The 72,089-nt window shown below is 39.3% G+C and overlaps 1 protein-coding gene and 1 pseudogene across 1 annotated transcript; one reads left to right on the top strand and one right to left on the bottom strand.

Annotated features, from left to right (window-relative positions):
- Window positions 1–28,898: 28,898 nt before the first annotated feature.
- Window positions 28,899–30,393, top strand: LOC147894557 (UDP-glycosyltransferase 85A2-like; annotated as a pseudogene).
- A 22,801-nt stretch (window positions 30,394–53,194) lies between these two features.
- On the bottom strand, window positions 53,195–55,001 carry LOC147894556 (UDP-glycosyltransferase 85A2-like). The gene is made up of 2 exons (XM_087385086.1): window positions 54,467–55,001; window positions 53,195–54,373 (listed from the first exon to the last, which is right to left on the bottom strand). The coding sequence occupies exons 1-2, from the start codon at window positions 54,936–54,938 to the stop codon at window positions 53,421–53,423; spliced, it is 1,425 nt and encodes a 474-aa protein (XP_087241212.1). The 5' UTR covers window positions 54,939–55,001; the 3' UTR covers window positions 53,195–53,420.
- Window positions 55,002–72,089: the final 17,088 nt, after the last annotated feature.

Genomic DNA, 72,089 nt, shown 5'->3' with positions numbered 1-72,089 from the left:
ACCCCTCCCTCCTCTAAGTCAATGATAGTCACCAATTTGAACCACTCTTCACCCAATTTAGGATTTATAATTCCCAACCACTTGTTCATTTTATTCTCCCATCGTTTTTTCACAATTCTCTCAGGGTCAATGTTCTTGTCCTGCACAAAAGAACAAGATTGAAGTGCAAACAAATAGGAAAAAAAGAATATTTTCTTTGGATGAGCATTATCTTACCTTGTTCTTTGATGGCTCCCCTTAATTTGCCACCACTCCACCTCAATCTCATGATCAATTGTGCTCGATTAGGCAATATATAAATAAATGAAGGCATAACATAATGCACTTTAGTTAAAGAATAGCATGAAGTAACATGCATGAAACAAATTATATATCATGTAGGCATTTGAAACATCATCTTTGCCAAAAGGAACGTTGTTATCATGCACTGTGGCAAAGAATCCCGTCAAGAGATCGCCCAAGTAGCTGCATACACGTAGGAAATCACTATCTTCTCTTCCGAGCGACAGAGTGTCTTTGTTGCAAGCTACAAGAACTCCATCTCCGATTTTGTGAAGCTCAGATGAAAAGGATGGCCATCGTTGAGAATAATGCGCAAGTCTAGATCCAGCTACTATGGATCTTGCTATTGATGCGAGGTTGGAGCAGATTCGAAACAATTGATCTTACTGCATTTGCTTGAGCTTGAGCCTTCAGGAAGGAAGAATGGGATCATGATTGCCGTCACCAAGTGCGCATGTCCCGACCTTTCTTGAGATAACCTCGCTCGATCATGCTGTTGGGTGTGTCTGGCAAGAATGCGGAATTTATAGTCACGATAACCGCTGGAACAACAGCCGGTGCCAGAGAAACTCGCCATCCCCAGGGTGTAAGGTGCTCGGTTCCAAAATTGATGAGGTTTGCACATATAATTCCGATGGTGATGGCTAGCTAGAACATGATATTGAGAGCTCCGTGAATCTTTGGGGGAGCCATCTCGGAAAGATACACAGGCATGGCCTAATTGGAAAACCCAACACCCACACCGAGCAAGATGCGGCTGATGATGAGCATGGCAACATCGTTAGTGCCACCATTGATGGCAGCACCGGCGAGGAAGCTAACTCCACTAGTGAGCATGGAAGATTTCCTTCCAAATTCATGAGTAATAGTGTAAGCACAGAAAGATGCAATGAGGCCAGTGATGTAAAGTGAAGAAGCAAAAGTGGTGAAGATTTGGCTATTGAATTTATAGTAATCGTTGGGGTTGTTGTGCTTGTTATGTTCGACGAAGGGGAAGGGCAAATTTGAGCAGTGAGCAAGCGTGTTCTCATGTCCACAACAGAGAATAGATCGCACACAAAGACTCAGATAAAAATCTAGAACCTTTGTTTTGCAATTGTCCAAGGTTGGCCTTCATCCATAACTGCACAGTTATTGGCCATCTTTTAACCCCTTTCCAAGGTGATTTCCACTTCACATAAAGCGATTTTGCGGGAGCATTTGCATATTGTTTCCAGAACCTATTGTTGCACTGTAAACAAGGAAGGGCAACAAACATACAAGGTGTTGTTGCTATTTTTATGACAAAACGACTAAATAACTCTTTTCTGGTGTAGAATTGCACTTTGTGCCGAATTGGAAAGTTGTACTTCGCAGAACGGACTACACCTTTGCTTTTGGAAGCAAGTTGATCTGGTATATGCTGCAGGAGTTACAGCCTCTGCGAATCACAAAAAGTTACAGTCTACTGTCTATTTGTGACCAATGTGCAGGAAGCAATTTTTCAGGTGAGAATATCTGAGAATCCACAAGGATTTGGCTCTTGGGGTCAACTGACAAGTTGTAGATCTTTCTACAAGCTACAACTTTTCTGTTTACAGCTTTGGCATCCGGTCTTTCGGTGAAAAGATATCGCTATTCAAATACAAGGACAACGTGTTATCTTGCCCAAAGTGGCTGTGAGGTATTGTTGTAGGAATTTCTCTTGCATAACAGTGAATTGGGAACTCACAGTAAATTACAAAAAGTGATTCGGATCTCACTTTAGTCCAAGGGCATTATTGGCATTTTGGCTAGTCACTTTGGCACATTTGGCAAGTAGTGAATGCTTGATTTTGATGCCAAAGGGTTGCGCACTTGAGGTGATGCATTGGTGATGCAATAAATGCCATTTCGATGCATTATGGATTTGCATTGGTGGATGCTGCACTGATGTTTATGGATAGTTGAGCTAGGATCCTACTGCCATTGCTCATTTGGTTTAGTGCATTGCTTACTTGGATTGCCAAGCATTGGCAGGTTATTGGGCTGCATATATTCCTGTTTATGCCTCTTTATGGCTGAGTGCTTTTGAGCATTGGATCAGCTAGTTTATTTGGAGACCTAATTGGTCTGGACAACACTATATTTTTTGGTCATTTGGGTTGCCTATTGCACTATATTGCTCTTTGGTTGTGGTCTATTGTGCCACAGATATGGCATCTACAGCTGGTAGTGCCCTCTTTGATATTGAGAGGTTAGATGGATCAAACTTTCAGTATTGGAAAGAGCAGATTTATGATGTGTTAGTCCAGAAGAGGTAGCATAAGCCCATTCAATGCAAAAGTGTCAAGCCTAATCGCATTAAACAGAGTGATTGGCATGACATGGATGAGCAAGCGCGCTCTATCATTCAGTCATCACTCTCGAAGTCACTCTACTTGCAAGTACAAGATGGTGTACATGGTGTAGACTGCCATGCATATGAGTTCTATACTCATATATGTCGAATATATGACCATGATATTGTTATGTTATAGCATGATGGGTTGAAATTCCCTGATGGGCTGAAATATAGCCTTGATATGCACTCCAAAGGTAGATCAATTGATAGAAATAGGTCATGTTCAAGGGGGAATTCCAAGAGCAAGTCTAGCTCTCAGACTTGTGTTAGATGTTTCTATTTTGGAAAGTATGGCCACATGAAAAAGTACTACTAGAAATGGCTAAGAAAATGCAAGAAGAAGAGCAAGGTTAAGAATGATAGGAAGAAGCATGTTGAGCTTCAAGGTGTGGATGCCAGGGTTTCCACTGATAGTAGCAGTGATGAAGGCGCGCATTCTTTTTTCTATGTCTGACACCTCCTTCTTGGTCACTGATGTACCCATTTTCGATGATTGGATATTAGATCCATGTGCTTCATGTCATATGACCCATCATAGGTCATGGTTCAGTGCATATCAGGAATGCATTGTGGGGGGCAGTTTGATGGGCACTGATCATTCTATGGATGTCTATGGTTACGGGGATATCCACCTTGTTATGCCTAGTGGCTCTATTCTTGTTCTGCAGAGGGTTAGACATATACTAGGACTTGCTATGGGCAAGATCAGTACTAGACAGTTAGTTGAGGCAGGTTATCATGTCTCTTTGGGTGATCTCGGGGGGGTCACTCATCATATGTAACCCTATCACATGAGTTCAACAGAAGGATATTTTTTATTTCTAAAATTTACAGAAATAAATATACATAAGGGACTATTTAAAATAGTTTTGGAAAAAATTTACAAATTTGTATAGAAAAGGGGTACATTTTATTAATGAAAAAATTTACAGATAAGGGATTTTAAATATAGGCCTTGAACGCACTTGATATAGAGGGTTTATACATAGTGACCCCCCTGAGTGGGTGATCATGCATGGAAGATTGCTAGAGGCAATTTGGTTATGGCTAAGGGATCAAGGGTTGGATTCTCTTATGCATTGCATGTATCAGGTGTCCAGGATCAAATGCTTATGATTAGTAAGCAGCCATCAGTTAGTTTATGGTATGCCACAGACTTGGACATAAGTCTACTGCAGGTATGAAAGCCCTTACAACATTGAGATACATTCCTGTTATGGATGTCTCTCAGATTTTACGTCATGATTGTCATGATGGTCAGTAGTCAGGATCCTCTTTTGTGAGGAAGACAGTTAGTGAGAGGTATGTTTGAGCCATTGCAGCAGGTTCATAGTGCAATTTGTGGGCCTATGCCTACCGTTTCCCTAGGTGGTGCCTCTTACTTTGTGACATTTATTGATGCTGCTACAAAGTACATATGGGTATATCCGATTCATCTGAAGCATGATGTATATGATACATTTCAACCCTTCTTAGGTAATGCTGAAAATCAGTCAGGAAAGAAGCTATTGAGCTTGATGACTGATGGTGATGCAGAGTTTACCTCTTCTAGATTTCAGCATCTATGTGATACACTTGGTATTAGGAGGGTGTTGACCACTCCTCATCTTTCTGCTCATGATGCCTTGGCAAATGGCATAAATCGGATTCTATTGGACAGGATTGGTAGCATGCTATGATATGCAAGTCTTACTGAATGCTATTGGGCTGAGGCATGTAAGACAGCTACATACTTGCTTAACAGGTCACCCAGGAGATCTCTACATGGTAGAGTGCCATTGGACTTCTTGACAGGTAGGGCACCATGTTATGAGCATTTACATGTGTTTGGCTGCGATGCTTATGCTCATGTTTCCCGATCCAAGAGGTGTAGCTTCCTTGGATACAGTGAGTCCAGTAGGGACTTCAGGGTATGGGATTCTTTAGCTAGAGAGCTAATACATAGCCATAATGTCTATTTCAGAGAGGATGCTATGTTTAGATAGCCCAGGACTATGCATAGCAAGAGAGTGGTGTTCTAGGAGGGTGTAAGTGCACTGATACCTCTGAATTCTTTGCAGGGGCAGCCCATATTCCTTGGAGTGGGAGGTTTTTCCCACAGTGAGCAGGTTATAAAGTTGGGACAGCCACAAAGACGGTCAGATGTCTCGAGTATTCCACAGGTTTATACTCCTATGGAGATTGTTGATGCATCTTCTATGGATAGTTACAGTTTGCTCCCAAGATGCGGAGTGCCTCTTGCAGATGAGGATGAGGCTATGCATGGTGAGGAGGATACCTTGGCTAATGATGCCCGGAATGATCCATTGGCTGGTTAGATGTGGTTTCTATAGTTATTGACTTAGGTCATATTGCGCATGGGTAGGAATCATTGATATGTTTGCTTAGTAAGTGCCTCCATGGCCAGAAGCAATCCCCTCGAGCTTGGCTTCATAGGTTTGATACCGTTATGAGAGCTCGGGATGTGATGCACAGTGAGACAGGTTATGGTCTCAGTAATCAAGAGATTGCTATCCTTCTGAGGTACTGATACCTCTGAATTCTTTGCAGGGGAAGCCCATATCCCTTGGAGTGGGAGGTTTTTCCCACAGTGAGCAGGTTATAAAGTTGGGACAGCCACAATTACTTCTTGATTTTGGTCAAGGACGATCAGATGTCTCGAGTATTCCACAGGTTTATACTTCTATGGAGATTGTTGATGCATCTTCTATGGATAGTTACAGTTTGCTCCCAGGATGCAGGGTGCCTCTTGCAGATGAGGATGAGGCTATGCATGGTGAGGAGGATACCTTGGCTAATGATGCCCGGAATGATCCATTGGCTGGTTATGCCAAGACAGATGTGGTTTCTGTAGTTATTGACTTAGGTCATATTGCACATGGGTAGGAATCATTGATATGTTTGCTTAGTAAGTGCCTCCATGGCCAGAAGCAATCCCCTCGAGCTTGGCTTCATAGGTTTGATACCGTTATGAGAGCTCAGGATGTGATGCACACTGAGACAGGTTATGGTCTTAGTAATCAAGAGATTGCTATCCTTCTGAGGTTACTTGCCATATGGTCCTTTATGGACAGGGATGATTTGCATTGGGATCTTAGTAGCAAATACACAAAAATTTGTACAAGAGAAAGTATTGGAGATGAAAAATATTGGAACAAGAAAAGTTGAAAAAGAAAATAATTTCCCATAATCTCTTGTACGTAAACAAGGTTCTTGATGTGTCAACTGCATCATCAGTGGATATGTGGGAGAACCTCCTGCGCTAGCTCCAAGATTACACAAATCAAAGGAGGTTAATTTGGAGCTTTGTTTTTGGAGTTTGCTCAAGCCCAAAATTGCTAGCATTTGCACATGCCGGCATTGTTGTTAGGTTTCGGAGATGGATTCATGAGGCACTAGTTACATTGCAACCACGATAAGATTCATCAGATTGTATCATCTACTTGAAGGAACATGTTAGATATGATTTTTTCCAAGGGTGTCTGTTTCTGGTCAGTCTTTGGTTGAGTCCCAGCCTTGCTATGTGATGAAAATGTCTTGTAAGGGTAGAGGTTCGGTAGTTGATCTTGTTAATATGATGTAACTTGGTAGTGATATTGAAAAGGCTTGCGTACATTTTGACCATTTCATAGAGTGCATGGTTGGACAACAATGGCAGCTCATGTTTATGATCCAAGGTAGATCCCTTTTTTTGTTATGCAATATAGTGATGTAATCGGAATTAAATTTGTTAGTGAAACAATGAGATCTTTAAATTACAGTGTGAGAGAACTTTTGACAATTGTCACCTGCAAGTTTAAGAAAGAGGACACAGAGGCTCAAGTTCAATTTTGGAGAATGTTAAATGATGTTGTAAGAAAATGTGGATTTGCTGAGCCCAAATTCTTTAGGTTTATGGCTGATGAGGCACAAGCAAATTGGCATACTGTCTACAATGGTGGCCCCCCTCAAAATGTCATGGAGGCACAAGAGAGATCATGCATTTTCCATTGGCAACAAGGACTCCAGAGAATCACCAATAAATATGTGTATCAAAGATTCAGAGAAATTACCCACTTGCAGCTATGCCGAGCATAGAGGGATGCACAAACAAGGGAAATTGCACAAGAGCAATCCCGAATCATTAGAACTTGGTGGAGAATTAACCATGTGAGTTCAAGTGACATTCCATTCTTGGATCAATGGATGTCATGGTGAGGACAGGATAGCTCATTGGGGTAACTTCATGGTATAGGTAAGTGTTTTGAGTTAACTATATGATGAACTTTGCCTTCATTGCATTTGTAGCTGAGTTCATTGTGTAGAAAATTAATTCGCCACTTTGGATTAGATAATGGACACAGAAGCTCTGGCCAATACTCGTGCAAATCTAGTAGAGTCAAAACATGGGAGTTGTTTGGCATCTGAAGGATACATAAGGCAAATCTCATTGTATGATGCTTGTGTTGGGGACTTGGCATCTGCATTGTTGCAGATTGCAAGGTGTGAAAAACATGTCCAAGGATTGCATATTGGATCTGGTCCTTCATTGGATAACTTGCTTCAACAAATAGGCAATAGAAGATCAAGTTACATTAGGCCTTGGCAGGCAGTGAGAGTTGCAAGTTCTGTAGTGAATGCTGCTAGGATAGAAACAGATGATCCATACCTCGTGGGAGATATGGAGACTGTGAGACAAAAGAAAAGGCTGGGCAAGCCCTTGGGCATTGATGACTCTCATCGCCATGAATTTGAGTACGTGGCACATGCACAGAGAACCTTCCAGGCATCCAGTAGAAGAGTTTCTGAATTTGAAGATAGGTTGGGCATGCCACCATCAACACCCAATGTTCAAAGTACATATCAAGCTAATGATGTGCACAGGTGCATGAAGATGATGTTCATGACGTTTGTTGGGCCATTCGTAGGGCAGAGCGAGGAAGCAAGGTGCATTGTCAAGCATGGCTTTTAAGTGACAGTTGCAAATGCGGAAAATTGATTAATGAGAATAGCTTGCAAGAAAATCCAGCACCTAGTTTCAAGGAAAGAATGAACCATGCCCCTGGTCAACGAGTGTAATTTTTTTGATTTTGTGGGAATGATGTGACAAATTCATCTATTAACACCATATTAGAGAATTTGGGAAATTCCTGATAATTTGGGAACTTTTGAGGGGTTGTAATTATGTAACATTCAATGTTTTTCATTGATTTTTCCCATAGATTTGGGAGTCCATCCAAATCTTGCAAATGTGCATGGTTTGCATCAACATAAATAAAATGTCAAATGTTGAGGTTTCGACCAATGCATGGTATTTTTTGAGGGGTTACAATTACAATGCATTGAGTGGACTCCATTGACTTTCTCCCTGGATTTGGCCGTGTATATGAAATTCACAATTTGGAGTGTGCCTGTTCTGCATTAGCCGAGAAAAAAACATCATATGTTTGAGTTTAATGAAGCATTTTTTGCCTCTTCTCAAAAAAAGGTGGTGTTCAAAAACACCATTTTAGTTTAGTTGGAGAAAAAGTAAGAATGCAACACTAGTCCTTGATCTTTTGTCAAGTGTGCAAAACTTGCAACCACAAAGCAATGGTCTGCAAAAAAAAAGATAAAGAAAAAAGATCAATGTCATACCTTCCAAATATTTGTCAGTATTCAAATAAATTATTCTTGTGCAAGGAAAAAAAAGTCATGCTTTTCAAGTACCTTCACTCCATTGTGGAGTCAGCATCAGAGTCAGAATCTGTTCTATGAGCCAAATTGGATAAAGCTCGCTTGCGTGCAATGGTTGGTATCTTCACCTTGATGGGGAGGTTGCTGCTCTTCGAGGAAACCTTCTTTGAGAGGTTACATTTTGGAACCCATGACCATACAATAGCATCAACAGATTCCCAACGTGGAGGATCACCTTTATTGCACATCCAAATCTTGTTCCAACAATCTGCATACACCTCCTCAATTTCTGCATTGTGTCTTTTGCATATAGGTGCCCAATATTGTATGAAAACCTTCTTGAAATTTTTAGATTTATTATCCTTTTGTACATCAGTTTGAGCAATGCCTAGCCAAATTGGGTAAATTTTTTCTGCTGGTCGGACCAAAAGAAAGTGTCCTTTTTGTACATCAACCATTGGATCAAATGATTGTTTTGGCTTTTTCCTTTGAGGTCCACAGTAATGATCATTCAACTCTTCAATTCCTTGAAACTCATCGTTTTCATTATCAAATACTTGCACACAATCAATATGTTGCGTCTTTGGCCAAAATCTCTCGTACATGCCCTCTACACTATTGTTTGGTTTATCAAGCTCATCAATCATGTTCTTCCAGTACTTCACTACTGGCTTGTAAAACTTTGTGAAAGATGCATCTGGACCTTGCAGGTGTGCCCATTTTTCCCAAAAGCGTACATACTCCTTGATACCAACTATCACATCTAAGTGATCCTTCACATACTTGAACATGGTTACATAAGGCGGCTCTCCACTTGGTAGCATTGGATGACCATCCGGATGTCTCTTCCACAACTCAATGCCACCTTCACTTGGTTGCCAATCTAATGATCGTGGATGCACTTTATATTGCATGATAGGAACTTCATTTCGCATAAAGAACCGAAATTGGAGAGGCTTTGAGTGTCCCACTAAAGAATCTTTCCCATCGCATAGGCATCCATCAACATAGCTCTTGAAATCAGGGACTTCCGTTACCAAAAATGGCGTTGGAGAAGACTCCTCACATTGTCTAAAAGTATCCATGAGATGTGCAAATGTCAATGTTTGGCTAGTTCTTAACCTCTCTGAAAACCTGCTAAACATTGCATCAATATCCTCATGTGTATGCCCAACCATCAAGAATCCCAATTGAATTGACTTGAAAATCCCTCGAGCAACAAGTAATGATAGGTATGCAAACAAGTACCTATTCTTGTTTTCAGAACCACAATTATCCAACTGCAACAATAGGTGTTCGGGTAGTTTCTTATAAGGATTTTCTTGATGGGAACTTCCAAGTCCAAGGTCTTTGAATGTTCCACCCACTGCTCCAAGATGAAGTTGTTGCTTGCCATTAGAAACATAGTGAGAATCCAATGCTTCTCTTGAGGTTAGTGCATTTAGCAGAGCGTTGTCAGACCTGGGCATCCCATCATATACTAAATCTCCAAGTGCATGGTTATCAAATCTTTCAAGATTTCTCAAACACAAAGCCAATGAACCAATCGTGAAGTTAGGATCCGACGGCCACAAGGATAAAGAAAAGTGACCATAACGTCCTTGACCATGTCCATGTGTTATCATGCCAGTCAAAGCCACTGGGAGCTGAAAGGACTTGTCTGTGTCCTTTGAACGATTGCGTAATCTAGGGATGGCTGTCTTCTTTTGGTCCATCTTATCATGGATAATGCACAAGTATGTCTGAGGATACATTTCAGAAAATCTGCGCCAAGTGTAGTACACTTTTTTGTTGTAACATGTGTTTTCTTCTATCTTCCATCAACTTATTACGTTCATTTTGGCATTTTGTCGCTGCAAGCTGAGCCTTGATTGCACTACATAAACCACACTTAGAGAATTCACTTGTTTTTGACAAAGTTACATGCTTGAATTCAGAGTTCCATATGCGGTTGAATGTGGAAGTTGACATCTCTTTACAACCCAAACTATGCTTTAATTGCATGTTAACTTCATAGAGAATATCAACCTGCTTGTATACATCCGGTATCACCAACTGTGTTTCCCTTGATCCATCCTGAAGTGTTCTACTTTTGTGTGGCATACGCTCAGAATTGTTATCCACAAAATCTTGGATTATGGCTCTACCCAGTTCTGTGTGGTCCCAACCTCTCCGCACGATTCCTTTATTACCATGTATGCACCTTCGTATACCAATTTCAAATTGCTCCCTGTATCGATAAAATGTTGTTTTTGGAATACCATGCATTTCATACCATGCTCTACAACAAACTTGAATACCATTCAATGAAAAGACATATTTGAACTGCCCATTGTCATCTTTTCGACAAGCAACCCCAAGAGTGTCATATACATAATTGGTGCGAGCCTCCAAACTTTGGCCCCAATACTCTATGCGTAATTTGGATATCATTTGACGATCGGCAAATTGACAACAATTTTGTTTACAACAATCAATCATCGATACTTTTATGACTGCATCCCTTGTGAGTCTAGATGATGCTAATGTCATGCCATGTTTTTTAGCTTTTCTCTTTATCATGCAATAACGCCTCTTTTTTGTGGATTTTTCCATTGGGTCCTCATCTTCCATGTGCTTTTTCCCAAAACCACTTGAAGAATTCATGGTGTCATCGATTCTTAATGAAGTTCCATCTAAAAAGGTTATTTGTGCAATGGGCCATTTTATTAAGTGGATGGTATCGATGCTTGATACATCACTATGATACTTTTCAATTCCCACACCTAGATTACCTTCACCAAGCATCTCAAAATTTATAGGTTCAAATGGGTAGACATACAAAACAACACCCTCTGCAATGCTCTTGGTTTTCTGCTCATCCCATATTAAGACTTTCTTGTCCTTCCATGATTCTCGAATGGAAAACTCATCATATTCACATAGAGGTTCAACGTCAATGGTATCTGATGTTATATCATTCATTGGTACAATAGCTCCATTGAAATTGTCCACACAACTCATTGATCGTGCTTTCCAACGAACAACACTACCCAAAGCCTCATAGACTAAGAATGCATCCATTGTAGGAAATGGAAGAAGTGCACTTTCATCCATACAAATATCGATCGCCACTGATACATTGTTTTCCCCCAAGGGCACACCTTGGCACATGTCATCATGTGATGTAGAGAATATTGTCCCAATGGCAACAATCTTTCCACTGACAAGCAAGTTGACTTTAACCCCCACTTTCAATGTGGCACCTGCATAGTACATAGCATTTGTTATAGTTCAATATTGATTTCTGATGGTGTGACTTAGGATGAAAATGCTTTACAAGATTTCATTGCAAGACCAAATCTTCCTAAACCTTGGTGCTTTGAATTTTAGGCAGCAAAATTTGGCTACATGGCCAAATCTTCACAAACCATGGTGCTTTGAAATGGAGATAGCAAGATTTGTCCACACAAACAAATCTCCCGAGACGCTGGTGCTTTCAAGAAGCCATCAAGATTTATCCACACATCCAAATCTACTTAGACCTTGGTGCTTTGAAAGAAGCCCACAAGATTTGGCCACATGGTCAAATCTCCCCAGACCCTGGTGCTTTGAAAGGAGCCAAAAAGATTTGGCCACATGGCCAAATCTCCTAAGACAGTAGTGCTTTGAAAGAAGCAATAAGATTTGGCCACGCGGCCATATCTGCTCAGACCTTGGTGCTTTCAAAGAAGCTAGCAAGATTTGGATGCACGGCCAAATCCTTCGAGACCTTGGTGACTTCTTTCAAAGCACTAAGAAGATTTGTTTGTGGCGTTCTTTCAAACTTGGGGAGATTTGGTCATGTGGCCAAATCTTGTAGGCTTCTTTCAAAGCACTAGGGTATGGAGAGTTTTGGCCGTGCAACCTCCTCTTGCATGCTTCTTTCAAATCACCAGGTTCTGGGGGATTTGGCCATGTGGCCAAATCTTTCAAAGCATTAGGGTTTGGGAAGATTTTGCCGTGTTAACAAATGTTGCTAGCTTCTTTGAAATCACTAGGAAGATTTGGCCACATGGCCAAATCTTCTTTCAAATCACTAGGAAGATTTGGCCACATGGACAAATCTTCAAACGTTAAATTTAAAAATTGAAAATCCAGATTTTAAAATTTAAAATTTAAAGTTCGAAATTCAAAATTCAAAATTCAAAATTTAAAATAAAAAATTCAAATTTCAAGTTTCAAGTTTCAAATTTTGAAATTCAAATCTAGAGATCCTACTTTCAAAAAAATCGTACATGCTTTTCATGATTCACACTATTACACTTTAAAATCATACTATTACTTTAAAAGCAAACTAGAAAATCTAAAACTATTAAAAAACCAAAACTTTAAAAGGCAAAGCTAAACAAACCTTTTAAACCAAGCATAAAAAGTAAACCTATGAGAAGGAATTGAATTCGTCTTCATGGGGGATCAAGTGCTAGGCTCACCTTGTTCTCTCCCTTTCTAGATCTCCAATGTGTACGTAGGGTGGTTTGAGAGCTTTAGGACAACGTCTTAGATGGGGTAGTTCTTGAAAAACACTCCTCCACCCTTGCTTAGCTAATTGCAAGTAAAAAAGTTCAAAACTATGTCAAAATGAGAGGTCCCGGGAGGCTCCTAATCCCAGTTTTGTCCTAACAATGTGTACTTAACTATGTAAGTTTTAAACTTCCATTACCAATTCAACTCTCCATAGATTCCACACACAATAGTTGGATTAGAAAGAGGTTTTTTTTTTTTTTTTTTTTTTTTTTGTGGCTCTACAAGCTTTTGGGTAGATTGCTCCTTCCCCCCAAAACATGCTTTTTTGGGGGGGGATTGCTCCTTCTCTTCCCGCCCCTCCTATTTTGGGTTCTTCCCCCTCGTCCTCGTCGCCGCTTCTGCTCCTTCTCCAGACCGCCGCTTCTGCTCCTTCTCCACCGCTCGCTGCTTCTGCTCCTTCTCCAAGCCGCTCCTCGTCATCGTCTCCTCCTTCTCCAAGCCGCTCCTCGTCGTCGTCTTCCCTTCTGCTCGCCGCTTCTGCTCCTTCTCCAAACCGCCGCTTCTGCTCCTTCTCCAAACCGCTCGCTGCTTCTGCTCCTTTTCCAAGCCGCTCCTCGTCATCGTCTTCCCTTCTGCTCCCCAAGCCGCTCCTCATCGTCGTCTTCTCTTCTGCTACTTCTCCTCCTTCCCGCGGCTGCGTGCTCCTCCTCGCGGTTCGTCGCTGCTCTTCTCACCCTGCTCAAGCCGCTCCTCATCCCTCCGACAGAAGCTCCTCCTCCTCCGACGGAACTTTTCTCTCCTCCTCCCTCCGACGGAAGCTCGCTCACGCTCCACGTTACTCCTCTCCGTCCCTCTAGATCTTCCCTAATGAGGAGACACTGAGCAGCCGCTTCAGAAGGATCACCACCGAAGAGCTTGTAGAAGGACTACACCGATATGAAGGAGATAGGATTTGTTGCAAGACAAGAGATAGGATAGGAGCCAAAACGTGGAGTCTCAATCCGACACTGAGAATAACGAGAACACTGTCCACAATTGATTGAAATCCAAATAGCACAAGCTCACGAACAACAATGGCTACTCAATCATCCAAGTAAGAAAATGAAAGAAATCGAAAGTGTACCTAATTCTTGCATCTTCTCCATTTTTTCCATTTCGAAACACCACGATTTGAAAGAAAGAGTCTTGTAAAAGTAGGAATCTTGAAGTGTGATTTGAAAGTAGGGTCTTTATTATATGATTTGACTTTCAGATCTTGAAATTTGAAATTTGAATTTTGTATCTAAGATTCAAAATTTCAATTTTGAATTTTGAATTTTAAATTTTGAATCTAAGATTTTGAATTTTGAAATTTGAAATTTTCAGATTTGAAATTTGAATCTTAAGATTTGAATTTTGAATTTTAAATGGGGAGATTTGGCCATGCGGCCAAATCTTCTTGGCTTCTTTCAAAACATACAAGATTTGGCCGTACGGCCAAATCTTCCTAGACCTTGGTGATTTGAAGAAGCTATAAAGATTTGGCATCACAACTAAATCTTCCTAAACCTTGATGCTTTGAAAAGATTTGTCCACATAGCCAAATCTTCCTAGACACTCATGATTAGAAAGAAGATAGCAAGATTTGGCCGCATGGCCAAATCTCCCTAGACCCTCGTGATTAGAAAGAAGCTAGCAAGATGGCCGCATGGCCAAATCTCTTTAGACCTAGGTGATTTAAAAGAAGCTAGAAAGATTTGGCATCACAACCAAATCTCCCCAAATCTTGCTGCTTTGAAAAGATTTGGCCGCACGGCCAAATCTCCCTAGACCCTTGTGATGAGAAAGAAGCTAGCTGCACAGTCAAATCTCCCTAAACCCTTGTGACTTATAAAAAGCTAGAAAGATTTCACATCGTAGCCAAGTCTCCCCAAACCTTTGTGCTTTGAAAACTTGGTGCTTTGAAAAGATTTGGCTGCACGGCCAAATCTCCCCAAACCTGGCGCTTTGAAAAGATTTGGCTGCATGGCCAAATCTTCCTAAACCTGTGCTTTGAAAAGAATTCGCCGCACGGCCAAATCTCCATAGACCCTTATGATTAGAAAGAAGCTAGCAAGATTTGACCACACACAAATCTCACCAAACCCTGGTGCTTTGAAAAGATTTGGCTGCACGGCCAAATCTCCATAGACCCTCGTGATTAGAAAGAAGCTAGCAAGATTTGGCCGCACGGCCAAATCTCCCTAAACCTGGTGCTTTGAAAAGATTTGGCTGCACGGCCAAATCTCCCTAAACCTGGTGCTTTGAAAAGAATTGGCCGCACGGCCAAATCTCCCTAAACCTGGTGCTTTGAAAAGAATTGGCCGCACGGCCAAATCTCCCTAAACCTGGTGCTTTGAAAAGAATTGGCCGCACGGCCAAATCTCCATAGAACCTTGTGATTGGAAAGAAGCTAGCAAGATTTGACCGCACGCAAATCTCCCCAAACCCTGGTGCTTTGAAAAGATTTGGCTGCACGGCCAAATCTCCCTAAACCTGGTGCTTTGAAAAGAATTGGCCGCACGGCCAAATCTCCCTAAACTTGGTGCTTTGAAAAGAATTGGTTGCACGGCAAATCTCCATAGAACCTTGTGATTGGAAAGAAGCTAGCAAGATTTGACCGCACGCAAATCTCCCCAAACCCTGGTGCTTTGAAAAGATTTGGCTGCGGCCAAATCTCCCTAAACCTGGTGCTTTGAAAAGAATTGGCCGCACGGCCAAATCTCCCTAAACCTGGTGCTTTGAAAAGAATTGGCTGCATGGCCAAATCTCCATAGACCCTTGTGATTGGAAAGAAGCTAGCAAGATTTGACTGCACACAAATCTCCCCAAACCCTGGTGCTTTGAAAAGATTTGGCCGCACGACCAAATCTCCATAGACCCTCGTGATTAGAAAGAAGCTAGCAAGATTTGGCCGCACGGTCAAATCTCCCTAAACCTAAGTGATTTAAAAGAAGCTAGAAAGATTTGACTGATTTGAAAGAAGCTAGCAAGATTTGGTTGCACAGCCAAATCTCTCCAGACCCTAGTGCTTTGAAAGAAGCCCACAAGATCTGGAAACAAGGCCAAATCTCCCCAAACTTTGGTGCTTTGAAAGAAGCCCATATGATTTGGCCACACATCCAAACCTCCCGTTCCAGTGCTTTAAAAGAAGCCCATAAGATTTGGCCGCACGGCCAAATCTCCCTAGAATCTGGTGCTTTCCAAATCTACTACTATGTCCAGTGTCCAATTCTAGATTCTATTTCAGATATGTTTATCGATAATGTGTTTTGTCTAACATTAAAGATTATAAAGATGATACTTTGTATATTGCTTGGATTTTTTGTACAGGAAAGACACAAATGTGAAGAAGGTTGAGAAAGTTATAAGTGGATTTGCAGAAAAAAGCATACCTTGGTACTTTGACATATATAGTATTGAGGGAGCACAGTTGACACGAGTTCACTTATTTGTTTTGTTACCTAATAAAAGTGCATACACTTGTGTTGGATCGGTACATCAAATCACTGAAGATGTGGTTGGAAAAGAGGGAGATATTGGATTGTTGATCATTATAAATCAAAATAAGAAGTTTCTCTTGGATCCCAGCGATTATGAAGCATCTCGTATGAAGTCTGATGTAGATGACAACATGCACTCAAGAGGCTGGATAAGTGTTGAATCAATTGATGGAAATGAAATTGACACAGTGACAACAATCATTGAATCATATCGCAAAGTTTCAGCAACATTAAAGAAGCGTAAGAGTGGGGAAGATAGTGGGGAAGGAACAAAGAAAGGAAAATCGACTGTGGTTCAAGCACCAGGTGGTAGCGGAGAAGGGGCAAAGAAAGGAAAGCTAACTATAGTTGATGTACCACAAGAAGGAACACCTCCAGAGGGTATGCTAGCAGTTGTGGAAAGAAGCAGTGGTACTGAATTGGAGCCAAGTGGAAAGGTCATAGGAAAAAAAGGGCAAAAGAAACCATCAGGCTTGGTGGAATATGAAAAATACTACCCATTCGGGTTGCATGCAACATTTTCAATTCCAGTTACAAGATGTCAAAAAGCTCCTCCAAGCTATGTATATAGAGGGTTGAACAAAGAGCATGTGGAGAAGCTTGCTGCAGACTTCGGTTATAACTCTAGGCCTCCTGCTGCTGTAGCGGATTTAATGCCTTTCAATCCTGAAACAAAGCAGCCCCTGGAAAGGGTAGATAAAAAGGATTTAACCAAGTGCCACTACTGGATACTATCTGGACAACATTCAATATATGCTGCTAAAATATTCACATCTAATGATGATAACAGCACGGCCCAAAGAAAGAACTACTACCGCACCCGCCAGGCGAGGATTGTAGTGAATTGCCCCGCATGCTTTTGTGTGGAGATATCAAAGATGGCAAACCTGGAGTCTCAAAATATCTTGAGACAATCTCCATACATTGATATACTTAAGCAGGTGAGGGGACAATGGATTCTCTTTAACAGACCCAAGAAAGCACAACAAGGGCTTGCAAAAGGACATCCAGATCGTGAGAATTGGGATGTAAGTACAGATTTTAATTATGAATCATTTTTTACAAGTCGGTTTCATAATTATTACATTCTAATGGATTCATATATTTTGCAGGCTTTCATTGACACTGGCAAGGTAACATTGGGCAATAGCTTTGCCACGAAGGATGTACATATGATAATCACAAGCGATGCCATTTATGATGGTTGGATCTCCATCCTTGAGGATTACATTGCAGGCAAATATTCACAAGATGGAAAATGCCGTAGGCAACCCACAGTCTCAATGTTTAGATGCTTGCGTGGATTGAGTGATGATCAAATTGGTCAAATTCAAAATGACATTAAGGAAGGTAGAGTAGTCATAGCTAAAACAAAGACGGATGCCATGATTCTTGATATTGAAGGACGAGCTATGCAAATCAAGAGAGATGCTGCACTACAAGAAGAACTTTATATGTTTATATCCGCAGAACAGCCTTCTTTAATGTTAAAAAATTGGGATGAGTGCAGATTACATTTTAAAATTACTCCAGAATTGTATCATCGGATTCGTGGTTGCTCTGACTCATGGTTAAAAGTGAAGCTTCAACAGGGCAAGGAAACTCCACCATTGCCTGATGCTGCAAAGGGGTATCTGAGGTGGATTATGGGACAAAGTGAAGGTGCAAGTCATGGACCGAATTCCACCCGGCCTTGGAGGTTCTACACAGTCGGTTCAAACATGGAGGGAATGGAATTTATACATAATGTGTACCAAGAGCCAATGGCAATAGGGGTTGCCTTTTTGGATGTAATGTATGGACCAAGCAGAAGTAGAAATTGGAATGAGGATCGCTTTGAGTGTTTGTTGAAAAGCTTGATGACAATCGCTTCTCCCCCAGTGCAATTCCTTCTTGTGGTGTTCTTGACCATGGACCATGTATCATGTTTGAAGAATGCATTAAATAAGACATGCGGAAAATATAAAATACACTTCGGTTGCCTTAATTTTGAAACTGCAGATATCTTTGTCACTGGATCTATGGATGGCTTAATTGCCTGTGTATTGGTAAGCAAGGAAAAGCATTTCAATGATATTGAGCGCTATACCAATGCACAATGTAAGCCATCAATATATGTTGCAGATGAAAAATATGAAAAATCAAGTGGTGCAGAAGAATCAGGTGATGAGGATGATGATGACGAGGATGATGATGATGAATTTGACATTGAATTGTCCTTGAAAAGAAAACGTTCAAGTATCATGAAAGACATGATCATGGGTTTCTGTCGAGAAGATGAGTATGTATTGGACTTGTTCTCTGAGGGGCTTGCTGCAATAGAGTCTCTTTCTTGTAAGAGGCGTGTTGTTTCAGTTGTTGAGACTTATGAGGAGTTGGCAAAGGTTGAAAGTATATGTTGCACGTATGCTTACAGTAATCATGAAATTCGACAATGGGCTGGCTTGCAAGAACCAATATTGGCAATAGAGGGGGTGCCAAAAGAAGATGATACAATTGAAGGTGGAGGGGATAAAGAAATTGATACCATACTAGGACAAAAAGAGCTTCAACCCTTCAATGAAGAGCAGCGTGAGCATTTACAAAAACACGCTTCAAAGTTTTGGGAAATAGAAGAGGAAGCAACAGGTCCTTGAAATTGTCCTTTTATATGGTGTTCGTGTTTTCCATATGTTATCTTGCTATATTCTCCATATGATGTATTAATTTTGTTCCAAAGATCTTTTAATATTTCTTGGAAATTTCTTCTATCTCATTGCCATAATTCAAACATTCATATGTATTCTTGAATATGTTTAATTTTCTATATTTCATGAAAAGATGTGTTTGCATGTTGTAATACCTTTGGAGTGTGATACACATCCAAATTTATTTACGAGTTCATAAATGTTAAAAAGTGTGTTGAGTCTTGATCGTGATGAATGAATTAGTGTAAATTGTTGTTTCCATCCTTATTCACTTCATATGAATGCTCAAATATGTTTTGGCTGCTTGGCCAAATATTTTCTTAGTGGGAACACTCGGGCAATGCTAGATAATGTTGGACTCCACTCTATCTATTACGCAAAGGTTTTTGGCATTGTAAGGATATGTAATTTTGGGGATTAAAATAACTTGAAAGGGTATAGATTCAACAACTTTAGGGGGTATACTAAGCATATGAACATGAATGCTTTCTTTATTTTAGTATTCCAATTTTGTTTTGAAAAAGAAAAACATGAATAGAAATTGCATTGAGAGCACACAACCTAAAGTTTGACAATTTGGTTTTCCATCTCAATCTTCAGTTTGTTTCTACTTATGAATTTCATTTCCTTGTTTATCAACAGATATTGGCCATCTCAATTTCACATCGCTAGAAGCATTGCCTGTACATGTGACACCTGATCCAATGATTCATTATGTGCCTAATTTGAACATTAGCATGCAAGTTCCAAGCTCAACATGGTTGATTGAAAATGTTGAGGATGCAATGTCTGCAGTTAATGTTCCATTGACAAATGTGAATGCAAGCTTAGAAGGTAAAGGAGAAGATGCAATGTCATTGTATGAAGCCAAGGTGCAGGAAGAAATCTTAGAAGGTAAAGGAGAAGACATAATGTCACGCTCAGAAATAATGTCAAAAGAGGTGATAACAAAAATAAGACTAGCAGTGATAATAGATTTGAAAGGGTTATTGCTCGAGCATTGTTTTTCAAAGTCAAATAAACATATGAGCTTGCACAATGGGAAGCATTGGCTTGTTCTCCGTCCTGGGTGTTTAGAGTTTCTACAATGGTTGCTCGATCACTACCATGTTGGCATTTGGTCCACTGGAGGAGAAAAGGGCATGGTGCAACACATGCTGGACACTTTGGAGCATCATGTTAACAGAAAGTTACATTTCTTCATGGTTTGGGGTGCGATGGCATGCCACAAGCATACAAAGAGTAGAATCATTCGACCAGATAGGATGAATTTGGAAGCGGAGTTTAAACCATTAATGAGAGTGTGGTGTTGTTTTAAAGAGGAATGCAAACCAGCAAGAACAGTGTTCATTGATGTTTCGCCTTACACGGGTTGTGTTAATCCAGCAGAAAATTGCATTTTCCCTACAAAATTTGATATAGATTGTGGTGATTCTATTTTGCTTCATGAGTTATTACCATACCTACAGATGCTAGATGATGCAGTAGATGTGCGCAGTGCCATCTCTTCTAACAGATTTGGTCAAGCTCCGATTGTCGAAGGGCATGATATGTTCTATTATTTTCAACCAGTGATCCTTGAATTCAAAGAAAAAAACAAAGAAGTTCTCGAAAGGATGAATGTCGAATCTCATATGTCTACTCGTAGTTCAAAAAAAGACACAGAGAAAGGTATTACTTCACCTATAACCAAAACTAGAGTGAGAGGGACTTGTCCTACTACAAAAAGTATGGTGCATGCTCAACATGTTACATTGACTGAAGAGGAAGAATGCATGCTAGGAAAAATTGCCAAAATGGGGCCATTGAAAGATAGTGAGGCAAAACGCTTTGCTATGGTTCTTGGATGCAAGGAAAGGGGAATCACTGCCGATGCTGCAAGGGCATTCTTAGCCAACTTGATTCGATTTTATTGTATAGACAACCCTTAGGGAATGTGAGTGATCTTGTTAATTAGAGTTGCAAACACAAATGCTCAACTAAAACATTTGTACCTACATTCTGATTTATATTTGGACACTATTTGGTTAGATTCGATTTTCAAAACATTATGTTTCAATTTGTTTTGTGAAAGAATTAATAGACGTTGAGTTAGTACCTTGTCCAAAAAATGCTATGTGCTTTATGATGTGAGTTTGTATTCCTCCACTAAAAGAATGATTCTTTGATTTTAAACATATGATAGGTGTTGCAGATTGTCCTGAAAAGTTGAAGAGCTATCTTATTACAAATTTTGATCCTGCATCCAATGGCTTATGGAAACATAAATTGCCCATACCCATTGAGCACGTGTTCGAAATGAATGGCATCCATTATGAAGTAAAGAAATCAACAATACCTGGGGCAGGATATGGTCTTTTTGTACATACGAGCATCAAGAAAAAACAAGATTTGATGGTATATAATGGTCCAAAGTATGATTATGATACTTGGAGATCTCTCCTCAAGTTTTTCCCAAGGATGAAGACTTATGGAATGTTTGAAGATCCATTCATTGAGCCATTGACAGATGTGAAATGTATTGTGGGAGATGTATTGTATGGAAACATTGCTGGATATATAAATAGCTCAATGTATTATAAAGAAAGAACAAATGTTATATTTGTATACATCCCTAAACTACCACCTTGGGCTCAAAAGTCACAAGGAAATTTGAGTGCCCATGGGTACATTACTGTGCAAACCATAAAGGATATCTCCTTCAGAGATGAGCTACTTTGTGAGTATGAATACTAGTATGGAATTGTTAATGATTATGTTAAACAATGTGGTGAAAAATTGGCTATGTGTCAATGGTTTTGATTATATTTAGTACAAGAAAGCAATTTAAAAAAAGGTTTTTATCAAGACCATGTCTCTGAGTTTCATGAGCTCTATTGTGATGGAGAGTTTCATGAGCTCTATTGTGATGGAACGGTGTTTTTGAACACCACATTTATATGATGGATGTCAAAGCTCTACCATAATCCTATTGCATATGTCAATACTGCAATTTATCAACATAGAAACATAAGCATTTGACATTAATTTTATACATCTAATATACCAAATAAAAATTGACAGTTGTTGCAAGTTTAATTTTGTTTTTGAAGACCACATTTATATGATGGATGTCAAAGATCTATAACAACCCTATTGCATATATCAATACTCTAATTTAATTTACTCCAATGAATCTTCCTAATGCAACATCTATAAATTGGTTTTTCTTTGTGGTTTCGATGCATACAAAACAACAAACATCTTTCTTTCACTAGTAAATCAACAAGTGTTTTGGCCATGGAGCCATGTTCACATCTATTAAGGCCTTTTGCCATAGCAACATACAGAAGATTTTTGCTTGGGTTTCTAGGAATTGGGAAAGTATTGTGCATGGTCTAGTCTCCCCCAACATAATTGAAACTTGGGTCCTCAATGGAGCTAATGTTTCAATAAAAAACATCAAATTTTACTTTTGAAGTGACTATATTTTATTTCGTGGGAATTGGGATTTTCCCAAATTCTCTAATATAGTGTTTATTCCAACAAACAAGATTATTGGTTCTCAAATAGCTCCTGAAAAGTGGCCAGTGCAAGTAGGAGTATGTTTGACAAGTGTAGAAGTAAGGAAGCTACAAAGATCCGGGTTTCTTCTAGATGTTTCTGAGATTTTGGGCAGTTCTGATGCAAATAACACACCTAGTGGAAATCAAATACCAAACCTCTAAAAAAAAGTGACTCCTACCTCTAGCCATCGCAAGATGAAGTGTAGGACAAGCATTTCAAAGGAAACTGTAGATCGCATTGAACGCTCTTTGAATGCTGCAGATAATGTGACCCCAGGAATGATTTACAAAGTGGATGAAGATGAAGAGTTCATGGTTGAAAGATTTGAATTTGATCCTATGGAAAAGACATATACAGTGCGTGTTTGCAGTGAACCATTATGTACTTGCAATGACTTCATTCAACATGCATCACAAGGAATATTTGTTCCATGCAAGCACATGTAGTTTACCTTCGTGTCTTGGGACAGAATATGGATTGCATGGCAATTCACCAACCCCGCCTCACTGCTATGGATATCTTCTAGTTGCTGACTTCTCCTAGAGTCTACATCAGCCATAAAGCAATGTTGATTCAAGATAAATTTCAGACCCATATTTCAAGTGGCATGCAGATTTGTTTTGCCCATGTTACAGTCAAGTTGGAGTCATCAAATTCCCTTGATATTTATTTTCGGCACAACATTCATATAACCTAGACAATTTTGAATTTTTGCTTTGTAGTTATCAATTGAATCAATGATGTGACATGCACCTCTCTTCTGGCCTCTATTAGATTCAATTTAGAGTGGTATCCCTTTGACATATATTAAATGACATACATGTGATGAAGCCTTGATACACTTTGCAAGGTCATGGATTTGAATACTCACTTATGAAGTTGAACTTCTTGAGCACCTTGTGTTTTCTAGAACATGTTTTTTTAAATACCTTGTCATTAAATACATCTGAAAGGGATACCACTCTAAATCGAATAAATGGATACCCTTAGATTAAATTTAGAGTGGTATCCCCCTTTGACATGGTGAAGGGTCAATAGGATGCAAACATGCATGAACTCAGTGCATGAGCTCTCATATTGTATTGTTTGAAAAAAGCAATGTTCTAACATTGCATAATCATTTCAAAGATCAGCAAGCTTGAAAAAAAAGAAAAAGAAAAGCCGAGTGTATTAATGCGGTGTTCAGTCCTCAAAAAGAAAGACCAAGTACAAAAATTGGCAAAATATTAGCAAGTTACACATACAAGGCATGTAACTAGTAAATGTTGTATCTGCAATTCTAGTGAGTTAGTGAGTTATGAAGATTTTGCATACAAATTCTTAAAATGAAGATGAATATTACATGTCAATTCTTTTAGTCGTTGCATTCAAATGTCCCTCTTGATTGCATTCAAGCGCCCCTCTTGTTTGCTTTACTCTTGTTGAAGTTTTCTAGTTAGCATCTCTTTTGCTCCCCAAATGGCATTTCCAACTTTCTCAACTGGTATTGGACACAAATTCAAGTATATGGACCTTAGCATGACATAAAATATGATAGAAAAGATTATGATAGCTTTTCAATTGTTCTAACAATGTCATGGGCACTACTTTGTAGGGAGGGCTTTGAAAGAGAAAACAATGAAAGGTTTCCAAAAACAAGAAACACACCGAAAGAAACGGTGTTTAGACCGTCATTGGAGTTTAGCACGCCGTAACTTAAGCAAGTTCAGGAGGCCGAAGAGCTTCTCACCACTTCCATCATCTCTTTGGCCTTCTCTCTTGCCTTGTCCCCTTGTGTCCCTTGCATGAGCCTCCTCACCCCTCCTTCTACGTGCCTCCTTGCCACATAGATGACAGACGAATCCGCCTACATATCCAACCATTTTAAGCAATCGTGCTCTGTGGCTGGTTGACATGAGGAAGCTTGGTGAAACAAGGGGCCGATCCCGTATGCTGGAATTTGAGCCACCCTGAGCGCTTCGAAGGCATCGCGTTCTAGCTCAGGTACTCTGTGGATGAGAACCGTTCTACAGCTTTCATACCAGAACAAACGTTCACCAAGAATCGAGCGAGGATGCCGGATGGATCAGCAACAAGAACTTCTTGGGGATAATGCTCGAGCGGAATAGCAGGAAGACCCTGGATACAGTCAATCATGACAGGGTTATCTTTTTTCTAGCGGGCATCTTAATTGAACCTGCAAAGCCATTAAGCGAAGAAGCGTGACCAGAACAAAGTTTTACAAGTCCCATCTTGGATTTTATAGCTTCTATCATGGGCCATTCTATCTTCAAGAGGGAGATATCCCTTCGAAAAGAGCTGAGGAAGGTTCCAAGTGGTTAAATATATACACTATTGCAGTTGAGGTACAGTACTCGATCCTGGGAATTCCAAATTTATCGGCTACATCCTGAGTGTCGGGGACGAAGAAATCGGAGATGGCGAGGCGTTAATCCTACAGGGCGAGAAATAACATTAGGCAGGTTACGGGATTCTCCAGGGTAAGCTTCTCAAGGAGCTGCTCAAGGCCCCGGTGCATGGAGGGGGAGAAGTCAAAGAGGGAGTGTGGTTGGCCGGGCGGGAAACCATCGGGAACAACATGGATTTGGATGTCGGAGGGGTGATGGGGGGAGGAGAGGCGATGCTAGTGTAGGAGCTGGGTGTACTCGGAAGAGTCGAAGTAGACAAAGGAGATGGAGAAGCCGAGGGAGGAGAGGGAGCGGGCGAGGAGCATGCAGCCATTGACATGACCTTGGCCAGCCGCAGGGACGATGACTGCGTGGGGAGTTGCAGACGGCATACCCACAGCTGAAACTTGAGAATAGCACTAAAGAGTGAGATGAGTAGCTAGTGTGAGAGTGAGGGGGGTGAGGCAGGTCGGTACTTAGATAACGCGGCTTTTGTGATGGAACTCTTCTCCTCCCTCACGTCAGAAGGTCTTCCATCCAAAATGGATTTGAATAGGCATAAGGAAAGGTCATTCTTCTCCTAGTGTACAAACGGACTCACAAAACGAGGGTCCAAAGCCAAAAACAAGAAGGCGGCTAACCATAACCACAACCTTTTGAACAAAATGTTCTTCATAAAAGCTCCTTTAATTTGGGTTGTTAAAAAAGTAGTCCAAAAGAAACTTTTGCACAAGAATTTTTTAAGAGTGGTTCTACATATTGCTCACCTCAAGAGTGATGAAGAGCAAACTCCCTTCTCCCCCCTTACGTAAGCAAGGAGAGCAACATTGAATGGTGACTCAACTCTTCACGTTTGTTCTACATCCTCAAAGTCTATTCTAGAAGATACTTGCATGGGTCCACTCTTTTCCAAGGAGGACCATTTTCATGTCTTTTTGTTCTTTGGGGTTGAGAGTGACTCAACTTCTTTCAAGAATCTTTCTAGAAAGGCTACCTTTTGTGATCGTAGTAATAGAGTGTCCCTCTAAGTATCCCCAAAGTGTTTCTAGAATATTTTCTTGGTCCAATGCATGTCTCCACTCTCCAACAATTCAAGTGAGGAATAAGTGGCTTATGGGGCCATTTTGAAGCTTTCAGACATTGTAAATTTTGTCTACATATTCTATGTACATTTGATGAGGCATGAAACAATACTTGTCAAAACAATAAAGGATGATAGTTATTGCCCACACATTACAATAGAGGTTACAAATAACCACTGTCAAAACCTAGATTATCTTTTAAACTGTAAATAGTGTTAAAAGAAAAATTGAAGAGTAGCTTTTGATTGAGCCATCAGAATGACATATCATGCACTCCTCTCTAGTACCCATTTATGTCATTATAAATCTTACATCATGACTCAAACATATTTATATTAGGAATTCACAAGACATAAAAATATTCTTATGTCAAGACCAAAATATTGACTTATATATATGTGTGTGTGTGTGTAAACAAAAATGCAGACTTATATTGCAAAAAGGGAGGGGGAACTCCTAAACAAAATCCCCTTATAAAGGAAATGGCAACCTGACGGGTCAACACCCATGGCCTGCACTAAGTATAGCAAGACACACCCAACTACCACGAGGGCACTAACTATACATGTAAAAACCCGATAATCTCCTATAATAACTGAGCCACCAGTTTATCTCTTTTGCCTGAGATACTCTCAAAATCAAGCAAAGAACTCTTACAACAATCTAACAAAACTGAATCTGTAAATCCCTAAGTAGTGAGGAGATAATCTATCCAAAGCAAAAGCCTATTTCGTACTGACGAGACCACCTTTGTCACTGCAGCTCTAATGTATTGCCAATAAGCCTATTCCATACTGACCAGACCACCTTTGTCATTGCAGCTCTAATGTACTACCAATAAGCCACAAGCGTGGAAGGTAAACCTAAGGTATCACATAGGACCCCTCGTTTCCAGTTGGCTCCCAACCATCCAAGGCGCTCTCCTTTTGGCAAACTCCACCTTAAACCACAAAGACCTAGTGGCTAGGCAATGCCGCATCACATGCAGAACATGCTCCACCGCTTTCCCACAAAGGCCCAAGCACATTGGCTTTACCACGAACCTCTTCCTGAGCTTCGCCTACAAAGGTAGCCAGTTATGTAGAAGCTTCTATAGTAGGAAACAACATTGTCCAACCCTACAATCTTTCCATATGCTTCTAAAAAACTCCCTTCCACTACCGAGAGGACCTCTTTAACCCCCATACTTTATTCAAATCATGAACCTCAACACATTCCTTCACCAAATGACTCTGGCAGAGATCTTATTCGTGCAAGTCGTACGACTGTTTCAGCCTCCATCTCCAACATTCAACACAGTTGGATGGCCAAGATTGTACAATGTGACTCGCTAAGCTAACCATTCCTGTTAATTGCTAAATCAATCTTGCCAAAATAAAATTTTCAATAAATTTTTGTCACTCTTATGTGTTTTGTATACTTATAAACACTCTGTAAAAGATGATAGCTCATTGAAATCTATTTTTTTGGAGGCATGCTAAATAAAGTTTCAAATCTAAGTACTCTCTCCGTGAAACTCTGTGTTACTATACATTTGTGAGCATTTTGTAATCACATGTATATTTTTTTAAAATAGTCCTATGACTCTACCTTAAGCTCAAGAGCAAAAGCCGCATCTTCATCAAGTTGTGATTTTTTTGCCAAAATCTCAAAAAGACACTTTTATGTCCTATTATGCTACCAAACTAATGTTAAGCATCGCTCTGCTCTATTAGTGTAGGCCGCGGGCATGTCCCCTTATGACGTCCAATTTTTATAAATGGCCTTTTTTTGGGTCTGACAAGCTCTATAAATATAAAATATCCTTTTTACAAAAAAAAAGAGTCTGTCTTCTATGAAAGATCCATACTCGTGTGATGCTCACCAACCATAAGAGTGGTAGCTAACCATATTAAAGTTGTTCTTTAGGCATTGCTATCACTAATGTTTTTGTGTCTTGCAAATTCCTAATAAACTCTTGTTTGAGTCATGACATAAGATTTATAATGACATTGATGAGTACCATAGATCATAAGTGTTTTAGATATATATGCCATTCTTGTGGCTCACTCATAAGCTACTCCTTACCTTTTATTTTAGCACTATCTACATTCAAAAAAACAACCTTGCATTATTGGATGTATATTTTAAAAAGTTACAACAATGGTAACAAGTATTTTTATGTAATGTGTCATTAATATATATCATGCTCTATACTTTTTACAAGTATTGTTCTTCTCTCTCATCACATGTACATAATATGTAGATAGAATACTATGCATGGAGGCTTCAAATGTCCCTACAAGCTACTTATTCCTTGCATTGTAAGTGGGCCCCAATTTTTTTTTTGTTGAAGGCCCTTCCCCCAACACAAGATGAAGACAATACTCTATAAAGCAATATAAAAAAACATGAAAATGCTCTTGAGGAAAAAAAAACATGAAAATGGTCCTCAAAGTGGACCTAGACATTAGAATCTTCTAGAACACACTTTGAGGATGCTTTTAAATACTCATAAAGAATTGAGTCAACCAACAGAATCTTCTGGAACACACTTTTGAGGATGCTAACGTGACAAATTTAGTCACTTTTGACCTATTGTTATTGCTCTTGCTCTTCAATCACTCTTGAGGTGACCCACATGTACCCTAACTATCGAAAATTCTTTTATGGTTTGTAGATGCTTAGAAGCTTCTTTTCCTTTACTTTTTAACTAGCCAAATTAGAGGAAGCACATTATGTGATCACTTGTGCTATTGTCTTATTAATCGTCTTACATTATTATGATCATTTTTGTTTTGCAACTCACTCACGCGGCTTGCTCAAACGTACCCCGCGAGTGTCTCTTGTGCTTCCAACCTCCACGAGGTCCTTCCTTGTGTGAGGAGACTTTTCTTAATCCTTTTCTTTATTAAATCCTGGGAACCCATCTTATATATAGCCTACCTACTCTCAGAACATACATATCCGTCACTCTCAGCAAACTTCAGCTATCATGGGAACGTCGCCCGCAACTCCCCACGCACTCATCGTCCCTGCGGCTGGCCAAGGCCACATCAATGGCTGCATGCTCCTCGCCCGCTCCCTCTCCTCCCTCGGCTTCTCCATCTCCTTTGTCTACTTCTCTTCCGAGTACACCCAGCTCCTCCACAAACATCGCCTCTCCTCCCCCCTTCACCCCTCCATCCAAATCCATGTCGTTCCAGATGGTTTCCAGCCCGGCCAGCCTCACTTCCTCTTCGACGAGGCCTCGAGCAACTTCTTGAGAAGCTTAGCCTGGAGAATCCCGTCACCTGCATCGTCTCAGATTCCTTCGTCCCAGACGCTCAGGATGTAGCCGATAAATTCGGAATCCCCAGGATTGATTACTGGGCCTCGACTGCAAAGGCGTATTTGATGATTCGTAACCTTCCTCAGCTCTATTCAAAGGGATATCTCCCTCTTAACGGTAGGATGGCCTTGATCTTTAAAAATAAAAGATGTGAGTTGTAAAGGTCTGTTCTGTTCACCCTTCTTCGTTTGACGGTTTGGCAGGTTCAGCTGCCCGCTGGAAAAATGACAACGCAATCATGATTGACTGTATCCAGAGTCTTCCCGCTTTTCCGCTCGACCATTATCCTCAAGACCTGCTTGTTGCTGATCCATCCAGTATCCTCGCTCGATTCTTGATGAACGTTAGTTCTCGTATGAAAGCCGCAGAACGGGTTCTCATCCATACAATATCTGAGCTAGAACGCAATGCCTTCGAAGCTTTCAGGGTGGCTCAAATTCCAGCGTACGGGATCGGCCCATTGCTTCACTACGCTTCGTCAGGCCGTCGACCAAATGGCACGGCCAACGAGCACGAGTGCTTAAAATGGTTGGATACGCAGGCCAATTCGTCCGTCATCTATGTGGCTTTTGGAAGCTACGCGACTCTGTCTTGGGAGGAGATGAAAGAGCTGGCCTATGGGCTCGAGGCAAGTGCACAGCCGTTCTTATGGGTAATCAGGACAGATGCGTAAGATCATAAAGTGGGCACCGCAAGTGGAGGTGTTGGGGCATGCGGCGGTGGGGGGATTCTTGACGCACTGTGGATGGAACTCAACGATGGAGAGCTTATGGGCGGGGGTGCGGATGCTTGGCTGTCCGCGGGTGGCGGAGCAGAGGTCGAATGCAAGCTACGTAGAGCGAGTATGGAAGGTAGGATTTGAGCTGGAGAGGACGCAGGAGGGAGGACTAGCAAGGAGCCATGTAGGAAGAGGGGTGAGGAGACTGATGCAAGAGACGCAAGGGGAGAAGGCAAGACTCAAAGCCAAAGAGACGATGGAAGTGGTGAGAAGATCTTCTCAGGAAGGCGGCCTCTCTTTTGCTAACTTGCTTAAGTTTTACAAGGACATCAGCTTACTCTGCCCTTATGTCCAATGAGTTGTTTCTTAATGTTTTCTTTAATTATAATGTTTCTATTAGCAATATCCCTCCTTAGAGGGAGTGCTGTAGTTCTAAGGAGTGATATAGTGGAGGATTGAAGCGAATATCTAAGGAGTGATATAGTGGAGGATTGAAACTTATTCGCATTGCCTCCTTAGAGAGAGTGTTAGAGTGAAATTGAAACTTATTAGTATTGCCTCCTTAGAGAGAATCTTGTACTTTAATTGCCATTTCTTGAGATCATCGTCCAAAAACTTTTTTTTAATCCCTTTTAAAAATTATTTGCTTGTTCTTTTGAATCCAAAGCATTGGCTTTAGCAATATATAAGGTAGGGGAGCAGGTTGCTCCATCACAGTGCATGACATTGTGTGGGTAAAGCATATATAGTTGAGATAGATTTAATCGAAACTAAGTGAGTTCTTAGTTAATTGATTAATTTTTCTACAATCTCTCTATGAATTCATAATTTACTAAGTAAATTCTTAATTAATGGAAACTAGTTGAATTCTTAATTAATATTCTTAGGAGACCTCTCTCTCAAGTGTAAATGTATCAAATGAGCACATCCTATAGAAGATATTGTGTGGAACTTCAATTCTATTCTTATAAGCAATCATAAATTACAAAAGAAGTCCTTATGAAATATAGCATCTACAAGGTGTAATTTGAAGATTGATTACTCTAGCACATAGGATAGATGTCCTGCCATTCCACAGGATGAACAAGCTTGTCATACCTCCATCTCACTCTGGACAAAGTGTTGAACTCTTTGGCCATCAGAGTCACCCTGTGAGCATGGGCTGCTACCAACATTGCATCTTCAAAATATTTTTCCAAGTAATCCTCTACCATTTCCTGTAAGGAAAGAATGGCAGTCCTGTTCCACTTGAACCCAAGGTGCCAATTATCCACAAGGAGAGATGTGGATCAAAGCATCCCACAAGTGTTGACTATTCCAAGGGCACTCTCTATATAAGAGGCCTATGATGTATTATTGAATATAGATTTGCAATAGATTGGATTGTAGTTGCTCATCATCTCTTTCATGGATTTTCTTGTATGCTTTGAGCCTCCGTAGTTCTTATGCTCATCTAGTTGTACTAGGTTTAGCACAATCCTACATTCTTTGACATGTGGCTCCTCAAGAACATCCATGTGACTGATTTGAGTCTAAATCTTGAGTAGTACTTGTGCTTTAACTAGGTAATTGATTTGGAGTTAATGCCTCCTTCAAACTGACAAGTTATTGATTGGAGCTCGTAGCTTCTCCAAAATGTCCATCCAATCAATTTGAGATTATGGCTCCTCCAAAATGAGTGCATGGACAATTTGAGCCTAGATGCTCAAGAGTTTTCACGTGGTCAATTTGAGCCAATGTGATCAAATTTTACTATCCAGAGATATAAACTTCTAAGCACCATGGATGATTTTTTCAAGTTAGTTTCGTTAAGAAGCTAAACTTATATATTGATGTCAAAAGTTTGTATGCCCTAATAAAAATAAATGTTTGAAACAATCACCAAGATTTGAAACTTTAATGCACAAAACTTTAAAGAGTCGCCAGGATTTACATTTATTCCTTCAAATTTCAAATGAAAATATATTAAAAAGTACTACATTCTACCAATATTGTGAAAATTAAAAAAATGAGCTTGGAAACTTTCACCAAGATTTTATATTAATATATAATCATAGCTTCGATAAAAACATCCCTGCTGAGCACTTGAGCTCACATCAACCAATGGTCAATTTGGAGCTCAAGACCCTTTCAAATCAATGATGTGTTCCAATTTGGAGGTTTTGGCTCCCCCTAAATGATTGCATGGCAATTTCAAGGATTGTGCTTTGGATCCAAATAGGCCCAATATGATTGTAAAAGAATGAGGAAATAAAGTGGTATAAAAGGAATAGTGTTGGCCCTCCCTTCAAAAGGTAACATTTATAAAAGGCCAAAAAGGTCATGTGACATTAAAGAAACATGAGATATTTAATATAATTATATGCAATAAGACAATTTCATAATATTAAAAAAACATCATGAGTCATTCATATAATCTTTGGAAAACACATAGAGTAAACATCATGAGAACACGCCCCTCACTTATTTAGACATTTAATGATTTAAGAAACAACATGACACATATCATATAATTGAAGAAGAGCCCATGATATTGAGCATCATGAAAACATGAAATATATTTATATTTACATGGAGTATGTTTTTGTTACAAGAAAATTTGGCTTTGGACTAAGGCCATTGGCTAGATGCTCCACAACAGTTTGTGAAGAATATGGTGTAGACTCTTGTGATGCTCCTTATGGAGGTTGTGATCCCTTGGGAGCAAAATTAATCTTTACTTTCTTTGGAGGCTATGATGCTTTGGGTGCAGACTGAATCTCTACTTCCTCTCAAGGCTATGCTACTATTGGGTGTAATGTCTGCTCATGGAGTCCATTTATAAAAAATTTAAATTATATTTAGTGTCTCACAATGCTATTTATGTGGTTCATTATAGTAAATGTCTCCTAAGGCTCTTTCAAGTTTCCTAAAGAGATGGATTTAAGGAGTTAAACATCTAATTGCTTTATAGGTACTTAATGGTAATAATATGCTTGATGAATAGGATATGAAACTCTCCATAAGATGTTATGATAAACTTCATATCCTTAGCTTACTTTCTGTTTTCACTTTTTTTTTTCAAAGAGTGGGTTTACTTTTCATTTTTTATTCGAAAGTATTTATAGAAATGAATTGGAGAGTTACACCATCCCAAAATTAATGAAATACATGTTGAAGGCCAGGCAACTATACCACCCCTTAATCCAGATCTAAGGGCATGAGGGAGGTTGGAGTAGAACCATCAATTCAAATATACTTAAAAGGTGTATTTAACACCAACTTGGTATATATACATGCACCACCTTTCCAAGAGTAAGATGAAGATTACTCTATTCAAATGAATGTTTAACATCTTTGGTATAATACTTTTGGTAGTGCCATTAAAAATAATTGCCAAAACCTCTTTTATTACAAATCTTAGAAAATCACTCCATAAAAAATTAATAAAATTTGGACTCTTGTTTGGTCCAATTGTGAAAATTAAATTTACTCAGTCCAAATATGTAAATTAGTAGTGTGTTTTCATAGTGTTACATAGGTTTAGAAGGTTCAAGGAATTTTTATGGAGCAAGCAAGATTAATTGAAGCCACAAAGTATTATCAAAAGCCAATGTGTAAAATTAATTTGTATGACACGTACTTAGATAACTATTGTATATATTGAAAAACTTTGAAAATCTTTTTTTAAGTTGTAAAGGTATAGGAAAAGCCATTGGGAAGCGGCTCTATTACATCTATCCTATGTGCTAGAGTAATCAATCTTCAAATTACAACTTGTAGATGCTATATTTCATAAGGACTTCTTTTTTCATCTATGATTGCTTGTAAGAATAGAACTAAAGTTCCACACAATATCTTCTATAGGATTTGCTCATTTGATACATTTACAAGAGAGAGAGAGAGAGAGAGAGTGAAAAGCTTTTTTTAATATGAAAAAGTATTCTCAACCTGTAAAGGTATAGGACAAGCCATTGGGAAGAGGCTCTATTACATCTATCCTATGTGCTAGGGTAATCAATCTTCAAATTACAACTTGTAGATGCTATATTTCATAAGGACTTCTTTTGTCATTTATGATTTCTTATAAGAATAGAACTGAAGTTCCACATAATATCTTCTATAGGATTTGCTCATTTGATACATTTACACTTGAGAGAGAGAGAGAGAGAGAGAGAGAGAGATCCTAAGAATATTAATTAAGAATTCAACTCGTTTCCATTAATTAAGAATTTACCTAGTAAATTATGAATTCATAGAGAGATCATAGAAACATTCAAACATTAATTAATTAAGAACCTGGTTAGTTTCTATTAAATCTATCTCAACTATATATGCTTTACCCATACAATGTCATGCACTGTGCTGGAGCATCCCAGGTGCTCCCTTGTTTATCTTGGCAAAACCTCTTAGTGAAGTTAATAATTAATTAACTAGGGTGCGGTAGGCCGCCTAAGGAGAAAGGTGGAATGAAGTACCAAATTTATAATAAGTCAATTTAAATTAACTATATTGTAAATAAAATGGAAAAAGAAAGTTGACAATGTCAGAATTGTTGCAGTAATAAATTCAAAAATGAAAATGTTAATGGTTGGAAGAATGAGAACACTATATGTCGATGATTGCACCTACTATAAGAATGCGAGTATAGCATGTATGTGTCATGCACCTACCATAAGAATGCGAGTATGGCATGTAGTCTATGTATTCTATATGTGAGTTTGTTCTTTATGGAATTTGCAAATCTATCGGAAATTCCCTTCGTTGAAAAGTATGATTTCCTTAATTTTCAAAAGTGAAAAAAGGGAAATACCTGGCTATAAATAAAATAGTGGACATGAGACATGACACAGGGTCCGTTAGGACCCGATCCTCCCTGCAAATGTCAGGGGTGGTGATTTATTATTGATTTGTGATGTCCATATTTTGCAAGCTGAAGTCCAAGAAATACATGAATAAGGCGATACAATAACTGATGCTCGTTGTTGTAGTTTATACAATTATCACATGGACTACGAAAATATGAATAAATGTGGTCATCCTTCAATCTTGCATCCTTCTTGGATTTCCTTGCTCCTTCGCATCGATAGCATGCATTAAACGAGAGGAATGTTGTAAGAATTTAGATTAAAAATAAGAAATTTTGAATAGAGAAGTAATTGAAAATGTTTATAGTATAATATATAATATATAATTATTATAACCACACATAGTGTGGGTAGGGAGGCGGCGTGCTTCCTTCACCAAAGAATTATAATTCGAGGGGATGGGCCCTTCCCTGGGTGCCGAGATAATGTCGAGAATATAAACACCGAGAGTATTAGCACTGAGGATAAGTGTCACGAATGGATAGGAAAGTGGTATATCACCTCAAATTGAATGTCAATAGTCGTAATTGTAATCGAACGCCGAGAGACAATATCCATAAAACTTTCCAATGTGAGCCTCAGAGGATCTATGCGCATCCATGAGCTGATTCCAACATTCTCAGATAGTTTAATAGCTTCTGGACAGCACAAAAAGACAACTATCATTAGATGAAGTCCGAAGTAGAGCACGTGACATTCTCACTTTCCACTTAGCTAGTGTTACGTTCCTCTCCAACCTCCGAAAACTGGGAGTTTAAAATTCAACGTATATCATCTATCCCTTAAATAATCAACAAAGCAATAGAAGGATGCGAATTCTCTTGGCATCGAGGACAATATTGCATAGTGCATAGCTAAGGCATGGCAACAATTATAACATATCAACCTAATTTACGGATGCATGATAGTGACAACACATTAGGAAAAAAGGGAGCTCATTTTGGGGCCTTTTACGGTTTGGAAAAATAAGCTCTCAACCAATCAATAGTGGGCCAATGTAACGTTGGAAATTCACGAAAATAAGAGAAAATAGAAAAAAGAAACAATACTTTATGTAGGTACAAGCGTGCTACATTAATGTGGAGATTGGTTTTTTATTCTCACAAGATCTTTGGACATGAAGATAGAATCTAGTCTGACATTTTATCTGACAAGGGCCTTCCCGCTTCCACCTTCCTTTGAACTTTGAAATGTTGTGCTACCTTTCCTTTGAGAGGTCTACCATTCTACACCACTGCCTCATTGTGCAACAGCCTCTTCTTTTCCAAAATTGCCCTTGATCCTGTTTGGCGTAGAGTAAGATGTTTCTTGTCAACTGTCTGTCTGCCCACTTTCTCTTTCTTGAAACTTAAATTTGTTATCTTGTTTACATTACTTTGCTATTGTTACAGATTCACAAGGTCTCCATGGTGAATAAAAACCATGGCCATTCTTGTGGAAGACGCTCTGTGGATGATAATGCTATGAAGGTCATCCTTACCCCGTCGACCTGCTTCTTCTATTTCTTTGGTAGAGAATTCAAGTACAGTCAGAACGGAATGAACTTGGGAAAGGTTGAGTGTTTCAAAAGGAGCATGGGTGCTCATGCAACCTAGCAAAAGAAAAAGACCCCAGACAAAAAACATTTTCTTGGCATTATGGAAGGGAAGAGTACGAGATTTTAAAATCACCAGAGGGAAGATATCGATGAAAGAAGTTTTGATTCAGCATGTGTACAAGCATAAAGAACTTGTCTTGTGAGACTATCCAAATGATCTTCCGCACCACAGGCCTAATTGTATATTTTTCTATTGTTGTTTTTTTCTTTACGAGGTGTATGGATTTTTAAGATGAAGCTTTCTTTCTTTGCTTATTGACATTCTTGTGTTGTTTTATTTCAGATTTATACCCTTCATCGTATGAGACATGGCAAAACATCGATTGTATTCTGGGATTTATAGATGTTTTGCATCGATCGATAGGAGAACAACAATACCAAGGTCGATGTGCAACAGAGCTAGCTCAATCGGGTATATTTTTTACTGATAATTTTTATCAGTTGCTAAACAATGCTAACACACATGGTGTGTTAAGGATTAAACAAGACCTTCCGGCATGGAATTCAGTGGATTGGCCTCACCCACATTTTAGTGTTATACAGGCATATAGGGCCAAGCTTTTCAAAGAAGTATAGAAAGCTCTGAGGCCCAATATTGCCACAAGGATAATAAAAATTTCTTTATGCATGCCTCTCATAGTTTTTGTGGACTTGTTTAATACCTTTCCAGTGAAGGTTTCAAAAACAATGTTTGCAGTTAAAGCAACAAGTTCGGCATGCATGCCACAAATTAAATGCTAGGCACAAAACTAGTCCCAATGGATCAAGATGAAGATTCTTTTGGTGCAGAAAATAAACTTCTTGATATTGAGAATGGTGATGTGCTAGTCAATATCTCATTAAGAGAATGTTGCTCCCTAGCTCAATTGTGCAATGACATTCTGTTTGAGACAGAAGGTTCTATTTCAAAGGACTTTTTATTTATCTACAATAACAAAAAGGTACACCATCTGATTTATCCTAGTCTCATTAAGCACTCCTATTAGTTTACTGTACCCTATTGATTCATATTGCTTTTTTGTAGGTGCTCAAAAGAAGAGAGAGTTCAATAAAATGCAAAGACATTGAAAATTTGAAAATTGAGATAACACAGACTCCATAAACAAAGGTATTGTATTCAATAAAGTAAAATTTTGTACAGAAGTGTTTAATTGTACATGTAGAACATATTCTTGACAACCATTTTCTATTTATCTACAGCTTGATCTAGAGGCTACTCTACATGGTCCAAGCTCTCCGTATCATCATTTTTTGGAGAATCTATTTTCTGCTGCTCCATCATGTCTTGTACAGTATCTTGGTGCTGCTCCATTGTCTCCTCTTCTGCCCCTGGAGCATCTGTTTGCTGCTGCTCCATCTTCTCCTCAACAACATCAGCAGTAGGTCCTTGTTCCTATGGCTTCTCCTCATCAGCACTAGGTCCTTGTTCTTGTGGCACCACATTAGCTTCATCTGTGTCATCAAGGTGTATGACACCTTCTCGGACTTTAGAGCTCTCACCCAACTCGACAGTAGCTGGTACAATATGTTTGGGGGAGGCATAGCTCAAAAACTTCCAAAGCTTTGAAATTATATACATAGTTTGAGCTGAAGCTATCTTCTCTCATATGCAATGGCATATGATGATTTAGAACACTTTGTACCACTATCAATAATCTTGAAGCTAAATGAAAATCATTTTTTATAACAAGGTCTGGCTGTCCTATCTCAAAATAGCTTGAAAGTAGATATTTGGCACAGATCAGCACTCTCCATCCATAGCTACTTAAATCATCTTATTGTGGTGTCTGTACAGTTGGAAATATATGTTAGAAAATGTTAACATCTGAACAAAACAAAATTATTCAATAAGTTCAAAGGCATAGCATGAAATAGACATCAGTAGAGGAAACGACTTTTTACCTCTAGATTTACTAGCTCTATTGAATCCAAAAGAGAGACATTAGGAGGACAATGATCCAATGCATCTAGAAGCCTTCTAATACAACTGCAATACATATAATTTAGTTAGTATGAAATCAAAATAATGAAGTTTGAAGTTAAAAGAAGCACACACACTACTTACAATTTTAGCTCTCTGTGTGTGTTTTTAAGAGAGTTGAATATAAAGCATTGCTTCTGCTGGATGTCAATAGAAACAAAACTCCAGTGGTCCCTGCATAAGGAAAAAAGCATTAAGAAATCAAAGGCGACAAGAGTTCTCAATCTTAAAGAAGAATCCCAAAAGAAGCAGTCACCCACATACCTGTTATGGTATGGAAGTAGCAAAACATCGATAACTTCAAAATTACAGTGTTTGAACCAGTTGGAAATACCGATGGGAGTTTCCTTTACATCTTTTAACTTGGAAGAAATGGCAGGATCAATAATATGAATTGTATGCTGTACAGAGTGGTGAAGCCCGCTTCTCATCATGCTGCATGGGACCAAAAAATAATTAGGGTAGGGTATAAAGGAGGTACAAGGAGGAGGATTGTTTTGCAAACAAATGTAAAATAATAGACACTTATGAGAGCATTGCAAGAATGATAGAATCTAAGCAATACTCATTCTTATGAGCCAATGCTGCCAAGCATGGTTTTGTCAAGTCAAAATCATTCACTGAAGTTTCATCCTCAATATGGACAACTATATTAGGGCCCAGCTCCTACAACCTTCTTTGTATCTGTAGCTCCCTCTTTCCAGTCTTAACAGATTTTGATTCTTTTATTTGCTGCTTTAGTGACTCCTCATAAGCAGCCTTCCCTCTGGTGTTCTTTGAGTGGGTTTCTTCAACAACCTTAACCTCATCTACCTTCGACTTCCTTGTAGGTGGAATTAATAATATGTCTCTCATCTTTATGTCCTGCCATTCCACAGGATGAACAAGCTTGTCATACCTCCATCTCACTCTGGACAAAGTGTTGAAGTCTTTGGCCATCAGAGTCACCCTGTGAGCATGGACTGCTACCAGCATTGCATCTTCAAAATATTTTTCCAAGTAAACCTCTACAATATAAAATGGGTGGAAATGGCTATTATATTGAGTTATACCCTCCATATGAGATAGGCCCATGTGGGGGAGGTATAGAAGGACAAAGAGAGCTAGTTAAATAATGGGGAAAGTAGGATGAGGTGGCAAGATTCCTTGTGCCAACCCTCCACTTGTCCTCCTAGAGGTTTGAACATATTATAAAATTGGAAGGAGACCAAGGGAGTATCATAGACTTAAGATATGGGGCTTGATTTATGTGGAAAATTGAGGCAAAGGGTTGTCGCACACAATTGAGAGTGCGTACCCACCTAGCCCACATGGGAGACTTTTCCACACACACCATGCATGTGGGAGGATACATTAATGTGGAGAGACCCCCTCTTTTGGCTATAAAAGGAAGGGGCAATTCCTTGATATGACACGCTCATTCTTGTAAAGCCACCTAGCTAGTATTTTGATATTTCCCTCTCTTCCCTTCTTTCAAATAAAGTATGGCTCTCTTCCCTTGATGTCTACATCTCAACATTCCTCCTCCTATCATGTACATACTTCTCTTCCCCCTCTCCCTTTCCCCTTGTGTCATAGTCTCCCTTTTCCTTCCCTCCACTTCTAATTCCTTTCTCTCTCCTATGACATCCCTTCGCCCTCTTGATCTCCTTTTCTCTATGGCCTTTGAGTGTCGCCATACTTAGCCTCTAGCTTCTGGTCTCGAAAACTTTTCCGGCTAAAAGTACACATGCTGAATCAAAACTTCTTTCATCGATATCTTCCCTCTCGTGATTTTAAAATCTCGTACTCTTCCCTTCCATGAGGCCAAGAAAATGTTTTTTGTCTGGGGTCTTTTTCTTTTGCTAGGTTGCATGAGCACCCATGCTCCTTTCGAAACACTAAACCTTTCCCAAGTTCGTTCTGTTTTGACTGTACTTGAATTCTCTACCAAAGAAATAGAAGAAGCAGGTCGACGGGGTAAGGATGTGTGGTATAATTCTTCCTTCATAGCATTATCATCCACAGAGCGTCTTCCACAAGAATGGCCATGGTTTTTATTCACCATGGAGACCTTGTGAATCTGTAACAATAGCAAAGTAATGTAAACAAGATAACAAATTGAAGATTCAAGAAAGAGAAAGTGGGAAGACAAACAGTTGACAAGAAACATCTTACTCTACGCCAAACAGGATCAAGGGAGCAGTTTTGGAAAAGAAGAGGCTACTGTACAATGAGGCAGTGGTGTAGAATGGTAGACCTCTCAAAGGAGAGGCAGCACAACATTTCAAAGTTCAAAGGAAGGTGGAAGCGGGAAGGCTCTTGTCAGATAAAATGTCAGACTAGATTCTATCTTCAGTCCAAAGATCTTGTGAGAATAAAAAACCAATCTCCACATTAATGTAGCATGCTTGTACCTACATAAAGTATTGTTTCTTTTCTCTTATTTTCATGAATTTCCAACATTACATTGGCCCACTATTGATTGGTTGAGAGCTTATTTTTCCAAACCGTAAAAGGCCCCAAAATGAGCTCCCTTTTTTCCTAATGTGTTGTCACCATCATGCATCGGTAAATTAGGTTGATATGTTCTCATTGTTGCCATGCCTCAGCTATGCACTACGCAATATTGTCCTCGATGCCAAGAGAATTTGCATCCTTCTATTGCTTTGTTGATTATTTAAGGGATAGATGATATACGTTGAATTTTAAACTCCCAGTTTTCAGAGGTTGGAGAGGCACGTAACGCTAGCTAAGTGGAAAGTAAGAATGTTACGTGCTCTACTACGGACATCCTCTAATGATACTCGTCTTTTTGTGCTGTCCAGAAGCTATTAAACTATCTGAGAATGTTGGAATCATCTCGCTCATGGACTCATGCAGATCCTCTGAGGCTCACATTAGAAAGTTGTATGGATATTGTCTCTCGGCGTTTGATTACAATTACGACTATTAACATTCAATTTGAGGTGATATACCACTTTCGTATCCATTCATGAGACTTATCCTCGGTGCTAATACTCTCGGTGTTTTTATTCTCGGCATTATCTCAGCACCTAGGGTTGGTGAAGAAAGCGTGCCGCCTCCCTGCGCACACTATGTGTGGTTATAATGATTATATATTATATCTTATAATATAAACATTTTCGATTACTTCTCTGTTCAAAATTTCTTATTTTTAATCTAAATTCTTACAACATTCCTCTCGTTTAATGCATGCTATCGATGCGAAGGAGCAAGGAAATCCAAGAAGGATGCAAGATTGAAGGATGACTACACATTTATTCATATGGTAGTAGTCCATGTGATACTTGTATAAACTGCAACAACGAGCATCAGTTATTGTATCGCCTTATTCATGTATTTCTTGGACTTCAGCTTGCAAAATATGGACATCACAAAATCAATAATAAATCACCACCCTTGACATTTGCAAGGAGCATCAGTTCCTAACGGACCCTATGTCATGTCTCATGTCCACTATTTTATTTATAGCCAGGTATTTCCCTTTTTTCACTTTTGAAAATTGAAGAAATCATGCTTTTCAACGAAGGGAATCTTCGATAGATTTGCAAATTCCATAAAGAACAAACTCACATTTAGAATACATAGACTACATGCTATACTCCTATTCTTATGGTAGGTGCATGACACACACATGCTATACTCGCATTCTTATAGTAGGTGCAATCACCTACATATAGTGTTCTCATTATTCCAACCATTAACATTTTCATTTTTGAATTTGATACTACAACAATTCTGACATTCTCAACTTTCTTTTTCCATTTTATTTACAATATAGTTAATTTAAATCGACTTATTATAAATTTGGTACTTCATTCCACATTTCTCCTTAGGCGGCCTACCACACCCTAGTTAATTAATTATTAACTTCACTAAGAAGTTTTGCCAAGATAAACAAGGGAGCACCTGGGATGCTCCCGCACAGTGCATGACATTGTATGGGTAAAGCATATATAGTTGAGATAGATTTTATAGAAACTAACCAGGTTCTTAATTAATTAATGTTTGAATGTTTCTATGATCTCTCTATGAATTCATAATTTACTAGGTAAATTCTTAATTAATGGAAACGAGTTGAATTCGTAATTAATATTCTTAGGATCTCTCTCTCTCTCTCTCTCTCTCTCTCTCAAGTGTAAATGTATCAAATGAGCAAATCCTATAGAAGATATTATGTGGAACTTCAGTTCTATTCTTATAAGAAATCATAAATGACAAAAGAAGTCCTTATGAAATATAGAATCTACAAGTTGTAATTTGAAGATTGATTACTCTAGCACATAGGATAGATGTAATAGAGCCTCTTCCCAATGGCTTTTCCTATACCTTTACAGGTTGAGAATACTTTTTCATATTAAAAAAAGCTTTTCACTCTCTCTCTCTCTCTCTCTCTCTCTCTCTCTCTCTCTCTCGTAAATGTATCAAATGAGCAAATCCTATAGAAGATATTGTGTGGCACTTTAGTTCTATTCTTACAAGCAATCATAAATGACAAAAGAAGTCCTTATGAAATATAGCATCTACAAGTTGTAATTTGAAGATTGATTACTCTAGCACATAGGATAGATGTAATAGAGCCGCTTCCCAATGGCTTTTCCTATACCTTTACAACTTAAAAAAAGATTTTCAAAGTTTTTCAATATATACAATAGTTATCTAAGTACGTGTCATACAAATTAATTTTACACATTGGCTTTTGATAATACTTTGTGGCTTCAATTAATCTTGCTTGCTCCATAAAAATTCCTTGAGCCTTCTAAACCTATGTAACACTATGAAAACACACTACTAAACATATTTGGACTGAGTAAATTTAATTTTCACAATTGGACCAAACAAGAGTCCAAATTTTATTAATTTTTTATGGAGTGATTTTCTAAGATTTGTAATAAAAGAGGTTTTGGCAGTTATTTTTAATGGCACTACCAAAAGTATTATACCAAAGATGTTAAACATTCATTTGAATAGAGTAATCTTCATCTTACTCTTGGAAAGGTGGTGCATGTATATATACCAAGTTGGTGTTAAATACACCTTTTAAGTATATTTGAATTGATGGTTCTACTCCAACCTCCCTCATGCCCTTAGATCTGGATTAAAGGGTGGTATAGTTGCCTGGCCTTCAACATGTATTTCATTAATTTTGGGATGGTGTAACTCTCCAATTCATTTCTATAAATACTTTCGAATAAAAAATGAAAAGTAAATCCACTCTTTGAAAAAAAAAAGTGAAAACAAAAAGTATGCTAAGGATATGAAGTTTATCATAACATCTTATCGAGAGTTTCATATCCTATTCATCAAGCATATTATTACCATTAAGTACCTATAAAGCAATTAGATGTTTAACTCCTTAAATCCATCTCTTTAGGAAACTTGAAAGAGCCTTAGGAGACATTTACTATAATGGACCACATAAATAGCATTGTGAGACACTAAATATAATTTAAAATTTTTATAAATGGACTCCATGAGCAGACATTACACCCAAAAGTAGCATAGCCTTGAGAGGAAGTAGAGATTCAGTCTGCACCCAAAGCATCATAGCCTCCAAAGAAAGTAAAGATTAATTTTACTCCCAAGGTATCACAACCTCCATAAGGAGCATCACAAGCGTCTACACAATATTCTTCACAAACTGTTGTGGAGCATCTAGCCAATGGCCTTAGTCCAAAGCCAAATTTTCTTGTAACAAAAACGTACTCCATGTAAATATAACTATATTTCACGTTTTCATGATGCTCAATATCATGGGCTCTTCTTCAATTATATGATATGTGTCATGTTGTAATGTGATCAAATTTTACTATCCAGAGATATAAACTTCTGAGCACCATGGATGATTTTTTCAAGTTAGTTTCGTTAAGAAGCTAAACTTATATATTGATGTCAAAAGTTTGTATGCCCTAATAAAAATAAATGTTTGAAACAATCACCACGATTTGAAACTTTAATGCACAAAACTTTAAAGATTCGCCAGGATTTACATTTATTCCTTCAAATTTCAAATGAAAATATATTAAAAAGTACTACATTCTACCAATATTGTGAAACTTAAAAAAATGGGCTTGGAAACTTTCATCAAGATTTTATATTAATATATAATCATAGCTTCGATAAAAACATCCGTGCTGAGCATTTGAGCTCATATCAACCACATGGTCAATTTGGAGCTCAAGACCCTTTCAAATCAATGATGTGTTCCAATTTGGAGGTTTTGGCTCCCCCTAAATGATTGCATGGCAATTTCAAGGATTGTGCCTTGGATCCAAATAGGCCCAATATTGGCTCAAATTGACCACGTGGAAACTCTTGAGCACCTAGGCTCAAATTGTCCATGCACTCATTTTGGAGGGGCCATAATCTCAAATTGATTGGATGGACGTTTTGGGGAAGCTACGAGCTCCAATCAATAGCTCGTCAGTTTGATTGAGGCATTAACTCCAAATCAATTACCTAGTTAAAGCATAAGTACTACTCAAGATTTAGACTCAAATCAGTCACATGCGTGTGCTTGAGGAGCCACATTTCAAAGAATGTAGGATTGTGCTAAACCTAGTGTAACTAGATGAGCATAAGAACTACGGAGGCTCAAAGCATACAAGAAAATCCATGGAAGAGATGATGAGCTACTACAAACCAATCTATTGCAAATCTATATTCAATAATACATGATAGGCCTCTTATATAGAGAGTGCCCTTGGAATAGTCAACACTTGTGGGATCCTTTGATCCACATCTCTCCTTGTGGATATCCTCAATCCACATCTCCACATCATGTAGTCCACATCCTAGGGTGGCTAATTTGATTCTTTCCTTAGAACATACCTTAGCCTCTCATCATGTGCTCATGGCACCATACCTCAACACCTCCCCTTGGTGCCATGATCCTTTGGCTACTGCAAGGTGGTTAGATATGAGTCTGCAATCCATCACCTCCCCTTAGTGCATACATTGCTACAGAAGGTGGTCAAGTGTGGCTTTGACATGTCAATACCTCCCCTGGGTACTTACATGGCTACTCTCAGGTGGTTAGGTTTGATTTACAAAACATATGGGCTAAAGGTGGTAAGGCTGTTGCTTTTCAATGCTTGATGTCAATGGCATTCTCTTCTTTGCTTGATGTAGCCTGATGCATTATGGTTTGTTCTTCCATGTGCCTTAATGATTTATGTGTGGATGCCATGTTCTCTGCTATGGTGATCTCATGCACTTGTGCTTTTGGTATGCTTTTTGCATTCATGCGTCGCTTTTCCATTTGTTGCAAAGGTCTTACCAATTGATTTCTTTCAATATTAGCAGTGTCTAATTGTTGCTAACAATGATTCTGATCTGAAAGGTGTGTAGAGCTTGAAAAGACGATCACTTTTCTTTTTGAGGTGTGTGCAAATTCTTTCTGGATTGGAAGTTACGCCTTGTCGAAGTTTCTGTGAAGAAGAGGGGGTCTTGATGATGTGGCATAGGAGTTCATATGTTGCTTACAAACTATACTTGGTAGGGGTTTCTGTGCTTGGGTGGCACTACTGATTGTGCATGCTTATGTGGCAATCTTTTGACCCAACTAGGTCAACCCAAGGTTACATTAACTTTACCATGGTCCAACTGAACCGAACCATAAACTTTAACCAAGGTTTAACTCAACCATAGTGACTACAAACTCAACCAAGGGTCCTCCTAACTAACCTTGGTTAGTTATTATCTACCACATGTCAATCCAAGGGAACCTTGGAGAAAGAAAAGCTTTGAAGGAAATATGTTGCAGGGGGCGACGGCTTGCAAAGGAGGAGGATGGCACTAGAGTGTAGAATTCGCTTGCTAGCCTTTGGAGGTTGGAGTCATTATTTTGAAGGTCTGGGAGGCGTTGGCAAGAATGTTACTTCTCCTTCTCAAACCTCTTCTGATTTTTCTTCCCAACCTCAGCATATCTTAGCAATGCCTGCTACATCTCCACCTTCTCTCCCGCCTTCCTCCATGGTCAATTCTTCATAGATTCTTGGCACCTCAGGAAGTGGTGGCATCTCCCACCCACAAATCTTTGGATCGCAACAAAACCTACAAGATATCCCGTAGAGCTCCAGTGGTACAAGCCCCTTGTCAAACCTCTCTAGACAACACATGAGCTAGGTGGCTACTTTGATTCTTTCCTTAGCACATACCTTAGCCTCTTATTTTGTACTCATGGCACCATATCTCAACACCACAAGGTCCAAATTTATTGCATGGTTGATTTGATCCTAGGAACTAAAGGGTTTCTTAAATTGACCAAATGGTTGTTTTGGAGATGCCATGAGCATGAGTGATCTATTTGAAAGATACATTAGCTCCAAAGTGACCACACATTCATTGTGGAAGAGCCATGAGCTCCAAATTGATGATGTACCTTTTTTGGGAGGACCCATGAGCTCAAGTCAAGTGTGTGATTATTTTACAAGAGCCATGTGCTCCAAATCACATGCATACTCAACATATAGGAGCCACAAGCCCCGAATCAACCATGTAGTTGATTTGATCCAAACGATCCAAGTCTTGGACTCAAATTAGAGACCCATGGTCATTTTGGACGAGCCATGATCTCAAATGGATTGTAAAATTATTTTGGAGGTGCCATGAGCTCCAAATCAACTACGTATCAATTTGGCTCAAATTGACTATGCAGAGCCATGAGCTCATGTTGACCACATAGTCGTTTTGGAGGAGCCATAAGATTCAAATTGACTATGTGATTGGTTTGAGTTTAATTGCTTGAGTTGCTTGAAATGATGGACACATTCATTTTAGAGGAGCCAAAGTGCTCAATAATTGTGTCCAAGGTTATCAATGCTTCAGCACTTGGGCTCAAGTCAATCTTTGGATATTGTGGCTCCATGGGAATCATAATTGAGCTCCCTAATTACCACATAGACATTTTGGAGCTCAATTATCTCCGTAGAATCACAAGCTCCAAAAGAATTGTGGTCGGTTTGACCCCACCTTTTCAAGAGTCGATATCACTCTAAGGGCACCATGTCCTGAGCTCTTTGGCTCAAATCAACCATGTGGTTATTTTTTATTTCTAGCTCCTCTTAATAGAAAAGACCTTGACACCATGTTAAGAGAACTAAGATAAATGCATCAAACTTCATTATTAGCTAGCAAACCGCAAAGTATTATTCCAAAAAAAGAGCCCATTTGGAGAAAACAATGGATACACAAATTGAGGGTTTGGAACTTCATCCTTGAGGTGATTTCTTGGTAGGTTAAATAAGGTGAAAAAATGGTATGTGCATATCCCAAAGCTCTCATCTAGTCATACCAAGATAAAATGACAAACAATGTTGGGAGATAGACGAGTATGGAACAAACCATTTAATACATCTTCAAATATATAGCTTTTGCAACTGTGTGAATACACCTTTCCAAGGGTTTGAAAGGACGTTTTCAAAGGAAATACTAAAGAGGGATAGTCTGTAGACCATGGGAATTATGTATGTGTGCTTTTAATGGAATTTTTATTCTTCTAGATTGAGTGCACTTTTATTATGCAAGTTGATCGAAAAGAAACCTTCAAACCTAAAGACATATGACATTGAAAATAAACAATCATTTTGCAAAAGGGATGCATTCAATTCCTCGAAAGTCTTTGCTTTAATGTGTGAGTGTGGTCATGTGTAGGAATGTAAGGACCAAATTGAATTACTCCAAGATGTTGAAAAAAAGAACTCCCGCTCTTCATGGTGTGGAGATAAGAAGAATAAATCATACAAAACAAGTTGTCACTCTTTAGACCTCACAAGGTTGGCATGAAAGCAATGTTCAAACCACTAGGAAAGTTTTGGAAGGCATTTGAACTTTGGTGCTTACAATCTTGATAGATGATAGTCCATATAAGGGATGCATGAACCACCTTAGAAATTGTATATTTTATAAAGCCATTTTCATATGAGGATTAGAACAATGATAATCTTTGAGCTCCTTCCTTTCTTGATGTGATTAAAATATGTTTCCAATGTGTAGTTGAACAACTAGTTCTAGAAGGACACTCCCTCTATGGCCACTTCCAAATTGTGACAATGTGTTCCAAAGTGAAATAAGCAATGATGTTTCCTCAAAACATTTTTTAAAATCCAATTATTCCTTTGTGGCATTAAGAAAGGCAACAAAATATTTAGAATGATACAAAAGATGTGGCCAATACATAACATATCACAAATGGAAGCAACACTAAAATTCCAAGAGCTTGGTTATGCACATCCTCATATTGTTGCAACCGATGCAAAGGCCTAGCATTGGCCTTTGCAAGAGAGATGATGACAACGTGATGCACTAATTAGAAATGATTTTTGGTATGTGTCCAAAGAAAAGCAAAGCTGGCAGAACTAATTAAGTTTGTTTTTAGTGTTCTTTTTTCAAATTTGTTGTAGGAAAATTTGATCCTATATATTCCATCAAGTATTTGATTTTATGAATTTTATATTCTACTTGGAGACAAAAAATAAATAAAACTAAAATATCTGCAGTGTGATTTCTAATATTGGTTTTTAAAAAATATGTGTATTGATGTGTGGAGATGGAAAATGATACAATATAATTCTAATATTGGTGTTAAAAATACATTTGTATTGATGTGTGGAGATAGAAAATAATACAATATAAGAGAACAAGTCATGCATCAATCTTACCTCACCATATACTTCATGTTTTTGAAGAGTGCGTTTTTGCAAAAAATCTATAATGTTAAAGAATATAACGATTTAAAAAAGTAGGTAACAAGGGGGAATAATTAAAATCTAGTGACTTTTAAGTTTGTACTAAAACACTTATGTAGCTACTTTGGTGATGACAAAAAGGTTCCCCTAAAGCCCACAATATGTGGTGGCTACAACAATTATTCATGGCTTTATAATCGTGTGGTGGCTAAACCAATTATTCATGGCTATATAATTATGTTTAAAGTGTCATTGGACTCAGGCATACCGTAACTTCATGTCCTTATAGAACTTAAGCAAGTTAGTAAAGGAGAGGCTACCTTCTTGGGAGGAGCTTCTCACCACTCACATGATCTCTTTGGCCCTCTCTCTTGCCTCCTCCACTTGGGTCTCTTGCATGAGTCTCATCACCCCTTTCTCTACATGGCTTCTTGCCAAGGGCACCAAGTCTTGAGCTCTTTAGCTCAAATCAACGATGCGGTTATTTTTTGGTTGAGGATTGACACCATGTTGAGAGAACTAAGATAAATGCATCGAACTTCATCAGTAGCTTAAGCTGGTAGACTGCATAGTATTATTCCAAAAAAGAAGCCCGTGTGGAGAAAACAAAGGATACACAAATTGAGGTCCGAGGATTTGGAACCTCAGCCTTTAGAGATTCCTTGGTAGGTTATATAAGGTGAAAAAATTGTATGTGCATATCCCAAAGCTCTCATACCAAAATAAAACTACAAAAAATGTTGGGAGATAGATGAGATATGGAATACACCGTTCAATGCATCTTCAAATATATAGCCTTTTGCAAATTTGTGAATACATCTTCCCGAGGGTTTGAAAGGACGTTTTCAAAGGCAATACCAAAGAGGGATAGTCTATAGACCATGGGAATTATTTACACGCACTTCCTCCATGGTGAGCATCTTAAAAATTCGTGTATATGCAAAATACTTTGCTGTGGTATTTTTATTTTTCCTTCTACCTCATATCCCATGTGCTTCTTTGATTTCTTTGCCCTTGAATGCCAAGACACTATGATTGCCTCCGTCGAAACTTGTGAGATGGCTTCATCATTTGGGATCCACTACTTCATTATACAATTAATATACAATGTGTTGTTATCCATATTTTCCTTCCTGCCCTTTGGCTCATACCATACCATTGTATATGTTGTAGATCTCCCTTGATCATCTCTTTGCACATCAACTACTTTTGCAACCCAAAACTTCACATTCTCATATTCATCATCTGATGGCCGAACCACAACAAAACAATCGACCTCTATATCTACTTGTGGCCTAAACTCTCTCTTCTTCGGTCCACAATATGGACATGGGAGTAATAATACCAATTCATTTTCAAAGACTGGAGCGCAACTCATTATGAACATTTGGCTAAAACATATTGCATTCTTCCTTGACATCCTTTGAGCCTCGCATTCTCTCAAGTTCCTTTATTAATTTTCGTGTCTTGTTAATTACAATGGTAGTGTGTTCTCTCCAAGTAGGCTTCCAATAAGATACCTTCGGAGCATTTCCTCTTTGTATGTAATAAATGCTTTTAATCCTTCTATTTCATTCATGGAATTTTTATTCTTCTAGATTGAGTGGGCTTTTATTATGCAAGTTGAGCGAAAATAAACCTTCAAACCTAAAGACAGATCACATTGAAAAATAAACAATCATTTTGCAAAACGGATGCATTCTATTCCTCGAAAGTCTTTGCTTTAATGTGTCAGTATGGCCATGTGCAAGTTAACACAATCTAAGGCCCAAGATTGAATTACTCAAAGATGTTAAAAAAAAGAACTCCCGCTCTTCATGGTGTGGGGACAAGAAGACTAATGCATACAAAAAAAGTTGTGGCTCTTTCGACCTCATAGGGTTGGCATGAAAGCAATGTTCAAACCACTAGGAAAGCTTTGGAAGGCATTTAAAGGTTTGTGCTTACAATCTTGATAGATTATAGTCCATATAAGAGATGCATGAACCACCTTAGAACTTGTATATTTTATCAATCCATTTTCATATGAGGATTAGAATAATGATGAATCGTGAGCTCCTTCCTTTCTTGATGTGATTCCAATGTGTAGTTGAACAACTACTGCTAGAAGGTCACTCCCTATATGGCCACTACAAAATTGTGACAGATGTGTTCCAAAGCAAAATAAGCAATGATGTTCCTCAAAACATTTTTGAAAATCCAATTATTCCTTTGTGACATTAAGAAAGGCAACAAAGTCTTTAGAAGGTGAAGGGCTATAATTGCTCTTGGTCTGAGTGATTCATTTATTCATCATAGTGATAGATGTGAGACTACTCATGCTGCATGGACTCATCTTGAGCATGTGTTTGGAGCACAAGGAAGACCCTCTAAGTATTGCTTGCTTATCAAGTTTTTGGCCTTAAGATTGGATAGGGGGAGACCATCTCTTCACATCTAAATTCAATGAAGAGCATTTTGACATAGTTATCTGGAATCAAGTTTAATCTTGATGAAGATATTGTCATTGCCATCTTACTTAGAAGTCTCAATGAAGAATATGACACTATTGTAACCACACTCACCAATATTCTAGAGATAAGTTTGGTAGAAATTGAAGCATCACTGCTGGAGGAGGAGAGAAAGATCAAACAAAGCAGTGATTACAAAGAAGGGGCATATTTGGCTAGAAGCAACTTAAGCAACTTCAAGGGAAAGAGCAAAATGAAATGTAACTTTTGTGACAAACCTGGACACTTTGAAAAGGAATGTTATGCCAAAAAGAGATGTTCAACCAATCTTGTTGAGGAAGCAGAAACTGAAGAAGAAGAAGAACCAGAGAATGTCAAAACTCAAGCTCTCACTGCTTACAACACCCAAGTCAAATCTAACAAGGGTAAGGATCTATATGTTTCCTGAGTTATGTGTGTATGAGGTCAATAAAGGTTCTCTCTCATGGATAGTCAATCCTTAAATGATTGTTATTCTTTTGAGATTTTTCCTTGTTGGACTCATTGGGCTTTGCATACATAGTATGTGTCCATCCCCCAGTTGTAAACCAAGAATCCTATCAGTGAGTCATAGGTTGGGGCCATGAGTGTTGCCACATGATAGTGGGCAAGCCATGGAGCATTCCATGTACTACTACTAAGGGATGAGGTCATCAATTTATGAGGGACAATGAAGGGGCAAATTGATGTGTGTGTGTGTGTGTGCCTATGAGATCGGAGTCCTATGCAAGAAGTGTGTGAGTGTAGGTGTGCTAGAAGGTCCTAGTTAGGTGTGTCAGGTTGGTGTGATGAGTGAGTGATCATAGGAGGTGATTGATTGAGATAATCAAGGAGATGACTATGGCTCTGGGATCTACCTACATGGAGGCAGTTGCCTATATATGTAACCACTCTGAATAAACAACCACATTTGTGTCTCATTGTTTCTATATGGATTGGCAAAGCCCACTTATGAACTTGAATGGGAGACCATCGCAAATGTGGCCAACACATAACATGTCGCAAATGGAAGCAGCTGAGTCTCTAATAGTGCAGGAGCTTGGTCATGCACATCCTCGTATTGTTGCACCCAGTGCAAAGGCCTATTGTTGACCTTTGCAAGAGTGACAACGACAACATGATGCACTAATTAGAAATGATTTTTGGGACGTGTCCAAAGAATAGCAAAGCTAGCAAAACTAATTACGTTTGTTTTAGTGTTCTTTTTGTGAAATTGTTGTAGGAAAATTTGATCCTTAAATTATTTATCAAGTATTTGATTTTATGAATTTAATATTCTACATGGAGATAAAAAATAAATAAAACTAGAATCTCTAAAATTTTATTTTCTACCTGGAGACAAAAATTAAATGAAACTAAAGCCTCTGCAGCGTGACTTTTAATATTGGTGTTAAGAAAACATTTGTATTGATGTGTGGAGATGGAAAATGATACAATATAATTCTAATATTGGTGTTAAAAAAACTTTTATGGAGATGGAAAATGTTACAATATAAGAGAACGAAGTCATGTATCAATCTCACCACATAATTCATGTTTATAAGAGTACGTTTTTGCAAAAGATTCTCTAATATGAAAGCATACAACGATTTATAAAAGTAGGGAACAAGGGGGTAAAAACGTAAATTAGTGACTTTTAACTTTGTTTATGTAGCTACTTGGGTGATGAAAAAAAGGTTCCCCTTAAGGAGAGAATATGTGGTGGGAGCTACACAAATTAATCATGGGTGTATACCATGTGGTAGTGGCTAAACGTGGCTGTAAAATGATGTTAAGAAAGTCATTGGACTCGGGCACAAAGAAACTTCATGTCCTGGTAAAACTTAAGCAAGTTAGAGTACGAGAGGCTACCTTCTTGGGAGGAGCTTCTCACGACTAGCATGATCTCTTTGGCCCTGACTCTTAACTCCTCCCCTTGGGTCTCTTGCATGAGTCTCCTCACCCCTTTCTCTACGTAGCTTCTTGTTAGGCCTCCCTCCTCCGTTCTCTCCATCTCAAATCCCACCTTCCATACTTGATCTATGTAGTTTGCATTCGACCTCTGCTCCGCCCCCCTCGGACAGCCAAGCATCGCCACCCCCGCCCATAAGCTCTCCATCGTTGAATTCCATCCACAGTGCGTCAAAAATCCCCCCACCGCCTCATGCCCCAACACCTCCACTTGCGGTGCCCACCTTATTATCTTACCTCTCGCCTCCGTCCTTTCCAAAAAGCCTTCCGGTAATACTTCATCGACCTCATCACCCGCACCCTCGTACGCATCTGTCCTGATCACCCACAAGAACGCCTGTTCACTTGCCTCTAGCCCGTATGCCAGCTCTTTCATCTCCTCCCGAGACAACGTCGCGTAGCTTCCAAATGCGACATAGATGACGGACGAGTCGGCCTGCGTGTCCAACCAATTTAAGCACTCGTGCTTGTTGGCCGGCTCATTTGATCGAATTGACGGTTCTGACGAAGCGTAATGAAGCAATGGGCCGATGCCGTGCGCTGGAATTTGAGCCGCCCTGCAAGCTTCGAAGGCATCGGGTTCTAGCTCAGATATTGTATGGATGAGAACCCGTTCTGCGGCATGCATACGAGAACTAACTTTCATCAAGAAGCGAGAAAGGTTTCCGGATGGATCAGAAACAAGCAGTTCTTGAGGAAAATGCAGCTGGAGCGGAGAAGCCGGAAGACCCTGGATACAGTCAACCATGACTGGGTTGTCATTTTTCCAGCGGGCAGCTGAACCTGCCAAACCGTCAAACGAAGAAGGGTGAGCAAAAGTACAGACTTTTACAAGCTTCCCCATCTTAATGTTTTACAGGATCACAGCCATTCTACCTTTGAGAGGGAGATATCCCTTCGAATAAAACTGAGGAAGGTTCCGAACCATCAGATACGCCTTTGCAGTTGAGGTCCAGTACTCGATCATGGGAATTCCAAATTTATCGGCGACATCCTGAGTCTCGGGGATGAAGGAATCCGAAACGAGGCACGTTACGGGATTCTTCAGGTTAAGCTCCTCCAGGAGCTGCTCGAGGCCCTGGCGCATGGAGGAGGTGAATTCGAAGGACAAGTGCGGCTGGCCGGGTTGGAAACCATCTGGGACGACATGGATTTGGATGGAGGGGTGAAGGGGGGAGGAGGGGCGATGGTTGTGGAGGAACTGGGCGTATTCGGAAGAGAAGTAGACAAAGGAGATGGAGAAGCCGAGGGAGGAGAGGGAGCGGGCGAGGAGCATGCAGCCATTGATGTGCCCTTGGCCAGCCGCCGGGACGATGAGGGCGTGGGGAGTTGCAGGCGACACATCCATAGCTGAAGTTTGAGAATAGAGTGAGGATAAGGCAGTAGGTATGTAAGGTGGCTTCGCGTGTCCTTAAGGCTTCCACAAAAACGGTTTTGACTAATGCAAAGGGTATCTTTAATACAGGGAAAGGAACGAAACGAGTAGGCTATTCATATACTCACATAAGGAAAGGGATTAAACCGCTAGTCTCTCCTCATAGCAATAGGAACATACAGAGAATGTCATGGTTCCAGCAAGAAAGGGTAGTCTATTCACTTACCCATCCCCATTGAACAAAAACATACACAAAATCTCTTGGTTAGAGCAAGTCTTGTTGGTGACTTTTTAAGAAAACTTAAAGGGAGTAGGGCCATGTAGGGCACCCATCACCTTTGAGCATTCACATGAAGTATCATGTGTGTGCTTCATAAAAGTTACTTTAATTCGCCTAGTAAAAACGTAGTCTCGCAAAGAAACTTCTAAGCATCTCCAAGTAGCTACGTGTGCCTTTTGAATCCAATCATGGAGAGTGACAAGATCTTTCAAGAGTAAGGGTACACCTCAACCATGAACTTCACCTTGTCCCTTACTTAAGCCTTGCATGAGATCAACAATAATAGATGAGAGTTTTTGAACTCTTCACGAAAGTTGGAGAGAGGGAGAATCACTTTGACATTGCAAAAGTGTGTTCTAGAGGATTCTCTTATAGCTCGATTTTACTTTATCATTGATAATATTATTTTACTAATAATGCTATTATTATAAGTGGTATTATGAGGGTATTCATATCCCTAGTAGATTTAGGCCCACACCCTTGTACAAGATTTTCCAATCTTGGATTTAGGTCCACATGTACTAGCTCGGGGGGGTCACTCATCATATGTAACCCTATCACGTGAGTTCAACAGAAGGATATTTTTTATTTCTAAAATTTACAGAAATAAATATACACAAGGGACTATTTAAAATAGTTTTGGAAAAAATTTACAGATTTGTATAGAAAAGGGGTACATTTTATTAATGAAAAAATTTATAAATAAGGGATTTTAAATATAGGCCTTGAACGCACGTGATATAGAGGGTTTATACATAGTGACCCCCCCGAGATGTACTAGTAGTACTATTTATCATATTAGGCCCACATCCTCGTAGAAATTTTTACCCTAACACAATCTTGGATTTAATCCCTAATGTCAAGGTTGTGATCTTCTTCATCTTTTTCATGTGGTATTGTGTGAGCAGCTCCAACCTAGAGACTTGCATTATTTGTGTTCATAGGATTGTGAGCTTATTTACCTCATCTGTGCATTGGACCGAGTATACATTCACAATTAAGGAAGATGTATTTTTACATCTTTATTATTAGGATTATGATTCGCTTTGAGCTTTGGGAATTTCCAAGGTAGAGATTTGGAAACTATGGTGCTAACTTGTGGTTTCCTTTGTTGTTTTTAGATAGTGAGCATGAATAGTTTCAATGTGAGAATCTATGGAGGTTAAGAACCTTGAAATTTGAGCATAGTACCTTGAAAGTGGGTTACAAATTTGCTTTTCCTTGGTCCATGCATTGAGGGTTGGTCATCCCAATGGTAGTCTAAGATCATTTGAAGCTTGAGTCTATATTATCTTCCATGATAGAGAGAATTTCAATGGTGCTAGTTTACAGGAAACCTCAAGGCACCATAGATGATTCAGTAATAGTATGCCAATACTAGAGAGCATTTATTCTATTCTCAAGCATACAAATAATAGGGCTTGCTTTTGTCTTATTCTGATCCTTGCCCACATCATGCATACAAATAGTAGGGATTGCCTCTGTTTTTTTCTTATCCTTTCCCTCTCCTTCTGCTTGCTCTCATTCTCTTGCTCTAGTTCTCTCTTCAAGTTGCCAAAATCTTCTCTAATGGCTTAGTTTTGACATGACATTAATCATAATTAGCATCATTGTCTTTGCCACCTCTTTCTCCAAAGGAGCTCCAAAGCTAATCTACAATGTAACATTTCTTTATTTTACCTCTTCTTGAACATTTAAATTAGGTTCATAGATTTTTCTCTAATAATCTCCCTCTAATTGCTAGCTAATTCCCTAATTTTCTCTATGGCAAAAACTAATAATATGAGTTGCACTATGGTTGGACTAAACTGATATTGAAATGTCCAAATGGTGAGGATTGATCTAACACTACAAGGTATATGCCACTTTTTGATGAACTGTATTTTGATGCAAAATAAATTGAAATAATTTTTTTCGAAGTGTGGAAACACTGGCATAGGTGTCAATATTTCCTTTGAAAGAGCGCCATCGATATATGCATCATCCTCAAAAAATCTATAGGAAAGTGACAGTGGCAGTATCTATGTTGGTATCCGATGTCAGTATAGGTGTCAGGCACTAACGCTGTGTTTTCAAAAAAAGTATTTATGTGGAGTAGATTGGGGCTTGTTTCAACCCCATTTTACCCCACTATTATTGAAAACCAATTTTAATTCCAAGTTCCATGTATAGTATTTCTCTGTATTTGCTTGCATTTCAAAAATATTACATAAACTCTCACCTCATGTATTACAAAGGTTTCCTTCAAAAGATGGGGTACGTATAAAATATGAATACATGTCAAAAGAGAGCTACAAAATGGCACGAAAGGTGGCTATATACAAAATCATAGGTAAACTAACTACATCTCTAAGCCAAATCTACTCATCCTCATGGTCCTCATCATCCTCTTCATCTTCTAAGTGAGTCTGGTCTCCTCCCTTGCCTATGCCCTCTCTTGCATCTCCCCTCTCATCTCCTCCCTCTTCCTCTCCTAATGCCTCACTCTAGTGAGAATTTTGTGTGTAACAATTTAGAAAATATAACCAAACCTTGATTTAAAAAGATGATTGAGAATAAGGAGGATAGGATGGCAGACTTACATAGCATGCAAATGCCCTCCAATTGACAAGGGATCCCTCGCAATCTAGTCTATTGAAGAGAGCATGTGTGCCATTCTCTAATGCATAGTCATACTCCTCGTCCATAGGACATGGCACAATTGCAGAATGTTTATGAACTAAAAGTTAAAACATCATATGACATGCTATGAGAAAATAAATGTATTCAAACCAAATAGAAAATTACATAAGAAGTACCACCTATGCTCGTGGAGTATGTACTTTCCACCACTCCACAAATGTGAAGCACCTTTCCTATACATGCAAACTCGTGTGGCTTTTTAATGCTTGTCCCACTTATTTGTATTATCACGGATCTCCTCCTTGGCCCTCTTCTAATATCGACTTGCCTTGCCTCACCGGATCGTAAATCTCCAATCAACAATCTTTCATTACATCGCACGTGTGATGGCATGTACTTTGTATCAAACTCGCAACCAAGAGGTATAGAGAAAGCTTATGGAGTTGTTCTATGATATATTTTTTCTTTCGGAGGCTCTAGCGTGGTCATGTGTCTAAATGATATTAAAGGCCACTTGGATAAATCATTATGGGAAACATCACAACCTACAGAGAACACCTCCTAACCCACTCAACGTTCCATTCCATTGACTCAATGGAAAAAGTAGAGTCCACACGAGGACCACTTGTCAATGCTCAAATCTTGCTCAAATAAAGTCTCAAGTCTCTCTGAGCACTCAATGGGAAATTTATTGCTAAGTAACACCCCATAACAAATCCCCAAAGAGAAAAGTGAGTTAGTGCCTAAAAACCAACGAGTGATACCCTTGTGTGCTAGCACTAATAATCATAGAAAATGGATAAACACAATCCAACAATGGAGTGATAAGAAAACTAAAGTGCAAGTGCTACTTGAGTGATCAACCCTTTTGAATGAGTGCAAAACCATGGCAGCCTCTCACAGGTAGAATTGGAACCCTCATGGGTTGTGTAACCCACATAAATACCAAGCAACCCTCTCTTAAGGCAAAACTTACCAACACTTTGGATATTCATCACCCTCTCATACTCTTGATTGAGATTATCAATGGCAACCCCAACACAAAAACCCAAACATAGAGACAAATATCCATGCTTGAGTAGATAGAAAACCACCAAAATAATTACTCATAAAATTGATCCCTACTTAAATCAAAGCTATAGAGAGGATGATCTAATACATTGTCCATTCACATAGTTCATCTTTAAAAAGGATAGGTAAGAGCTACAATGATAGCAATGCACTCCCTTATCGCTATACATAACATACTAGTTATCCCAGGAAGCCATATTCCTATGCTCATTGAAATATTTATATTCCCACTTAGACTACATTGAGGAATAGCTCTACCCATAACAAAAGAGGCCTAGTCCAAACTCTTCTATAATCATAAGGAATTATCCCTCAATAGAAAAAACTCTAAACCCTTTATAGATGAGCCAATTATTAGATTAGACACATATGGGCAAGCGTTGTAGCTAGATTTGGACTCCATTTGGACTCCTTAGAGGCAAAGATTCCACTATTGTCCTCTTACCATAAGCCTTATATTTCCCAATTCTACCTCTAGCTACTCAATGTATCAAAGCAAGGCCTTTGGGGACTTCTTGGAAGTCTTAGCCTCTGACCTTCTACCCTATCTGATTGAGTTCCCTTGAGCACCTAACAACAACTTAGTAGCATCAATTTGAACCTCAATAGCTGCATTTAAATTGGGTTTAGTATCGTCATGTCTCAAAGATAGTAGTCACTTATAGCCTAAATCCAAGATCAATCATATCTTCTCTGTATACTCCTCCCATAGATTCTAATTCTTTGAGGTATGCATGTCCCACAAGTCACCAATAGTTAATTTAATAGATGCCATTTCTATGTTGCTAAGTGTGTAGAACTAGTTTAAAACTCTTTTGCCAATTGGAGAACCTACATATGTAGCGAAGTAAAAGAAGAGAACTACAAGGTTTGGAAGTAGAGATAATCTCTATCATTACTTAGGTAAAAGGGGGCATATGGAAAAAATTTGTTATAAGAAATAGAGAGATGAGAGTTGAAGGCTTCAAGGGTAAAGAACTACATGATTAAAGACCCTCCAATAGAAAATGAAGTTGCTAGATTAGTGGATGCTAATGTAAATGAACATAATTTGAATAGTGTTTTAGGATTGCGTGGGCTCTTAGTGAGTGTGTGGTCATGGTTGGTGGCTTCTACTCTTTGTCATCAGTAGGCCATGCTTTAACTTATTCATTTGGACTCCTTATATGCAAAGATTCCACTATTGTCCTCTTACCATAAGCCTTAGATTTCCCAATTTTGCCTCTAGCTACTCAATGTATCAAAGCAAGGCCTTTAAGGACTTCTTGGAAGTCTTAGCCTGACCTTCTACCCTATCTGATTAAGTTCCCTTTCCTCCAAGAGCACCTAACAACAACTTAGTAGCACCAATTTGAGCCTCAATAGCTGTATTTAAATTGGTTTTAGTATCGTCATGTCTCAAAGATAGTAGTCACTTATAGCCTAAATCCAAGATCAATCATATCTTCTCTGTATACTCCTCCCATAGATTCTAATTCTTTGAGGTATGCATGTCCAACAAGTCACCAATAGTTAATTTAATAGATGCCATTTCTATGTTGCTAAGTGTGCAGAACTAGTTTAAAACTCTTTTACCAATTGGAGAACGGTCTACATATGTACTAAAATAAAAGAAGAGAACTACAAGGTTTGGAAGTAGAGATAATCTCTATCATTACTAAGGTAAAAAGGAGCATATAGAAAAAATTTGTTATAAGAAATAGAGAGAGGAGAGTTGAAGGCTTCAAGGGTAAAGAACTACATAATTAAAGACCCTCCAATAGAAAATGAAGTTGCTAGATTAGTGGATGCTAATGTAAATGAACAGGATTTGAATAGTGTTTTAGGATTTCCTGGGCTCTTAGTGAGTGTGTGGTCATGGTTAATGGCTTCTGCTCTTTGTCAGTAGGCCGTGCTTTAACTTATTCAAGATGCCTATTTGGGTTTATCTTATTTGATTGCTCCCCCATTTGGAGTGTTGGGTTGATCCCTCATGGGGGACCTTCTTTGGCAAAGGTCTATAGGATCGCAATTTTAGATGCCTAATTCATATGGAAAATAGAGACTTGATTGGATAAGAGTACGTATCTGGCTCATGAATCCTTAGAGAGAACCTTCAATGTGGCTTGTTCACATGCATTTGTTGATGTGATGTGTTGTATGGCACATCCCTTGTTCAACCAATTAGATTTCTTATAGTGACTTTGTCAAAGTGGTGGCTTGAGGCTTTAGCAGAGGGTCATAGCTAAGTGGGCATTCTCTTGAATCTCTATTGATGGGAGTGAATCAAAAGTTTAGTCTAAGTCAAGAGTCCATTGTACCAGCAAAATTCATTTGTAGAGTTGAGTCAAAGTCCATTGTACCAACAAAAATCATCCATAGAGGTGAGATCTAATGTTTGTCATTTTGTTCATTCTTAATATTGAGTAGTTTTGAGTCTTCATGGCATTCTCTATGTCTAGTTTCTACTCTAATTCAAGTTTCTTGCACATGACAAGTTCATTTTGGGTGTTGGTTGTTGCATGTGTTGATCAAAGAAAGAGAGGTGGACTGTTGTGCCTAGAATACCATAGTGTTACACTTTGTTTTCTTTAAAGGATGCACCTTTTCTTAGCTATGTCGCCTCTCCCTATATGAAAAACATAGAAAAAATAGCTATCCCAAATGGGTTTGTACATTGTCATCCTTGCAATCTCCTTGCAAAATACAACACTATGCCATTGTACCATTCTTCTCTACTTTTATAATCCAAGAGATGGTGTATGTAGATAGATATATGTTCTTATTTTTTAGCCATACAAGCTCCAAAAAGAACTTGTAGCAAGTGCCAAATGGTGCACTCCATCTTGTTTACCATTTTGTGTACTAAGTTCTTTGGATAAGCATCACTACATTACAATAGAGAGGAGAGAAACACGCATATCTACTAAGCTCCCTATTGATCTCCATGCAAGGACATTAAACAAAAATATTTTTAGTGACTAGCATCAAAACAAGGTTAAATGCTTTACAAAAGCTTGGGCCATGCCCTTGGGACAAAGAGAGCTTACAATGAGAAGGCCATGCCCTTTTATACAATTCCAAGCCATTGACTTGTGCCTTAACTCACTTTGCCATAGACTCCCATGTTTCTTATGCTACCTTAATTGGCCTGTCTCATCACCCATCAAACCCCCTACTTGCATGTATCGGTTTAGGCTATGGGGCCCTATGGCATTGTCTGGCAAAGCAGTCACTTTTGGGCCCTTATTGGCTTATCAACTTTGTCTTAGGGAAATTGTTATTTGGTCTTCTTCCATTCATTAATATGTAGCTCATCTCATCAATCTCGAAAGCTCTCGTTTGCCCTTTAGCCTACCATTTGACCTTCAAACATTGAACTTCTTTTCCATCTTTTGGCCTCGATTAGTAACTAAATTCATCCATATCCTCATGCACTTAGTGCTCCCATGAACATTCCATCCTGAAATCATCTTTTGCACTTAGTGACGTTCCTAATCTTCTTTTGTTTTATAATTTCGGCACTTCCATGCTTCATGGTTATCATTTGTCTTTTGGTGTTTGATCTTAGGCTCCTAGAAGCTGATGTTCTTAGTAGTGAAGTCACCTTTTGTTAACATGCTTATTGCTAGCCTTCCTTTAGTCTTGCACATGCAAGGTATGCCACAGTAGTGCTTCCATGCTTCATGGTTGTTTGGAGGTTGCATCCTTTGAAGATCATGTCTGCTTCATGCCAATTGCATTGTTTTCTCTTCCATTGAGGCTACTTCCCTTGAATCTTCCTTGTTGTGGCCTTCTTTTAGTCTCACACATGCAAGGGCCCCTTCATGCTTGCTTGGCCTCATTTTTGCTCTTTGGCCTATCATTCACCCTTTACCTTTTGACCTTCAACCTCTAATTTCATCCACTTCATTTTCTGGTCATTCTTTGGGGGGTGGATCTTTATTCCTTTATTTTGTTTCCAAATGCACCCCTAAGGCTTGCAAATACACATAGGAAAAGAAAAGCTCTTTGAGATCCACTTCCTACCATATCCTTTGGTTTTCTGCTTTAGTCCTTCAAATGCAGCTTGTGATGATGCTCATTTCTCAAGGCTTCATCTCTATCATCCGTGACACCTTGGTTTGTTGTAGCCTTGGATCTCTTAGCAAACTATCAATGTGCAATTGTTGCTAGAGGGAATAGATCTCAGGAGGTTCACCTCACAAAATTTTAGTGTACCACGTGCATTCAAAAGGACGGGTATTTTATTTGAACTTTTTGGAAAAATTTAGCAGGATTAACAAGAGGGGATTTTTAATTCAACTTTAGAAAAAAAATTCAAAGACATGACCCGTTTAGAGAGAGGTTGACATGACCCGTTCGGAGAGAGGTTAGTGGATAAAGAGAAAGATGATAATGCCTTCTTTGATAATTATAGCTCGCAAGGTTATGTAAAAAGGCCATTACGACAATACTTAGTGGTATGAACTCTCTATTTCTCAACTAAATACCATTTTTAAAATAAGATTTAAATCTAAAGATAATGAATCTAATCTCTCATGTTTGTTTACAGGCAATAGAGGGAGAAGAAGTGGATGAAGTCAATATGGAGGCACTCAGAATACAAGCTATGACAGAGACCCATTTTAAAAATTTGGCTGCATTGGATAAAATGGAAAGCTCATTTGAAGTTAGGGTCGTTTTGAAATGAGAACCTCAGTATTTAAGCTTTGGTAGAGAGGAGGTTTCAATCCTCTCTAATCCTTTAAAAGAGGTTAATGACAATGTTATCCTAGCGTGTTTATTTGTTGCTACTTTAATGAGCTAAGGTTTGTTTATTTCCCTACAGTGTAGTTATATCTCAGTTTCCTAGTGTACGATGCAGAATCATGTCTATGAGCTAACGTTTGTTTATTTTTTAGTGCAGTGTAGTTATATCTCAACTTCCTAGTGCAATGCAGAATTGTGTCTACATGCTCGATTCTCTCCTTTCTTCTATTCTTAGCTCTCCTCAAAAGACTATAAAAGATGTTTGTACCTGGTGAAGCCCTTTGAATTTAGATGGGGTGCAAGTCATCTTTATGCCTTATCATGAGGAGTAAGTATCAACTCCAATCTTATTTTTACTATTTCTTTGGCAAGTTTGTTAAACAATAATCATTTTTAATTTGGTCATGTAGCTCACATTGGAGTCTAATCGCTTGGAACCTTGAAGTCAACCGTTTGTGGTTTGTGAATTCAATGGCAGGCTATCATGCCAACTCCCCAAGGTAACTGTTCTCTTAATATTTTTGTTACTTTCTTATTTTGTATCTTATGATCATGACATATTAATATATTTCATATGTCATGATGGACAGTGCTGCATATTGGATAGTATCTACTGTCAGAACAACCAGGGAGCAACAAGACCAAGTAGAATTCAAATGACGTCTACCAATGGAGCAAAAAGATGGGCACAGCTATGGGTGGAGAGTTGCCGACAACTGCATGTTGTTTCTTAGAGAGATTTTTGATTTGGAGTTACTATTCCATGCTATCTTTATACTTCTATGATTATTTAAACCTATATTTGGGATGTGTAAATCTCATAACTTTTTAAAATTTTCCTCCAAGAGGAGAAGAGACTCAGTCTAATGAAAGCATGTATGAAACCTTATCTTTTTACTTCTATACAGTCTAATGAAAAAACCATTATTAATGTTGGGGAACAACCTAAAAATATGACTACATTGCAGCATGTATGAAATCTTATCTTTATACACTACTACACACGGATCCTATTGCGACGTTTACGTACCGACGTTTAGCGCTCGCTTAGCATTAATCATCAGTATGAAAAGCGGGTTTCCTAAATCGTCGCTATATAGCGACTGTTGCTAAAGTCGCTATATAGAGACACTGATACAAAATATTATAGCGACGTTTTTACAGAGGTTTTTTTTTTAATAGGCCTTAAAAGTTAGTTTTTTCCAATGACAAATTTTTTTAAATTTTCATACATGTTTGAGCTCATAGAGAATAAAAAAATGAGAGCATGTACATCAAGCCTTTGAAGCTCATATATTCTGCATGTCCAAGTTTGAGATGAGAAAAATCAAATAAGAGCATTTACATCAACTGTTTCATTTTTAGCCAAGTCTAAGGCGCTAAGCAAGTCTATCTCCAACTCTATACCGAGTTGATCTCCTATATCGTCATCGTACTCTAGCATCGTACGTTCACCTAAAAGTATTTGATCATCTTCTTCAATAAAGCTTAAGTGTGGTGATTGATCTTGATGATTGTTGTCTTCTTCGTCAATATCATGATCTCCATCCTCCTCCCGTGCGATGTCATTATGCGCATCTTCCTCTTGGCTCATATGGTGATCTACATCTTCTTCGCTAGATTCATCAATTGGATCTGGCATTGGTAGTGGCATCTCCATATCCACATCTCGATTTGCTTACTTGGTGGTGCAACTTGGATCACGTACCACCATCTTGGATTAGAACGATCCGGATGAAAAACCACCTATATATTGAAGATGGGTGCCAAATGTCATCAATTATATATATGAAATTATGCTCAAGTACATGTATCAATGGACTTTAAAAACGAAAGCTTCGACTAATTAAATCATTAGTATGCACCTGCTCACAGTGCTCCGGAAGAACAAAAGTATCACTTTCATCGGTCCAATGTTTGGTGGAGTCTATTGCAAAGAGACCGCTACTATCTTTTCTCACTGTCGCATGGGGACCGTTGTAAGTAGTTCTAAACCATTTTACATCAAGAATGAAAATAGTAAATCGTCTGAAATCAATTTCATAGATGTCGCGTATGGTTCCACAATAATCCGACTGTGAGGAGAGAAGATTGGTATCTGAAGCACTTGCTCGGCTATCTTGTGTGAAGTTAGCCATGACTCCACAATCATACGTGACTCTCTTTGAATCGATGCGTTCCACGTGAAAATGTCGTCCATATGACCATAATGCACTGTAATTTTTGTACTATAAAAGAGCATCATTAAAACAATGAAGATGCATCTATTTTATAGCATATATTGCCACAAATAATTACTTAATTATGTCAAGAGGTAAGAAACTTACATGCACCATACATCCAGATGATAACTCTCGCTCGCGCTCGTTTATTGTCTCTCTATCACGTTCGGCTTTACGTAGAGCCAGTTGTAGCCAATCAAGTGACATGTGAGTAGGGAGAAGAGCCAGATCTCGTGGATATGGTTGTGATTGCCTGTACATTACTCTGAATCTCGTCCTTGCATTTATTCTTTCTGCTTTGGCCACTTCATATCTCTCAATCCACTTCTGCATCTCAGGGCTATTGAGGATACAAAACTTATTGAATTTCTCCATTTGCTCTTCGCTCATCTTTCTTTCAATCCCTTTTCCTTGGGGAACCTCGCCAATGATGCGATCATCATCCTTGTTGTGCCAAGCTTGCGGCATATCAGGATCCGTGGATGCAAGAAACTCTGTGATATATACTAATGACTCTTGCACAAGCCATCCCTCTGCCATGCTTGCTTCCGGTCTTGCTCTTTGTCTTACAAACCCCTTTAAAGTTTTCATAAACTGCTCGAGAAAAAACATCCATCGACTATGAACGGTACCTACTATAGCCACCTCATCAACTATGTGCACAAGCAAGTGGACTTGAGTTGTCATAATGCTCGAGGGAAAGTGCTTCTCAAGCAAGCATACAGCTTCGATGGATTCCACCCTAGCCTTCTCGATGCTCGATATAGAGATATCTTTTTGAGATATCCACCTATTTCACATGTCCATGCATATGTAAGATATTTGAGATATCCACCTATTTCACATGTCCATGAAGAAAATACATAATGTGATTTGATAGTAAGCATACCTCACAATACCACAGATCTTGAATATAGCATTTCTAACATCTTCTTGTAAGCACCCTTCTATTGTAATTGGGAGGATGAACTATCAAAGCAACAATGAAGTCATGTCAACAATATAACATAATAATAATTACGCTAACGCATCACGATTATCAATACACTAATTCTACTTAGAATACCTGTAAGACCTTGTGCCAATCATGGGACTTGAGGCCACTAAGCTTATTGTCCTTTGAAAATGCTCCTTTCAAGCAATGCATGTACCCTGTCGGTGTTTGAAAAGAGGCAATGTCTGCCTTGACCGCTGCCTCCTCCCTCGTAGAGAGGATCCACGTTGCTTTCGGGAGGACAACTTTTCCCAAAGCATGCACTTGGGGCCACAAACGAGACATCCTATTCATAGCACGCAAGTCTTCTCGCACTCCTCTCGAGTCCTTGGAACCAACCAAGTGTGCCCAAATAGTAGCCCCCACATTCTTGAAGATATGCATGGGATCCAAGAGATGATTGATTTGTAACTGACCCCAATAAGGAAGCTCGTGAAAGATTGATAGCCTCTTCATACCAGGAGAAGGTTCCTCTCCATTCTCCCTCCAAGCTTGAATCCAAGCTGACCTCCACGTGCGAGATGGTCGAGCGGAAGGTATCGAGCATGACCTTCATAAACATTTTTCCTCATATGTTTGGAGTAGCATGCAAGCGATTTCAGAGCCGGTCCACAAACAGGACAACCATGGTACCCACTTGTAACAAGTCCTGCACGCGTGCATGAATGTGTTAGTACAAGACATGCATGCAACAGAGAGTAAAAAAAGCATAATCCCTCATTGTACATGTAAAGACACAACCACATACCTGCGCACTCTCCATATCCTGGGTAGTCATGCATGGTCCACATCAAGATACCCCTGACCAAAATATCATTGGTATGTCTAGGAGCTCCGGAAATATCAAAGACCTGCACTCCTCTCCATAATATCTGTAACTCCTCTATCAAAGGTGCCATGTACACGTCCATGTTTTTTGCCTTGTACTTTCTTGGCACAAGTAGTGCAAGCATGAGATGTCCCTTTTTTATTGTTAGCCATGGTGGGATATTGTAATTCACCACGACTATGGGCCATGTCGACCAAGATGTCGAGAAAAAACATCCATCGACTATGAATGGTACCTGCTATAGCCACCTCATCAACTATGTGCACAAGCAAGTGGACTTGAGTTGTCATAATGCTCGAGAAAAAACATCCATCGACTATGAACGGTACCTGCTATAGCTACCTCATCAACTATGTGCACAAGCAAGTGGACTTGAGTTGTCATAATGCTCGAGGGAAAGTGCTTCTCAAGCAAGCATACGGCTTCGATGGATTCCACCCTAGCGTTCTCGATGCTTGATATAGAGATCTCTTTTTGAGATATCCACCTATTTCACATGTCCATGCATATGTAAGATATTTGAGATATCCACCTATTTCACATGTCCATGAAGAAAATACATAATGCGATTTGATAGTAAGCATACCTCACAATACCATAGATCTTGAATATAGCATTTCTAACATCTTCTTGTAAGCACCCTTCTATTGTAATTGGGAGGATGAACTATCAAAGCAACAATGAAGTCATGTCAACAATATAACATAATAATAATTACGCTAACGCATCACGATTATCAATACACTAATTCTACTTAGAATACCTGTAAGACCTTGTGCCAATCATGGGACTTGAGGCCACTAAGCTTATTGTCCTTTGAAAATGGTCCTTTCAAGCAATGCATGTACCCTGTCGTTGTTTGAAAAGAGGCAATGTCGGCCTTGACCGCTGCCTCCTCCCTCGTAGAGAGGATCCACGTTGCTTTCGGGAGGACAACTTTTCCCGAAGCATGCACTTGGGGCTAGCATGCTTGGAGCCACAAACGAGACATCCTATTCATAGCACGCAAGTCTTCTCGCACTCCTCTCGAGTCCTTGGAACCAACCAAGTGTGCCCAAATAGTAGCCCCCTACTTTGCCAAAACTTTGTGGAGTCAATAGTTACAAAGCCACTTGCATGGCGTTTGATTGTTGCATTAGGGCCTCTTTCCACCACGTCCTTAAACCACTTTACATTGAAAACATACACAAAGAAGTGTCGAAAGTCAAGCATAATGATATCTTGGATTATGCCACAATAATCATCCATGACTCCATTGGCTCCCTCAAAGCTAGCAATGATGCCGCAATCTTGTGTGTTTCTCTTATCATCAATCCGTTGTGTTCGAAAATGCTTGCCCTCACACCATATAGCATTGAACATAGTGCACTACACCAAGAAAAAATCAATTAAATAAGCAATCTAAATTATAAAAAGCTCCTAACTTATACATAACATTCTATATACCGACCTTGCTCATGCATCCCCTAGCATACTCCCATTCTTCCATTGTGATATGCATCCCCTCGTCTTTCTCTGCTTTCTCCATTTCATCAAGTAGCCAATCCACATGAATATCCTTTGGAAGTGCTCTTAGATGCTGAGGGTATGGCACACGAGATCCGTGGTGTGTACGAAAGAGGGCCCTTTCTTCTTGTCTTCTTGCCTTTGCATCCTCGTATCTTGTCACGCATCTTTTCATCACATCACTATTAAGCACGCAAAAGAGGTTGATACTATTACGCAACTCCGTGTCTATTACTTTGTTGCGTCCTTTTCCTTGAGGCACAATAGAGGTCATCCTTAGGTCTTCATCATCTCTCCATAGTCGTGGGAGAGAGCTATCCACATCAACAAGAAACTCAGAAATATATACAAGTGACTCTTGTACCAACTAACCCTCGGCCATGCTACCTTCGGGTCTTGCATTTTGTCTCACGAAGCCCTTCAAGGTCTTCATGAAGCGCTCGAGGAAGAACAACCATCGTGCATGTATAGTACCGCATATAGCAATCTCATCCACCAAATGTACTATGAGATGTAGTTGGCTTGTGAGAATAGAACGTGGAAATGTCTCCTCCACTAAACAAACCGCCTCCACCGACATAACTCGAGCATTCTCAAGCATGGTGGGATCTATTTCCTTTGAGCTCACATACCTCACAAGCTCGCCCATCTTGTAAATACAATCTTTCACGTCCTTTGATGCACTACGTGAAATGCTAGTAGGTAGTATGAACTGAACCCGCGAGGAGGTGGTTGATTAGTTGCTTATAGCTATTCACTCACAAATTTGAAAGGAAAAAGATATTATGCATATAAAATACTTACTTGGAGCATCTTGTGCCAATCATGAGATTTCAAGCCATATAATTGCTCTACACCTCTTTTCTTGCTCTTTGTAAAGGCTCCCTTCAAACACCTCATGCATCCAGTGGGAGTACGAATTGTAGTAATAGCGCCCTTCACCGTCGCCATCTCTAGCTTTGATAACATCCACGATGCACGAGGTAAAAAAACACGCCCATTTGGTCTCTCTTGAGGCCAAGCTTCACGCATCCTTCCTGTGGTACGTAGATCCTCCCTTATGCCTACCGAATCTCGTGTCCCATTCAAATGCTCCCAAATGGTAGATGCCACATTCTTGAAGATATGCATGGGATCGAGCAGGTGATTGATCTTGAGGTGGGACCAATATGGTAAACGATAAAAGATGGAGTATCTAAACAAAATATGGTGTTAGCGTGCAATCCTCACTTTCAACCAATATAGCCAATCTTTACTTCCAGCCAATAGTTACAAATCCTTACCGGCTCATGCCAAGTGGTGGAGGAGTCGTGGAACCGTCCCAAATTCTCATCCAATCTCCCGCGGTGAGTGATTGTGGGAGGACTTCATTCCAAGGGGCAACATATCTAGGATGATCAGGTGGGAGAAATCGATGGTGATTCTCATAGATGACCTTATTTAATGCGTCTGCCCGTGAGGCAACTAGCGAAGGACCACAAACAGGACATGCATGGTAACCCGATGTAGTGAGACCTGAAACAATAGATGCAATTAAGAGTGGAAGGTGGGTTTAGGGTGCCACGTCCTTGCCTATTCATAATTAAAAAATTCAATGCTTACCTGAACACTCGCCATAGCCTGGGAAGTCATGCATCGTCCACATCAAGACTGCTTTGCAGTTGAAGTCTCGTGACGAGGGAGACTTGCTCACATCATGCACCTCGATACCTCTCCAAAGTATCTCTAGCTCATCAATCAAAGGCTCCAAATAAACATCAGGATTTTTGACTTTATGCTTCCCTGGAATTAGAAGGGACAGCATGACATGTCCTTTCTTAATAGCCATAGAGGGTGGAAGATTGTAATTCACCAATACCACTGGCCATACACTGTAAGACGTGCTTTTGAGACCAAATGGGTTCACACCGTCCATACCCAATCCAAGTCTCAAGCTCCTAGGTTCTTCCTTGAAGCTTGGCCATGTGTCTTCAATATGCTTCCACGCAGGAGAGTCCGTAGGAGTTCTCCACTTGCCATCGGTTGATCGATGGGAGGAATGCCATGACATGAGCTCTGCAATAGATTTGCACTTGAACATATGTTGGATGCGAGGGATTATGGGAAAATGTCGCAATACCTTACGAGGCACGTCCAAGGTTTTGAGATCTGCTCTATATCTTTCCTCTCCACAAGTAGGACACTCTCTTGCATCCTTATGTAGTCCACGAAACAAAACGCAATCGTTGACACATGCATGGATGCGCTTGTAATCTAATCCTCCAAGAGAGGTCACATGTTGCCTTGCCATATCTCTTGAGGTCGGTAATTTATTCTCCCTTGGAAGCATTTTACACAATAGCCTGCACGTGAAGACCATAAATGAGGAAAAGCATTCGAGTAATTGACCCACGCGCATAATTCACCATGTTTGCAAAATCGACTTTAAAGCTTACTTGAGTAATGCATTCAAACTTGCATTGCTCCATCCATAGATGGTTTGCAAGTTTAGTAACTCAAGGGAGGCACGTAGAACAGAGAATGTGCACCCCTCAAACAGTGGAGTCGATGCTGCGATAAAAAGATCATCCTGCTCCATGCTATTATCCCTCCCTTGATGGACATATAAATCCCGCACCATATCATCAAACACCTCCTCCTCTACGGCTTCATGAGGTAATGGTGGAGGGCTACTATCACCATCACTCCATGCATCCGTAACGGTCCCTCCTGAAGATCCCACCTCATATCGCCGACGCTTCGCTTCCTCACGACGGGCATAGGGTAACATGTGCGGGTGTGGCACTGCATCCTGTATCAAATTAAAACGGGATCATTATAACTCAAACATATGAACACCCATAGATATCTCAATCAACCTTAACTTACA

Source organism: Dipteris shenzhenensis, chromosome 14 (genome assembly GCF_047967505.1).
Source record: "Dipteris shenzhenensis isolate YYH24624 ecotype China chromosome 14, Dip_SZ_1.0, whole genome shotgun sequence".
In the NCBI taxonomy this organism is placed as follows: domain Eukaryota; kingdom Viridiplantae; phylum Streptophyta; class Polypodiopsida; order Gleicheniales; family Dipteridaceae; genus Dipteris; species Dipteris shenzhenensis.
Note: the sequence above shows the minus strand (reverse complement) of the source record. Positions and strands in the feature narration are given on the sequence as shown.

Excerpts from the sequence above, each read along its gene's own strand:
- LOC147894556 (XM_087385086.1), bottom strand. The coding sequence starts at position 54,938 with ATGGATGTGTCGCCTGCAACTCCCCACGCCCTCATCGTCCCGGCGGCT. Across the intron at positions 54,374-54,466 it reads GGGATATCTCCCTCTCAAAG|GTTCAGCTGCCCGCTGGAAA; the intron begins GTAGAATGGCTG and ends ACGGTTTGGCAG.